Here is a 72,089-nt window from a genome sequence, read left to right on the forward strand (position 1 = left end):
CTACTTCGGGGTTCATTTTTACGATGACGATCCCATAGATGATCAATCAATGCATCTTGAAGTTCAAAATGAGCCTTCTTGTCTTTGATTGCCTATTTCGAGCATGAAACTGATTAAATCACGCATATTCATCAACTACTATCTCAACAGTAGGGGCAGGCGCATGATTAAATTCTCTAATCGAATTTGTCAAATGACGGCTAGCCTCGATGATCATATTGTGCATAATGATACATGTATTCATTATATCATGTAAAACACGTTTATCCCAAAAAACATGCTGCTCCCTTAAAAATTGCCTAACGTGATTGACGGATTCCAAAAGCACGTTCAAAGTCTTTCATACATGATTCTTGCGTTGTGGCAAAAATTGTTTTTTTTTTTGTCCTTGAGGATCATAAATAGTTTGAACAAGTATAGACCACTTGAGATATATGCCATCAACTAAGTAATAGCAGACATCATATGTCTAACTTATCCTTAATATAATAATGACATGGAGGTTATTTACTTCCAACAAGCTCCACAAATAAGTAGGATGCTTTCAAAACTTTGGTTTCATTGTTGGAGCTTGGTAAACCAAAATATGCATGTCATATCCAAAGATCATAATCAGCAACTGATTCTAGAATAATTGTTGGCAATCCACTACGCCTTACATAAGCACATGCCTAAGCTATTGGACAATTTTTCCACCTCCATTGCATGCAGTATAAGCTTTCTAATATTCTTGGAAACCTACATTCTTCACCAATATGAAGAAATGTTGCAACATCAATGACTGTTGGTTTTCTAAGATATTGTTATCCAAATATCTCTAAAATAGCCCGATAAATTTTTTTCATATATCTAATTGTTGTGGACTCACCAATTTCTAATTATTCATCAAGGGAATCGATCAGTTGGTACACCATATGCAAACGTTAGAAAAACAGCAGTAATTTTTACAAGGGATGACAACCTAAGCCTACCAATTCCATCGGTAATGTGATGGAAGTTATCATGATTTTTGACCACGTCGGTAATGTGATGAAATAATCTTTTACTCATTCGAAAACATCTGCCATATTTTAGCTCATCAAATTGAGGGACCTCCGCAAAATAATATGTAAACAAATTATGTGCAGTAGCTTCTATCACGATAAACACCTATATGACCAGAAAATGCACTTCTCCGGCATGATTGAGCATCCTCTTCATCGTCGAGATATTCTGCTAAGAAGAGATTGTTGTTAGCACATATACGAAGTAACAAATATTGCTTCCGATCAAATATAGCCAAGACAGAATTACAATACTCAGTAGTTCCATTTGAAGATAGAGAAGATGATGATATTTGGGATGAATCCATCATAGTGAACTAATTTGTGAGAGAGATTGAAGAGAGTTGAGTGAAAAATGTGGTGATGGAAACAATAATAATATCCAAGTTTTTATAGGAATTTTTTTGCATCAAATAGAGCCTTTTATAGCCGTTATTTACAGCTATCATTATATCATTGATTGGAAATAGCTTTTCTTTGTCATTTTAACAAATTATATATAACCGTTGGATATGATGATGTTTGATTTTTGGCTTATAGAAATTGGCCTACTGTGATAGCTCTGTTTTTTGTTGATAGGCCAAATAGACATATTAGAGAAAATACGCTATTTTTGGTAGGCCAAAAGTACCATGGGAGATACTCTTAGTGAAGAAATCAACAAATTGCAAAATATCTCCTCCTTAAAGTTGGAGATTCCAACTAGATCCAGCAACATAAGAAATAAAGGAAAAGGAAAATGTCAATCGCTCGCAGAGACTTCAAAGACTCTAGTGATAGAGATCCTTAATGAAACAAATCTGAAATGGACTCCAATCAACCGACCTCCTTTTCAGATTCAGAAAATTATGCGGGATATTGTTATCAGACCTAGGTATTCAAGGTAAAAAAGGATAAATTCAATATTGAAGATGTTTACATGTTCAATGGTGAAGATGTTTACATGTTCAATGGTGATGCTAAAGTTGCTGTGAGTTTATCAAATGAAAACCTCAATCAATCATTGCATATAGTTGGACAAGTTTTCTTCCAGGACAAGGATGCGACAACATTTTTGGAGTTAGATACTTTTTATAAGACTAGCATTCTCTGCACGACTCTCAAGGACTTTAAGAATTTATACTTCCAGCCTCTCTTGTATTCAGAAAAGTGAGAGGACATATTTTCTTCTCTACGTCTTACTAGCGGCTGACCATATCAAGAATAATCAAGGCCAAAAGTGTGTTACCAAGAGAGCGTTAAATCAAAATTATAGTCTTTTAGGAGCAGTTTCAAAGGCAAAGAGATTTGAGGGATTTTTGGACAATACCAAATATGACGATACTTTTCATAGTCTAATTGGCATTGCAAAAGTGTTTTCCCATCACTTTGAGTCATGCTTTGGCTAAAATATTGGCATGGGAAAAATATATATATGCCTTTATCAAGTATTTCCCGACATGCATGTGAAAGTCTTTGACATGCTCATAGAAGTATCTTTTGATTTTTTCCATTCTGTGATGACAGTAAAAAAACTTTAATTGTTCGATAATTATGGATGTTGAAGTTAGAAAATGTGACTGAGCCGCTGAGGAGAGAAAATGATTTCATAATAGGTAGAGTGAAAAATGATAGTCATATTTACTTTCAACTGAAATCATTTTCTCACTCTTGTTACATGAATCCAATTTTCATTTCATCCGGGAAAAGCCATATTTTTCTCAACAATGTCTTTGTCACTTGATCTAATAGCGTTTCGTTAGATAAGAACAGTTTTGATAGATACTGATAACTCTCGGATGAAGTATTAGAATGGAAAAATCCATTAGATAATGAATTGTTGGTTCTTATGCTTATTTGATATTCATTTTGCTATTGTTGCAAAAAATTAAAAAGATTAAAAAATAAAAGAAAGAAACGCAAATATTAATAAAGATTCTTTTTACGGTGACCGAAGGCTAAATGTAGCTGTTTACCCTTTTATGTTCTCATATTCAAAGTTATTGTGAGTTTATCAAGCGAAAACCTCAATCAATTATTGCTTACAGTTGTGCAAGTTTCCTTTAGGGACAAGGATGTGACAACATTTTTGGAGCTAGATACTTTTTATAAGGCTAGCATTCTTTGCACGACTCTCAAGAACTTTAAGAATTTATACTTCCAGCCTCTCTTGTATTCAGAAAGTGAGAGGGCATATTTTCTTCTCGACATCTTACTAGCTGCTGACCATATCAAGAATACTCAAGGCCGAAAGTGTGTTACCAAGAGAGCGCTAAATCAAAATTATAGTCTTTTAGGAGCAGTTTCAAAGGTAAACATATTTTGAGGAATTTTTGGACAATACCACATATGATGATACTTTTCATAGTCTAATTGGCATTGCAAAAGTGTTTTTCCATCACTTTGAGTCATGCTTGGGCCAAAATCGAGGCATGGAAGAAATATATAAATGTCTCTATCAAGTATCTCCCGACATGGAAAGTATGACAAATATAAATTTGAGTTTCAAAGTACTGTACGTCAATGATATGATCCTACTATGACACTAATACACGTGTTTTCATGCCTATTGAAATATTGTCATATGTGAAAGTGTTCGATACGCTCTTAGAAGCATATTTTGATTTTTTTTTACATTCTGTGATGATAGAAAAAAATTTTAATTGCACGATAATCTTAGATGTTAAAGCTAAAAGATGTGACTGAGCCGCTGAGGAGAGAAAATAATTTCATAATTGGTAGAGTGAAAAATGATAATCATTCTTTAGTAGCATACTATTAATCTGCTTTCAATTGAAATCATTTTCTCTATTGTTACATGAATCCAATTTTCATTTCATCCGGGAAAAGCCATCTTTTTCTCAACAATGTCTTTATCATTTGATCCAATAGCATTTCGTTAGATAGGAACAGCTTTCATAAATACTGATAACTCTCAGATGAAGTATTATAGCGGAAAAATCCATTATATAATGAATTGTTTGTTCTTATACTCATTTGATATTCGTTTTGCTTTTGTTGCAAAAAAGAAAAAAAAAAAAAACACAAATATTAATAAAGATTCTTTTTAAATGTAGCTGCTTGCCGTTTTATGTTCTCATATTCATATGCAATCTTCTCTAGATTCTCTTAACTTTGACACCAAATAAAACAAAATCCATGAAGGACAAAGATAGATATTTCTCTAAACAACATTTACCATAACAAGATATTGCTTAACATTCAATATTTTATATGATTTAACTAATATCTTATATTTCTATATATATAAATAACAGCCTATAGGGTGTAAGAATTAGTTTTGACTATTTTTTAAACTAATAATATACAGTAAACAAAAAAAACCATGCTCTCTCTTTCTCTTGAGAGAAAAACCCTAAGACCGCAACATGCCTTACTGGACGGCGGCGGCTCTGCAAATGTCTTGACTCTCGAAAGAGAGGTTGTCCGGCCAAGTGGTGGCTCGGTAATTTGGAGTTGGAAGGGTGGCGGCGCTCGTCTTTCTTCTCCCCGATTTGGCAGCGTCGGTGATTGGCTTCGACGATGTCCCATGATGGCGGTCAGTTTGGCTGCAAAAACTCGAGATTTCATTTCGCCGACGTTAAGCGGTGCTGGGCCTTTCGCTCCGGGCGAGGTCGGAAGGGGTTTCGTTGATGGCTAGGGTCAAAGATATCTGGTTTCATATCCAAGAGGGGTTCTCCGGAAGTGATGGATTGCTGGGATCGAGCAGTCTCTGAAGGGTTGTGCTTTATCCCGGAGGCTGTGCTAGATCGAGATCGGGTTCGGGCCGAGGAATTACTGTGGATACGGTTGTGGTCGGTAGTCTTTGTGGGGAGGATGAAGATGTTGGAGCGGCGGCTCTGACGGTGAATGTCAGTGGTAGTGCGGCTGATGGAGTTAGGCTGAAAAGACACATGTGGGCTCAATGGGTTACGGATTTGGTTTACCCTACTCATTGGGCGTGCATCTGGAGTGGAGGGGCTTATTGGGCCTTGATCTGGTCGGTGGTCTTCAGCTTTGGGCTCCCCGGTCTAGTGTTTCAAGTGGGATGGCTTATCTTTTTGCCATGGGGCTGGATTGTTTCGGTCTCGCTGGCATATAGTACTCTTTAAATTTTGTTTGGGTCGCAAAAACCAGTGCCTTAGTTGTTACTATTTATGTCTAGCGGATGGTTGTTATCCGCTGCTTTAAGGTGTCTGGTTTTTGTTAGAATAATGGTGTGTGGACTTATTAAAAGGTGGGTGTATTCGGGATTTTTTGGGATTTTATTCTTCTAGAATAGGGTATCATGAGGTTCTAAGGAACGATTGCTTTCTGTCGACCCCATTGGGGTGTTTCGTTTTTGTACTGCTCGCTGAATCTAATGAAAGGGCTGACCTATTTCGTTTCAAAAAAAAAATAGTTTTGACTATTTTTTCATATTTGTATATCTGCATGAGTCCACACCATAGGCCGAGCCTGTTATGGCAAATTCCAGCAATGTCTCTATAACGATGTTGATATGGATTCAAATTTGGCAGAATCCCTTCATCCTAACTGCCCTAGCAGCAGTACTGGTGACGCCATACTGTTTGCATTCAATGGCACCACTGCAGATGTATTCAACAATGTCTACTAAGACGATTTACTGATGCAAAAAGGGCAGAAGGGGATCTTCCATTCAGACAAACACACCAAACAGTGAAAGAGTAGAAGAAATGAAAATTCTTACTGTTTACTTAATCATGGCCAATCTTCTTGTTCTCAACACTGCTTTTTACTCTAGTACGTGCCCCCATGTAATGCGGATCATATATTCTTTTGTTTCTAAAGCCGTGCAAGCAGAGGCAAACATGAGAGCATCTCTGTTGAGATTACATTTTTAGGATTGCTTCATCAATCTAAGTTGTTTAAAATAATAAAACTCTTGATCTTGGAAGTTGCTTGCACGTTATAGCTTGTTTCGGACGCTAGTAAACAGTTAATTTATATACACGGATGTGATGCATTGGTGTTGCTGAATGAGACCGAACAATTTCGATCTGAGAAGAGTGCACTGCCGAATGTAGATTCTCTAAAAGGGTTTAAGGTGATAGATGCCATCAAGTATTACCTGGAGATTCTCTGTCCAGGCGCAGCTGCTATAATATATAAGATATATTATATTTTACACACACACAATTATATATATATATATATATAAAAGATATTGGTTTATGTATATAGTTAAACCAATATCTGATACATGGTATATGAGATGTTGGTTTATATAAGATATTGCTTAACATCCAATATTTTATATGGTTTAACCAATATCTTAAGGTGTAAAAAATTAATTTTGGCCATTTTTTCATATTTGTAGATCTGCAGGAGTCCACACTGATAGGCTATTTCTATACACCTAAATAGATGCACAAAAATTCCTATAACTTAACCCTACAAGAATGTCGAAAATAGTATAGGTAAGTAGGGATCGTTCTCTTGTGGTCTAATCACTAATCTAAAGACTTAAAACAAAATAAACCTAAATTGTCCAGTTATAAAGATCTGACTGGCAGAGGACTCTAAACTATTCTAAATGTCACGAAAATTTACAGACAGACTTTAGACATGATAAAATAACTACTGACAAAGTTTGATAATTTTTGAAGCTGTTTTGGTTGATGAACTAATGAAATAAAAATGAAACACTAAATGACTTCGAAAATAAAAAGACTTGATTCAGAGTTTTGAAAATTAAAGATAAAAAAAGTTAGAGGAATTGCATTCACCACCAATCAATCAAGTAAACTAATCATGTTTAACCTTATTTCATTTATCTATGGATGAAAATGCTCAAGTTAACCCAACATCTGAATTAACCTATTGTTTTTCCTTACTTGTATGCTAGGTGAGAGACGCTCTACACCTAACCTATTTTCTAAAATGCAACCTAGGTTGACGCAACTCTAGATTTAACACAAAGAAATCATTACGCAATAGAAAAACGAGACATCACAAAACATCTTAAGTACGACGCGTCTCAATTAACCTAGGAACCTAATCACTTGCCTTACAGACAATTTACTACTCTAGAACTCTCAACGGAACCCTCGAAGCAAGGCACAGGCAATGATCATTCATAGCAATAGAACCTTAAACATGCAATCTAAGTTGCGCACCAAAGAAAACATACAAAGGAATCATCAATGTGAAGATAGAAATTAGGTTCTCATCCAATAGATTCTTCACACTTTGTCCAATGAGAATTTGTCATGTCATCATCAATATTTCTGCAAATATCTCCATAATTTGCTGCAATACCTCCATGAATTGGGCTCCTCGATCCATCAAGGTCTTCTGCTTGGCCAGGACTTCAAGCTTTTCCTCATTTGCGCATCTTTCCTCAATATTATCTTCTTTTTGTATATTTGCTCCGAAAAACCTAATAAACATAAAAGTAAATAAATAAGGAGAAAATAGAATAAACTAACAAAGATTAATATAGGGATTAACCATTTACACATCGTATAAAATGCTCCTATCACACACCATAGGTTGAGCCTGTTATGGCAAATTCCGGCAGCGCCTCTACATCGACGTTGATATGGATTCAAATTTGGCAGAATCACTTCATCCTAACTACCCCATTAGCAATATGGGTAACGCCATACCGTCTGCACTCAATGCCAACACTCCAGACATATTCGATAATGCCTACAATAATTTACTCATGCAGAAGGGGATCCTCCATTTAGACAAGCACACAAGATAAAAAAAAAACAATTCAAAGAGTAGAAGAAATGAAAATCCTTACTGTTTTCTTAATCATAGCCGATCTTCTTGTTCTCAGTATTGCTTTCTACTCTAGTACATGCCCCCATGCAATGCGGATCATATACTCATTTGTTTCTGAAGCCATGCAAGCGAAGGCACGCATGGGAGCATCTATGTTAAGATTGCATATATTTTCAGGATTGCTTCGTCAATCTAAGTTGTTTAAAACAATTAAGCTTGATCCTGGAAGTTGTTTGCACACTATTCTTGTTTCAAATGCTGGTAATTAATAGTTAATTTATATACAAGGGTGTGATGCATCGATGTTGCTAGCGATTGAGCAGTTTCGGTATGAGAAGAGTGCACCACAAAATGCAGATTCTCTTAAAGGGTTCTAGATGATAAACGCCATCAAATATTGCCTGAAGATTCTAACTAAAATGGTTCCAACTAAGGCTTTGGTTTTTGCGACCCAAACAAAAATTAAACAGTACTATGGGCCATAGAGACCCAATTCATCCAACCCCATAGCAGAAGGTTAATCCAACCCACAGACCAGATCAAGGCCCATACAACCCATCCACTCCAAATGCAGGCCCAAAGAGTAGGGTAAACCAAAGCCCTAACGCAATGAGCCCGCACATATCTTTCCAACCACGATCCATCAGCCACGTCGCCGTTGCCGACACTCGCCGACAGAGCCGCCTCTTCAGCAGCCCCGTCCTCAAAATCTACCGAACACAATTGTGTCCACAACAATTCATCAGTTTGAACCTGATCCCTATTTAGCATAGCCCCCGGGATCACTCACCACACCCTCAGAGATTGCTCGATCACAACCATCCATCACTTCCAAAATGTCCCCAATCAGATCTGAACCAAGATTTCCTCGACCCCAGCCATCAACCAGTTCCCATCCGACCTCGCCCAGAATGAAAGGCATAGCGCCGCTTGACACCGACAAGAGAAAATTTCAAGTCTTCGCAGCCAATCGGACCGCCATCATGGGGCACTTACGAAACCATTCGCCGTCGCTGCCAAGTAGAAGAAAAGAAAGAGGCGAGTCGCCACCCTTCCAGCCCCAAGTAACTGAGCCACTGCGTAGCCAGAAAACCTCTCTGCCGAGAGTCAATATATTTGCAGTACCGCCGCCTCCAATCAAGGCAGGTTGCGGCCTTAGGTTTTTTCTCTCTAGAGAAAGAGAGAGCATCGCAGAAAAAAAAAAGGGTCCTTGACCAAAAGCCCCAAAATAATCCAAAGTTATCCCACTTACCCCAGTAACAGATTTTTATTCCCACTAACCCAATTTAAATTGAAATTACTATTCTGCCCGCTTCCTAATTACATAACTACAGCTACTGCCACTCTCTATCTCTCTCCTCCCTGTCTCTCTCTCCTGACTCTCCCCTTCTCTCTCTATGAAACCAAAACGCCTCTCTCTCTCTCTAGACACCGGCCTCGTAGATGATGATCAAGGCCTCTGCTCCTATCGTTTTTGCAGAACCACCAGTCGTCGTTGCTGCTCTGATCGGCCTCGTCGACGATGCAAAACCACCAGCCGCCATCATTTTGTGGAACGCGATCCGGCGAGGATCCGATCCAGCAGAGGACCTCGCTTCGTTTTGCAGAACCACCAGCCGCCATCATTTCAGCCTCGAGCTCCGGCGACAGCAAATTTGCTTCAGTGACCGGCCGGAGTCGAATCCAAGGATGGTCATAGCTTCCCAGGTAGAAGTTCTTTCTTAATCATCTGATGTTCGACCTAATTGCTTTACTTTCGAGAAAGATCAAACTGCTTTCTACTAGCAGTTGTGGTGATATCAGTTAATAATATGGGTTTTCATCACTCGACTTTGATTCTCAAAAGCAATTATTCGTCTCTGCAGGGAAGAAGGCCAGAATCGTCCTTGGCTAAAACAAACAACCCAATAGTCCAGAGAAACCTAGGGGGTACTAACCCACCACTTTCACATTACCGTTCTGCCTAGTACCGTTGACCATTTTTTATTGTCTAGTAGTATGTTTTCTCTCCTTTATGATTAGACTGCTATAATTCATGGCATGTTTGTTTTACTAGGATTTTTCTTTCCAGTATTGCAATATAAATCTAACTGCAACAATTCAAATTTGTAGGGGCCAAGACATAATGTCAGAACTTCTACAACATTCTCTTCTCCAAGACCTGAAAAGCCCAAGGAAAAATGTATCATTATGTGAATTCAGGCAGCAAACCATTTTAAGGCTGTATTTGTAATGGGGTAGAAGGCCCAGAAAGAACAAAAGAAAATTTTTATTAGGGCAATAGACGTGTATTGGGGGGCAATAGACGTTTTGAATCTATGTAATTTTCTCATTTTTTTTCTTTAATTGAAGTTTTATTTGTCTAAATTTAGGGAGATTAGTTGCTATTTCGGCTACTAAAAGTTCTATTGGAGGGCAATAGACGTCTATTGGGGGGCAATAGACGTCTATTGGGGGGCAATAGACGTTTTGAATTGACATAATCTCCTCGTTTTTTTCTTTAATCAAAGTTTTATTTGTCTAAATTGAGGGAGATTAGTTCTTATTCTGGTAATTGAAAGTCTTATTGAGGGGCAATAGACGGCTATTGGGGGGCAATACAAGGCTGATAGACATCTATTGGGGGGCAGTAGACGTCTATTGGGGGGCAATAGACTATTGGAGGCAATAGACATCTATTGGGGGCCAATATACATCTATTGCCCCTCCATTGGGGAGCAATAGACGTTTATTGGGGTAATAAACATGTCCGGCAACCTATGACCGGAATTTGGCGGCCGGTGATCGAAATCCGGCTGCCGGTGACGGGCTCCGGCGAAGTCTCCTATGGTTTCTCTCTCTCTCTAAGTAACAAAAGGGTGAGGGGTAAAATGGTATTAAAAAAAATTTAAAACAAAAAAAAAAAATCTTAATGAGGTATTAGGGAAGACTCCCTTAGAGTGTATTGGGTAAGAGAGAATTAAAAAAACTTAATGGGGTAAGTGAGAAAAAAATTCCTAGAAATGGGGTAAATGGACAAAACCCAAAAAAAAAAACAATAAAAAGAAAAGAGAAGTTTTAAATACACACCCCTAATTACTTAATACACACTCCTTACTCAATACACCAACCATTTAATTACTAAATACACAACCCAAATTATCTAAAATATCCTTAACCTCAAAAACCATGAAATACACTATTATTTAACTACATTAAGGATACTATTTAATTTGATTAGTATATATTAACATATTAGTATTTTATAATTGACCATATTAATTACTTGTGTTAGTTATTGAGAATCCATAAGAAATTATTATTGTTCCCTTCAAATAGATACTTAGAAATAGGTTTTGTATTATTTAAGTTCTCATCCACCAAACACCATATTGATAAAGTATAAAATTTTGAGTCGAACATTCAACCAAGACTGTATCAGTAGTTTCTCCACAATGGCGGAACTACGAAATTGTCATTGGATAGTCAAACAAATTAATAATTACAAAATTTTATATCTGTGATTTTTTTATTTTAGATAATAAATTGACTAATCATAACTTTTAGAAAAGAAAAAAAAAACTAAAAGTGGGAGTAAAGAAATTTGTTTTAAAAACATTTAATGCCATTGATTTTGTAAATGATATGGTTTCTCACCCCATTTAATTACAATTTATTTAAGAAAAATTTAAATTAGATAGTTTCTAACTTTATTCTTGTTTATAATTATAGAATCATATAAGGAAGATATGATTATTATTATTATTTTTCTTCTAATATATAGATGTCTATTTTGATCATTTAATCTACTTATAAAATCTGATTTGAAATATAAAATAATAGGAATGTGTATTAAGTAGTTTGGGGTATGTATTTAAAATTTCTCAAAAGAAAAATAAGTATGTAGGTGGATATTGATCCACGTTCTTTGTGGTTGTCCGTTGACCATGGAATTTGGTCAGTATCGTGCATCGTATCTGATCCAATCACCTGCAAAGTCCAACTGAGACGCACCAACGAACCCAAATCTGAGATCCAGCCACACAAGCTTGCTTTCATCTGGGTGGTTCTAATTCACCTTTGCCTACCGGTAAATTTCGTCTTTCTTGTTTCTTTTCAAGATTGCCCACCTTACTTGTGTGTGCAACATCCACTGCTTCTAGTATTTTGTGTTCTTGATTGATTGATTGATTACCAGACTTTCTCTTCCAATTTAAGTTCAGTTTCAGTTCCTAGGGATGTGTATAGAAGTCAAATTTGCTTCCTTTGCTTACGAGGTTGTGGTAAATTAATCATCTTTGATGCTAATGGATATAGGGGGAATTCTAAACCCAGTTCCCTATTCAAACAGTATGTGAAGTAGTTCTGTTTTGTCATGTTCTGCATAATACACGACTTGTCTGAGCAGCATGTGCTTTATTTGTCTGCCTGCATTTGCCTTTAAGAATGACCTCATTGTTTTTCATCCGATGAACTTGTTAATTTCACAAGCAGATTGTCTGCTAATGGCGAAGAAAAGGCAAAGACAGCTGGTGGAAAATCCCCCGCACAAGAAAAGTACTCCGAGTGGTGGTCTTGTTGACGCTTCAAACTCAGACAACGATCTGGATCTGCAGGATAGTTGGGTGATTGTCAAAAGGCAGAGAGTCAACATTTTAGTACCTGGACTTCCTGTTGCTAATAAATCACCACTCCCAAGCCCAGAACCAAGTCAGCTGCAACAACTCGTGGCTAGAGAAACAGTAGAAAGTGGACCACAGCTTCCTGCCGATACACATCCCAAAACGACTTTAGTTCATGAGAAAAAGAAGATTAAACCTGTTGCCCCTAAAAGGGCTGTGCAACTTGCTAAGAAAGCTTCTCCTGCTGCTGAATACGTTCCAACCGTTTCCCAGTCAATGAGGCGAGAATTAAGCACAAAATCACGGACCCCAGATCAGATGGCTACTTCACAGTATCAGAGAGCACTAGGAGTAACTATGACCTCGAAAGCCATCATGCAGCAAAGAAGATTACAACATGTTTTCCTGGATCAGGGAATGTTGCTGAATGAAAGGCTGAGAGCTCGGAATATTGAGAGGAAGATTCAGAATGCTGGTGGGTTAAGCAGGTGGTTAGCATCATTGGGACTGGGGCAGTTTGTTAGAATTTTTCAGAGGAAAGGTTTCAGTAAATTTCAGTTGGTGAATTTGAACATGAAAAAGCTCAAAGATATGGGTGCAAATGCAGTCGGGCCAAGAAGGAAATTGATGCATGCTATAGACTGCTTTTGCCAACCATCCTATTATTAAGCATTCAAAATTCATTTACCTGAATGTACAAGCTGATCAGACAAGCACAGGAGAAAAATCCCCTTCAAGCTGTTGGTCCAAGTTGTGTACAGTTTTTGGATTTGTGTATTTTTATCAAAAGAAAATGTCAACAATGTGCACCGGCCAGCAGTTTCTACTTTGTAAAATTTCTTGGATCAAACGGTTGAATATCAAAGGTACAGGCCTCTACAGAGCAGAATGGCAAAAGAGGTTCAGGTACATGATTACTACTTTTATGGATAAACCTCTATCCACAATAATCGGGTATTGAGAATGCTACATGAAGTGGGGTTTATGAAAACTTGTGTATTGCCAAATAGATCATACAATTCAGTACATTCAGTAAATTAGAACTAGAAGAAATGTGTTCGAAGTGTCAGCTTAAGTGAAGTAATTTCGTTTTCTCGTACCTTCATTCTTTTCCAATCTTCCTGTTAACATCTGTTATAATAATACAGAATATCAACGGTATATATTCTTTTCCGATAGCAGTAAATAAACCTTTATACTCTCCTGCGTAAGAATGAAACTTGTTTTTAGATGCAGTAAGCTCAATTAAAGTTCTATCCTGATTGTTTAAATTCAGATGTACTTTTTCTTTTCAATACTAGGAATGGTCGTAGTAGAACATCAAGTTTAATCTTCCTTTTGATTATAATTATATGGTGCCTGCCTCTGGACAGTGTGGAGGTATTATATTGTGGAAACTGGCAATGACTATTGTCTCTGTGCATGCTCAATTTGTTCAGTAGTTACTGCTCAAGGTCCAAATAAGGCTCTCTAGCTGGAAAAGAAATACCTTATCTTCAGCCGGTAAGCTAGGTGTAAATTGAAATCTAACTGATCTGTAGAATCATGTAATGTCTTGTTTTTAATGTCTGCGTAAAGTTACCAATACCCTGAAGGCTCTAACTATGAAGAAGTGCCCTCCTATTGGGTAGAAGGATGATTTGTTGAGCTAAATCCATTTGGTTACTTTAATAATGCTGCTCTGGCTAAATTTGGCTGGAAGGATCATTTCTTAACCTGCAAAATTGGTTGTTCAAAACTTTTATTTTGCAGCATTGAAAGCAATAATGGATATGTAGACATAGTTTGACTCGAGGAATCAGATAGATAGTGGGAAATGGTTAGTCAATTAAATTTTGCACCTACAATTGTGTTCTCCCTTAAATCTCACTCTTGTGCCCAGCTTCTCAAGAAGATGTGGAACTTGAAGTTCTCACCTAAAGTTCAGATGTTTACTTGGCTTAGTCCCAGAGGAAGACTCAAAACTAGAGATAGGGTTAAGTGATTTTGTCCTGTTGATCCTTCTTGCCCTTTTGATCAAGATGAAGTAGAGGCTTTTGACCATCTAAATCAGAGTCACTTGTTTGCTGTTGCTATTTGGAGGTGCGTTTGTCAGTACTTCTCTCCCATTGCATATAATATGGCTGTTGGGTTGGATTGCTTATTAAAGCCGGGCAAGTACTTCTTCAGAACGTGTCTCTTACCCTGGCAAGGTGATTCTTTTATGCTGGCAAATTTGAAACGTGAACTACTTTGATCTGAGATCCATCAAGTCCCACCCCAGAAGCCACAAGCTTTTATCTGGGTTCTAATTGGCACCAACCCATCCTGCTTCAGCTTAGTCTACTAGTAATTTTTCGTCATTCTTGTTTCTTTTCAAGATTGTCCACTTTTCTTGTTGTTATGCTCTTTGTGTGTGCAAGATTCATTGATTCAGTCACTTTGGGATTTTTAGGTTGAGCCAGACTTGATTATCCTTATTCAAGTATTCTGTTTTCTTCGATTAATAAGACACTCTTCAATTTAAGCTTTCCTTCTATCCGAACGTGAGATCATTAAGTTTTTCCCGAATATCAACATATTAAGAGATTAGTTTCGGGTCATATCAGACTTCAGTCTTCCATCCTGTGCTGTTATGCTAGTGGAACAAGAGAATGTTCAGTTAATATTAACACTTCTCCCAACTATTATGCTAGCTGTATTTAATTTTCCTATTTTTTGAGATGTTTATCCATCTCCAAACTATTAGCAATGAGTTTCAGTTCTTCACTACTAGCTCTAGAATCATATTAAAGAAGCTAATATGTACTCATTTCTTCATATTCTGTAGGACCGTGCATAGACATCAAATTTACTTACTTCCATACTTTTTTCGTGGTAAATTAATCGTACTGCAGCTGAATTTTGAATACTAAAGATATGGAGGGAATTATAAACCCTATTCTCAATTCCAATTGTATGTGAAGTACTTTGATTTGTTATGTTCTGCATAAACAATACTTATTTGGTTAAGCATGTGCCTATTTGTCTGCTTGCATTTGCCTTTAGGAATGACCTCATTGTTTCTGATCTAATGAACATGTTAATTTCACAAGCAGATTGTCTGCTGATGGTGAAGAAAAGGCAAAGACATCTGGTGGCAAATCCCCTGCACAGGAAAAATACCCTGAGTGGTCTTATTGACACTACAAACTCGACAACGAACTGGATCTGCAAGATTGTTGGGTGATAGTCAAAAAGCAGAGAGTCAACAGTTTGGTGCGTCTACTGCCTATTGCTAATACATCACCACTCCCAAGCCCAGAACCAAGTCAGCTGCAACTCGTGGCCAGAGAAACAATAAAAAGTGGATCACAACTTCCTACCAACACACATCCCAAAATGGCTTCAGTTCATGAAAAAAGGAAGATTAAACCTGTTGCCCCTAAAGTTGTCGGACTTGCTTGAATTAGAAGAGCTTCTCCTGCTGCTGAATATATTCCGACTTTTTCCCAGTCAATGAGCTGCAACTTGAGAACTAAATCACTAAACCCACATCAGATGGCTACTTCACGTACTCATGTTCTCATGAGGACTGTCTATAACCTCAAAAGCCATCATGCAGCAAACAGGATTACAACATGATTTCCTTGATCAGTGAAAAATGCTGAATTAAAGTCTGAGAGCTCGGAATCTTGAGAGGATGCTTCAGAAATCTGGTCGATTAAGCAGGTGGTTGGCATCTCTGGGACTGGAACATACAGCTTGTCAGGGTTTTTCAGAGGAAAGCTTGCAGTGAGTTTCAGACGTGAAAAAGCTCAAGGATATGGGTGCAAATGCATTTGGGCCAAGAAGGAAATTGATTCATGCAATATAGTTCTTTTGCCAGCTATTCTATTATTAAGGCATTCCAAATTCATAAACCCAAATATAGATGCTGATCAGAGACAAACGCAAGGAAAAAAAAAAAAAAAAATCCCATTCTGCTATTGGTCCAAGTTCGATGTGTACAGTTTGTGGATTGGTGCATTTTAGGATGGAAAATGTTAACCATGTGGCATTGTCTAGCAGTTTCTACTTTGTGAAGTTCTTGGATCAAATGGTAGAATATGAATGGTGCAGACCTCTACATAGAAGAATGTCAAAAGTGGTTCAGGTACTTGATTTTTATTTTTATGGATAAGCCTCTATCTACAATGAACAAGTATTGAGAATGCTACCTGAATTGGGGTATGAAAACTTGGGTAGTGCCATTTAAGTCATAAAATTTTATAAATTTAAAATAGAAGCGTTGTGTGCAAAGAGTAGCTTAAGTGAAGTAATTTCTTTTCTTGTACCTTCATTTTTCTAAATTTACTGTTACCATCTGTTTAAAAAAAAAAATTAATAATTTATTTCAAACTAATTTTTTATTGTTTAGTGGATCTCAACACTAATTTTTTAATTTCAAACTCAAGCTCTTATTTGTTTGAAAGGAGATAAAATTGTTCAATTTATTCTTGACCAAGGGTTTTGGCAAACTGAATAAAGGACATTAGCCATACTTCTCTGAGTAATACTGTAATAATAAAGAGATGCAATCTAGCACCCTGTTCAATCTCACTTCCATTGCTCATGCAATCTAACACCTTGATTAAGTAAATCCCTTGTAGCACATACGCTTCTCCATGATTAGGATGGTGTAGAGTGATCTCTAGGTCGAAAACGATCAATCCTCCAAGCTTGTTTCCCTTGCATGGCCATGTTGAAAGGTTCCGAAACCCTAAGCCTCCCTCCTCCCTTGGATAATACAAGTCATCTCATGCTTTCCAGTGAATTCTTCTTTTGTTTTCTAAAATACCTCACCAGAAACGAACACTTTCTCTGCAAATTATCACAACTGCTTAGCAGAAAACAAGTCATTTCATAGGTGGGAAGTGCTCGATCCTTCATCGGTCATCGATTTGGTATAATTCAATACATTAGCTATTGAGGTCAAATCACTTAAAAAGAAGTTAAACCTCACTTCTGCACATTCCAAACAGAAATTTATTTTGCTCATCTAAATGAAAAGTTTGTTCAACTAAGTCTCTTTTTTCCGTTAGATATTTTCCTACCGAAACTAGAAGGAAACTTTGTTTTCAAGTATAATTAGAGAGCGTGAGGACAGGCTGTTAAGCCTAATAGTCTGGTCGTGGTTGTTCAGCCTACGCCGGAGTTAAAACAGAGTATCCAGAGTAGCCGTGGCCCGTGGCTCATGTGGTACTCAAACTTGGTACTTGCCTACTGCTACTGCTTACCCTACCAACCCCTGTTTCTGTTTGTTGCCTATTCACTATTCAGACAATGCCCCCATGCCTATGTTTCTCTCCATAATCAATGATCATGACTTGCTTGAGATTTTATTCCCAAATAACAGAGCAAAAAAGAAGTAATCCAACTAGAAAATATACACCATTATCATTTTCATCTGGATTTGAGATTTTCTTCCCAAATAAGAGAGAGAAGAAGTAATCTTACAGGAAAATCTACACCATTATTATTTTCATCTGGATAAGTGGCACCTAACTTAAGAATATTAAGCCATTCTCTGACGCAAGCCACAAGCTTATGAGATTCCTTCTTAGTCTGGTCGATCCCGATTCACATATACTATAATTCCTATAGAAGCATATCAGCTCCTCCCTTTATAATTCTGGGTCTCACTCATTCCCAATATGAAGGATTACTGAAATCAATGGTGGGCGGAAAACAAAGCTCGGCGGGGGTTCCTCTGCTAGAAAAGTCTCTGGGGGTTTCCAGGGCTAGGACGCTCGGAAACATAATTGTCTCAGTTGTTGGGACCGGCATATTTGGCCTTCCATATGCTTTCCGAATTGCTGGTTGGCTCACCGACTCGCTTGGCGTCATTGTCACTGGTCTTACAACATACTACTGCATGCTCCTCTTTGTAAGTTCATTTCAGTTGCTTCTCTATTTTATTCAACTTTTCACTAGAAATTGTGATTTCTCAGTTATGGTGATGGTGCTAGATTATCTGATACGTTGTGTAGCTATAACATGTTATTTCATGTCGTTGAACTATATAAGATGTTAGACTATTGACCAGCAGACTGATCAGTCGTGCCAATTGCAATATAACATGCTTTGCCATTAGATCAGTGTTCTTGTAGAACATAGTATACTACCTTTTTTTTTAGGTGAAACAGAATCATGTCTTGTTTGCTTCATTATGAAAATGTTTTAGTATGTGCCAGAGTTTGATTATTATGCTGTAATGTGGTGAAATGAATAGGTGCATTCCTGCATTTTAGGGAGAAATTGGAATCGGAAGAAGATTCAATGGTTACAAAATCTTATGGTGATTTGGGCATGAGTGCTTGGGGAGGAAAGGTCGTTATCTGACTGAATGCTTGATATTGATTGCTCAATGCGGGGGATCTGCGGTGTATCTTGTGTTTATCGGACAAAATGTTTTGTCGATGTTCAATGGCCATGGACTCTCTGTTGCTTCCTGCATATTTTTGTTAGTGCCAGTGGAAATTGGGTCATGTTGGATAGGTAGTGTGTCTGCTCTCACATCCTTGGCTTCCATCTGCAATTTATTGTCTATTATGGTGAATGAACACATACAGCAAGCAGCAGAGGGTGAGTTTTCTTTTAGGGATAGGACGGCGATCACATCAAATATAGGAGGGGTTGCCATTTGCAGGAGGCATGGCAGTGTTTTGTTTTGGGGGTTGGGGATGACATTGGCTTTGGAAGCCTCTATGGAAGATAGAACCCAGTTCCCAAGTTTTCTTGCTCAGGCTTTCACAGGAATAGGCATCATGTACGCTTCGCTTGGATTCTTTGGATACATGGCTTACGGTGATCAAACGAGAGACATTATCACTCTCAATCTCCCTCAAACTTGGTCATCCAAAGGCCTTCAGGTAATGTACTCTAACCCTCAGCCTTCTATTTTCCAATGCTGATTTATATTCTAACTCTGTACTTGTACTTTTACTTGCTTACGCTCTTTCAGTGGTAAGGGAATGTTGTTGATATTTTCCAATAAAACATTAGGGAGGAGATTGAATTAGGACCTCTTTTTCGTTTGAATGAACAATTGAACTATGCCAGAGTTTTCTTTGCTCATGGCCACCATAGGTAGTCAAATATGGTTATGAATTTGTTGATGTGTAATATCAGTTTGTATCAAATTTATCTAGGTATAATCTTTTAAGTGGTAATCTTCATATCTTACCAAACTGTTAGTACAGCTATCCATTTCCATTTAATTTTGTTACGGCCATATGTTGCTTCTCAATTATACTTTAAAAAACTGTAGTATGATTGATAATAGGGGGTGAAAGATTTACAAACCACACCGTCCCTCCATGCACATGTTCATTGGAAAATTACTCATGATGGGGATTGTGGTCTGTAAAAAAAGGGATGCTAATTTCAATCCCCTAGAAAATAGGTCCTAGTTTTGCTGAACTTTTCTTTGCCTGGCAACAGATTGGCTTGTGCACGGGTTTAGTATTTGCATTCCTGATCATGCTCCACCCAATAAACGAGATCATAGAGGGAAACTTAACAAAGATTCATCTACAGGAATGGGAAAATTGCGAGTATACATGAGTCGAGCAATGGTGGTGATGGTATTGGCGGTCTTGGCTTCATGCATGCCGGCGTTTGGAATGTTTACATCACTTGTGGGAAGTACAGTATGCACACTGATATCATTTGTTTTGCCAGCCACATTTCATTTAACATTATTTGGTTCTTCCCTACAGTTCTGGCAGAAGACCTTGGATTTTTCTTTATTTTACTGTGTGGATTACTTTTTGCGGTATATGGTACTTACAATGCCGTAGCTAGTCAGTATTTGAACTGATCACTCAAAATACATAAACTTGGTTGCAGTGATTGATGAATTAGAACTTTACATGCAAGACGCAGATGAATAGAAAGATCGAGTAGAAGGAGACAACCTTCAAAAGATACTGTACTTTGTATCTGGTATCTAAATTAGATGAAGCACAGTTCTAATGTTTTTACCTAATTGATCGTCACAGCAGTACTATAGAAATATGGACTTAAGAGATTTTTCTTAGATGTGAGCAGGTCTTCCCCCCACTTCTCACAACTGCTTAGTGTGACTATATATACCTTTCTTTTATCTTCTATCTCCTTAGTTGTGAGTTGTGTTTGATTGTTTATAAGGACGGGGTGGATCGAGATGGAGAGGAGAGGTGAGTGAGGAACTAGGTTTTATATACAAGAAAAGTATCACAATCTGATTGCTTTAGCCTAGGAGTGATGCTATTCATTCGGCTTAAGAATTAATTTAGCGACTTATACTAGCTGTAAATTATTTTTTTTTACTAGCTGTAATTTGATAAACACAAGAGTAGCATGTTAACCAAAACAAGCTCAATCTAACCTTTCTGGATCAATGGCGAGCGACAATATCACACGATATGTAGCGAAGAGGTTAGGAGCATTTTAGTGAAAAAAGATATTTCATAAATGGCTATAAATATGGTTGACTGCTTTGCTGACGCTAAAACAAGGATGAAAATGACTATTATTTTCACAGGAGGCCTCATATTATGCAAAAATGAACTGACCATTTATCATTTTCAATTTTTTTTTTTTCATATTGTACAGTATCTATATGTGCCTATTAGTAATGTCTAACTTGTTCATTGATTATAATGGCCTAAACTACCTCTGTAAAACAACAATATGGAAGAAAACTAAAGTGGTTGTTTTGATCATAATTATTATGTCGTTAAAGTGCCAGAAGAAGCTATGTGGCAACTACATCAAAATAGTGAATGAGTTTCCTCACCCAACCTATCAAGTAAGACCTTCTTCAGGGTAGCACTCATCACCCTTGGAGTTGGCTTTTCGCAATAGCGGATGATTTCTTTCATGTCAAAGGTACCCACAAAGTCATCCGAACCACCTTCTTCCGCTCGATCCACATGGAGGTAATGACTCAACTCAAGATCACACATTATGTATTAAATCAAGTTTCGTTGATAGATCCACACATTAATGTACCGTATAACTTTCTTAATAGCATAATTAAGCAAGAGATTCCTAGGACGATGAGTTATGTCATGTTAATTATTTGAATTAACCGACAAAGTTGAGATTGTAAGTTCAAATCTCACATGAAATGATGTGGGGTGTTGAAACCACCAAAAAAAAAAAAAAAAAAACATGAGTCTTTGTTTGATTAGACTCTTTAGAGAACGTGAGAAGTGAGAACAAGCAGTCTTACACTCTTACGTCTCTTGCTCATAGTCTGGTCCTACTTGTTTAACGTACGTCGGAGATATTGCCACGCGGAGATGAGTCAAAACATCCATAGTGGGCACTGGGCGGTGGCTCATGGAATTATGTGACCCTCAGACTCGTGCTCGCCTACGTCCCACTTCTACCCCACCGTTTCTGTTTGTGTTTCCAATTCAGACAATGCCTCCATCCATGACCAAGTTCCTCACCATAATCGTGACTTGCGTGACATTTTCTTCCAAACAAGAAGGAATCCAATAAGAAAGTCTACTCCATTATCATTCTAATCTGGACAACGTAAAACGTAATAATAAACGCAAACAACCATTCTCTGACAGCAACCACAAGGTCATCAGATTCCCTCTGATTCTGGTCCACCCCGATTCAAATATACTATCTTTCTCCATATATAATTCAGGGTCTCACTCATTTTCAGTCTCAGTCAATACTGTAATCAATGGCGGGCGGAAAACCAAGCGCTGCGGGGGTTCCTCTGCTCGAAAAGGCTGTGGGGGCTTCCAAGGCTCAGACGCTCGGAAACATAATCGTCTCGGTTGTTGGGACCGGCGTCTTGGGCCTTCCGTATGCTTTGCGAATCGCTGGTTGGCTTGCTGGCTCGCTCGGCGTTATTGTCACCGGTCTTACAACATATTACTGCATGCTCCTCCTTGTAAGTTCGTTTCAGTTGCTTTTCTGGCTCTTTTATTCCATTTTTCATTAGAAATTGTGATTTCCAAGTTACGGTGCTAGTGCTAGATTGAGTGATACGTTGTGTTGCTATAAACATGTTAATTTAACTATATAAGATGTTAAATTATCGACCAGGATACTGATCAATCGTACGAATTGCAATATTTGCCAAGAGATCAATGTTCTTGTAGACCATATATAGTAGACTAGTTTTTTTTTTTTTTTTAGGTGAAACAGGATCATGTCTTGTTTGCTTCATTGTTCATTATGACAATATTTTAGTTTGTGCCAAAGTTTGATATTTTTTATGGTGTGATGTGGTGAAATGAATAGGTGCAATGTAGGGAGAAATTTGCATCGGAAGAAGATTCAATGATTAAAAAGTCTTATGGTGATTTGGGGTATGAATGCATGGGAAGGAAAGGTCGTTATCTGACTGAATCCTTGATTTTGATTGCTCAATGCGGGGGCGCTGTGGCGTATCTTGTGTTTGTAGGACAAAATATTTCATCCATGTTCAATGGCCATGGACTGTCGGTTAATTCCTGTATATTTTTGCTAGTGCCAGTGGAAATTGGGTTATCTTGGATAGGTAGTCTATCTGCTTTAGCACCCTTCAGTATCTTTGCTGCCATCTGCAATTTGTTGGCTATGGCAATTGTGGTGAAGCAAGACATACAGCAAGCAGTAGAGGGTGAGTTTTCTTTTAGGGATAGGACGGCGATCACATCAAATGTAGGAGGGTTGCCATTTGCAGGAGGCGTGGCAGTGTTTTGTTTTGAGGGGTTCGGGATGACATTGGCTTTGGAAGCCTCTATGAAAGATAAAACCCAGTTCCCAAGGTTGCTTGCTCAGACTTTCACAGGGATAAGCATTGTGTACGCTTTATTTGGATTCTTTGGATACATGGCTTACGGTGATCAAACGAGAGACATTATCACTCTCAATCTCCCCCGAAATTGGTCATCCATAGCCGTTCAGGTAACGTACTCTAACCTTCAGCCTTCTGTTTTCAAACAGTGATTTATATTCTAACTCTGTACTTGTACTTTTACTTGCTTGCGCTTTTTCCATGGTAAGGGTGTCTTGTTGAATTTAGATGTTCCAATAAAGCATTTAGGGAGGAGATTTGAGAACTCAGGACCTCCTTTTCTTTTGAATGAACAATTGAACTATGCCTGAGTTTTCTTTTAGAATTTAGAAATGAATAGGTCCCTTTTAAATATTGCACTTGATACATGGATTTTTTGTATGCAAAGTTTTCTGTTGGCAAAATCTTGGTCGGAGGTGTGCTTATCAACCATACCATGTCCTAGCATGTTCTAAAATTCAGAAATAAGTGCACTTTCTAGTACTTTAGGTGTACTTTAACTTCTCCGACATTGTGTTAATAGTATTCTGATTGCTTACTTTTTGGTAAGCAGATTGTATAGTTTACCAGCATACAATATATATCTGATAAGAAGACATCGCTAAAAAGTTGCAGTACCTATGTGAGTTTCACACTATGTTTGTTACATAATAAGGTTTATAATCTAAGTCTGGGTTTATTGCACTTTTCTCCTCTCTAGTCACTTCCATTTGGTCAATTTACTGTAGAAAGCTCATTCATTTTTCAAATTTTCTGGAGTCTATTTTGAGCATGACCACCATGTGTCTTCTTCAGCACTATGCAGTCAAATATGATTATAAATTTCCTTGATGTGTAATATCAGTTTGTATTGAATTTATTGAGTTATAAGCTTTTTAGTAATCGTAATATCTTACCAAACTGTTAATACAGCAATCAATTTCCATTTAATTTTGTTACAATCACATGTTCCTTTTTATTATACTACTGTAGTTAGATAGATAATAGGTCCTAGTTTTGCTGAACTTTTCTTTGTCTGGCTACAGATTGGCTTGTGCTTGGGTTTAATATTTACATTCCCGATCATGCTCCACCCAATAAATGAGATCATAGAGGGAAACTTAACAAAAGATTCACCTACAAGAATGGGAAAATTGGGAGTATACATGAGTCGAGCAATGGTGGTGATGGTGTTGGCTGTCTTGGCCTCATGTGTGCCAGGATTTGCAGTGTTTGCCTCACTTGTGGGAAGTACAGTATGCGCACTGATATCATTTGTTTTGCCAGCCACATTTCATTTAACGTTATTCGGTTCTTCCCTACAGTTCTGGCAGAAAACCTTGGATTTCTTCATTTTACTGTGTGGATTACTTTTTGCTGTATATGGTACTTTCAATGCCGTAGACGGTATATAAACTGATCGCTCAAAACACAGAGACTCAGTTGCAGCCATTGATGAATTTGTACTTTACATGCAAGACACAGATGAATAGAAAGTGTAGGAGGAGACAACCTTCAAAAGATACTGTATTTTGTGTCTGGTATCTAAATTAAATGTAGCACAATTCTTCTAATGTTGTATCTAATTGGTTGTCACTGTAGTGCTATACAAATATGGACTTCAATGTTTTTTCTTAGATGTGAACAGGTCTTCCCCCGACTTGTCATGTCTGCTCAGTGTGATTATGCCTTGCTTTTATCTTCTTCATCTTCTCAGTTGTGTTTGATTGTTTGTAAGGGGTGGATAGAGATGGAGAGGTGACTGATGAAGTATCCTTATCACAATCCTTATATGCAAGGAAAGTATCACATTCTGATTGCTCTAGCCGAGGAGTGATGCTATTCACTCCAGGGAACAATGTAGCGACTCATGCTAGCTGTAATTTGATAAACACAAGTGTGTAGCATATTAACCAAAATAAACTCAATGTAGCGTACTCGATAACCTGATGGCGACTCCATTGATTGTTCAGTGTACTCTGCCTCCGAGCACACAGTTCTTAACATCTGAATGTTATCTCACATCCTGCATCGTTCTCTTAATTTACTCCAATTTCAATTGCTTGTGCTTACATTCTCATAATTTCCAGTATGAACTTATTCAAGACAAAACTTGTTTCCAGATGGCAATTATTGCTTTGCTTGTTCAGTTGTTCTGATATTTTGTCTACTCTCCGTAACTATCTCGAGAAAAAGATAAAACGGTTCGTCACCGCTTGGAAGTGGAACATTATCTTTTTCTCGAGATAGTGTTCCAAAATCCTACTGTCCATGGTTGCAGGCGTAGACAAAATATCAGAACAAGAAAAGCAGTAATTGCCATCTCTTTCTTTTTCAATAAAGAAATTCTGTTTCGATTACAACTGAAAAGAAGATTGTAAATGAAGAACAAGTTCAAGTTCTTTGATAAAGTGTTCCTGCTTAGCTAATGCATCTAGCCATCTAGGGGCCATATATTTATATAAACCGATTGTGTCTTCTCAATCGCATGATAAACCTGTTTATATTGAATTAGGTGAGGTGAGCCTTCGGCGGGGAAGCTGACTCATCATGGCCTTATGTGATATGGAATCACCTCAAGGAAAAAGAGGAGTTTAGGGAATTAAAAGCCAAAAAGCTAGAAAATAGAAGGGGAAATGATCATTTATCTAATTTTGGGGTTAATTAACCCCACTTACCCAAACATTCTAAGAGATTGTCCACTTACACAATATTTTATATATATTTTGCCTTAATACCCAATTAAGTATTTTTTTATTACTTTTTATTTATTTTTAGGACAGTTTTACCCTCTCATTCTTTATCACTTAGAGAGAGAAGTCATCGGAGACCTTGCCGGACTCCGGTGACCGGCGGTCGGCAGCTGACTCTAGTGGCGGAATCCAGCAACTGGTGACTAGAATCCAGCCAGTGGACTGGTGGCCGGATTCCAGCTTCCAATTTTATTGCCCCCCAATAAACATATTATTGTCTCCCAATAATCAAATTATTGCCTTCCAATAATTATATTATTTCTTCCTAATAATTATTGCCCCCAATAATCATATTTTGCCCTCCAATAATTATATTATTGTCTTCCAGTGAATTACATAAACTCTCAAAACCAAAATGAATACACTACAGACATAATTGATCAATTTATATGTTTAATTCTACATGTTCACTTTTTTTTTTCCCTTCCCCATTCTCAGAGCTCACAGTATACCAAAAAAAAAAAATGGCCACCCAGAAGTTGCTCTGGGCACCAGATCGGAGCAAACTTCAGCCTTCCACCCCCCCCCCCCCCCCCGCGCGGGACTTCCTCTCTACCAATCCTTCACTCAGTATCGGCCTTGGACATGAGAGTTGGCTCTGCCGTGGATGGAACCCGGCTCTTCGCCTCTGTTGGTGCGTAGAAGGATGAATCAGAGCCATCAAGGCTCTCTTTACCCACTCGTCCTCGACTCTAGGACTTGCAGAGGCTGCAATTTCAATGATCCTCTTCTTCTTGTGTCTTCTTCTCGTGGCGGTGGTGGTCAGGATCGAAGAGAGAGAGGAAACCAATCGGCCCCGATCTGGTCGGTGTAGAGTCAAATAGTGCGCCACCACTCAGAGATGGAGGACGACGGCATGGCACGGAGAAGTCTCGCTCATCGCCAACGTTGCTAGAGTCAGTGGAGACTCGAAGCAGTTAGGAATTCGGGTCAGACAGTATGACTCCTCCGGGAGGAGAGACCGGAGAAGGGAGGGGGGAGAGAGAGAGAGAGAGAGAGAGAGAGAGAGAGAGAGAGAGAGAGAGAGAGAGAGAGAGAGAGAGAGAGAGAGAGAGAGAGAGAGAGAGGAGTAGTTGTTAATTAAAATTAAGGCAATACTGTCAATAGATGTTAGATTGGGTAAATGAGAGTAAAAAACTTTTAGTGGAGTAAGTGGGCAATTTTTAGGCTCAAATTGGGTAAGTGGTCACGGCCCCTCAAAATAGAAAGGGAAGTTATTAAGGCTGCCATTTGGTTTGGTTATTATCGAACCGACCGAATACGAACCGATATTTTAGACTTGGTAAACCGAATTTTTGGTAATTGAAACTGATAAAACCGAAATCGAATATTATCGAAAAAGTTGGTTTGGTTTGGATAAATACCAAATCTACCGATTATTTAAATATTAACTTATATTTTTTGAAATAATGGTAATTCCATTGATAATAGTGCATGCCAAGAAGGCCATTATATACCCACCCGCTGACACATAACAATGGCCAGAACAAGGATTTGTGGAGGAGCCACAGTGGTACATAGGACAGACTTACTATATTTGAATTTATCGCTCACTTAAAAGCAAGCCTATAAACTATGAAAACATAGCGAATAGACAAGCCAAACTACACTCAATAGGTTCCTAATACAAGGAAATTTATTATAATTAGAGAAAAAGCTAAAAACATAGTGTTGGACCAAGGGCCAAAGCCCTAGTCCAAGTTAAAGGCCCAGCAGCTCAAAAAGAGAAGCCCAAAACTCTAGGCCCAGCAGGATAGCTAGCCAAGCCCACACTCCAACCCATCGTACATGATCCGTGTAGCACCCTCCTCCACCACAGCCAGCCGCGCCACCTTTCCCATCTATCTACTCCCCAAGCCTCGCCGATCAGATCCAGCAGACACCACTACCGTGCAAACACTCCCACCAACATGCCGCTGCCAGATCCCATAGACTTCACTATCACATAGCTCCTCAGAACCATACCCGCTCACAGGGGCGGATCCAGAAATTTTTTTCAGGTAAGGCAAGTCAATGGCAGGAGGGGAAGGGAGGAAAATTAGAGAGAAGCTGCAGGATTTGGAGGCAATTGTGAAGATTTTGCCTTGTTTTTGCCTAATTTCTGCCATTTTCTTCCCTAATTCACCTTGTTTTGCCCTATTTTTACCATTTTCACATCTCTTGCCTATACCAAATCAATGTAAAATAAAAAATCCAGTCTAGGCAAGTGCCCAAGCTGGGCTCTATGTGGATCCGCCCCTGCCTGCTCGGACCATTAGACGATCATCGCCGCTGATCAGCAGAGTCCATGCCGACACCAGTCATCCCTGTATGACATACACCACTACGCATAGGCCGTCGTACGAAGCTTAGAACCCAGCCATTCGACCACACCTTGAGCGAAGGATCGCTTTCTAGTACTACCCGAGCAACATAGCATTCAAACCCGTCCGGCAGCGAACCAGAGCGGCAAGGCGAACCCAGACCGATCATCGAGCCGCCACCGGATGAGCAAAAGTTTGCCAAACCCTAGACCAAGAGGTTCTGGGTTTTATGGAGCTCCACAGCGGGTTTTTGTTTCAACATGGGTGTCAACAAGACTTACCTTATTAATATTAACTATATATACTGTAGTTTCATAATAGAAAATATAATTATTTTCATAATAGTATTAACATTATTACTAATACTAGATTAGTAGTACATATATTTTAAGTAACTTAGTAAAAAATCCTTAAATATTTTTTTTTTTGAATAAAGGGGAAATAGTATATTTATTACAAGCCAGAATATGCCGTTACATACCCTTTCGCTGTCGTTTAAATAGACAAACAAGAAGATAGTGGTAGTACCCACAAGTGGTACATAGAAATAGACTTACTCATTATACATTCAAATACATAGAGGTAGCGGTGAGTCGGTGACCCTCCTTCAGTACTACTCTAGAGGCGCTAGAGAGACATAGAGTGCACATGGGTGCTTAGTTTTCTAAAAACAAGGAATTTATTGTTAAAGACAAAGCTAAAAACATAGTAAAGAACTAGGGCAACAACCCTAGCCCAAAATAGTGAGCCCAACAGCGTCCAAGAGTAGTCCAACTCCAGAGCCCATAAAGGGGGCTTGGTCCCGGCCCATCATCTTCTAACGCCATGTTGTACGCCATAAGCCCAGCACCTTCTCCCGATCCCCTCTACCACAACCCATGACGCCAAGATCTACGCGGCTGTGCAGTGTGGACCAAAACAGCCACGCCGCCATAGCTCCAGTAGTGCGGATCCGATCCTGAATCATGCCGGTGCAGCGCCTCACCATCTACCCTATCGTCGTTAATTGAGAACCCATGTCGCCGGTCTTGATCAGCATGACTACGCCGCCGATTAGAGATGCAGCCAGAAAACACAAGCCAAACGCCATCAGGAACGATCTTAAGCACAACCACCCATGGAGCACCCTTGAAACTGATCGGATCAAAGACCCGTCCGATAGCATACCCAAGATGTCGGCGAGGCCAGAGGCCAGCACCGGTCGCGGTGCCGCCGGACGAGCTTGATTGCGCAATTGTTGAAGAAATCGGTTTTGGGGTTCTAGGGTTTCTTGAGGAAGAGAGAAACCTTTGAAAATAATGATTAGAAGAACATGACTAAAATTTGATGTGATATGTACATAAAAGAGCTATAATCCGATAAGGGAGATGAATACAAAGTTTTGACAATATATCAAATTAAAAAATATACTATTGTTCATTTTAATTTATATTACAAAAAATATTTGTTATAAAGTTGGTAATATTGAAAACCGAAATACTGAATTTGGTAGTTTTGACTAAATACTGAAAATTTTAGTTTGATAATTGGTAGGTCCATTAATTTGAAACTGAAAGCTTTGGTTTTGAAGTTGATAAGGCCTATAATTGATTCGAACCGACTGAGTGAAAACCCTAGTAGTTATAGTTAGACATTCAAATTTGATATTTTTAGACCACTCTTAGAGCATTTCCAACGGTGGTGTCAAAATCCACTGTGGAGCTTCAGCGGATACAAAAGGCAGATCTCTTCCTCTTCAACCCATCCTTCAAATCCACCGTGGATGACAATTCTTGGTTTCATCTGTCAAATTTGACAGACTCAGGTCATCTGTCATTTTATTTTTTATTGTTTCTCCCTTTTGTAAATACGGAAATCTGAAAACAACAAGATGCAGACACGTGTACAAAAATAATAATTTTATTAACTTAGTGAACTATGTTCCAATAATGTTGCTGAGTACCAAGCACTAATTATGGGACTACAAACTGCAGTTGAAATGAAAATCTCAAATCTAGAGGTGTATGGAGACTTGAAGTTAGTAGTTGATCAATTACTAACTATCTATGAAGTGAAGAAAGAGGATTTAGTTCCTTATTTTCAATCAAACAGCAGACGCTTTGGCCAACTTAGCAGCAACTTTGGTATTATCAGAGGATGAAATCATACACCTTCCAATCTGCCAACGGTGGGTCGTACCTACAATCTCTGAGCTTTGGCATGAAGACTCCAATGTTGTCTCTATTTACGTGATTGATGTTGATGACTGGAGGTACCTGTTGATTGATTACCTCAAGCGAAATAAGCTTTCTGATGACCCAAAGCAATGCTCAGACATAAGACGAAGAGTACCACTCTTCTTCTACTACAAGGAAATTCTTTATTGACGATCATTCGATGGATTGCTCCTTAGATGTCTGGGGAAAGAGGAAGCGGCCAAGGCTATGGAGGAAGCTCATTCAGGAATATGCGGAGCTCACTAGTCAGGTCCTAAGCTCCATTTTCAAGTGAAGAGGATGGGTTACTATTGGCCCACCATGGTTAAAGATTGCATGGAGTATGCACAAAGGTGTCAAGCTTGCCAGTTTCATGCAAACTTCATTCATCAACCACCAGAGCCATAACATCCAACGATTACTTCCTACCCCTTCAATGTGTGGGGACTTGATGTTGTAGGGCCCATAACTCCAAAATCCTCTGCCAGTCACGCATACATTCTAGCGGTTACGGATTCCTTTTCAAAGTGGGCAGAGGCGGTACCGCTTAAGGAAATAAAGAAAGAAAACGTTATAGACTTCATCAAAGGGAATATCATTCAACGATATGGTGTTCCACGCTGCATCATCACAGACAATGCTAAGTACTTTTCCAATAGTGCCATGGAGAAACTCTGTGAGAAATATCACTTCAAGCTACACTTTTCTTCTATGTACAATGCCCCGACTAATGGTTTGGCTGAAGCATTCAACAAGACATTATGTAACATTTTGAAAAAAAGTTTTCAGCAAAACAAAAAGGGATTGGCATGAAAGAATGGGCGAGGTGCTCTGGGCCTATAGAACGACATATCAAACTCCCACGAAAGCTACACCTTACTCCCTTGTATATGGTGTTGAAGCTGTCTTACCTTGGAGAAACAAATTCCATCTCTGAGGATTGCTTTGCAAGAAGGACTGACTGATGAAGAGAACGTCAAGTTACACCTTCAGGAGTTGGAAGCCTTAGATGAAAAGAGACTTGACGTGCAACAGCACTTGGAATGCTATCAAGCTCGAATGTCACGAGCTTTCAACAAAGGGGTTCGACCCAGATCCTTTCAAGTTGGTGATCTAGTGCTTGTCGTGCGCAGACCTATCATCATGACACACAAGACTGGTCCTAATTTCAAGTCAAAGTGGGATGGACCTTATGTAGTCCGTGAAGTCTACACCAATGGAGCCTACAAAATTGTGGCTGAAGATGGCCTGAGGATTGGCCCCATAAATGGAAAGTTCCTGAAGAGGTACTACGCTTGAAGAAAGTAAGAAGACTCTCCTAGCTAGCACGAGCCTAAACTGCACATGGCACACAAAAACAAAAAAAAAAAAAAAAAAAAAAAAAAAAAGTCCGTTGAGTTGAAAACCTGAAAGGGTGGCTCAAGCCAAAAAAAAAAAGGACCAAAAAATTCACTTCATCCATAAACCCTTGAACTACGTGATGACTTGATTCCTTCATTGGAAGGATACGTAGGCAACTTAGGAATAATAATCCCAAGTTCAGTCAAATCAAATAAAAAATAAAGGGTTTGTTTACTATTCATGAAGTAAATAAGTAGAAAAGTACTTATTTTTATAATAAGTTATGACTGTCAAAGTTTGACCTATTACAAGTGATAAAGGAAAATGAACAAAAAAATCATCATAAGTTACGAATGGAGAACAGCCCTTCACACCCAAGTCAAACCCTTGAAGCTATTGCGGTGGTTCTCAAAAGTATCTCGCAATGATTTTGTCGTCTCAAGCTCTGCAGTGGTCACCTCGGGGGTCTCTTGGATTTCAGTCTTCTCTTTTTCTAGGTCGACAAGCTTCTTCTCCTGTAGTAGAAGTCTCTCGTCTAGTAAAGTCACTGTTTGCTCCAATTTTCGCTGCTCCTCTTTTAATTTCTCCAAAGACTTGAGTGCAGATTGGCGATGATCAGAGTCAGCTTGATGAATTGAAATGACCTTTGCAATTTCTGATTCTGTGTCAGCCAGACCTTGATTGCGTGTGCCTGGAGTAGCCTTGCGTGAACAAGCAAGCCGTGCTAAGTTGTATTGGTCAGCACTAGTTAACAATCCTTCGACTTTGTCCCTTAACGATGAAGGATCAATCCCATAAAGGCTAAGCTCAACTATCAGCTTGTCAAGTTCCCCCTTGCTGGAAAGAATGGTCTTTGAGGAGTGCTTCATTATCATATCTTCAATTTGTTCACAAACTGCAGTAGCAGCTTGTTGACGAATATCACGAAGTCTTTGGCTGGCATCTATAATAGCAGCTCCACCAAGAGAGGCCTCAGAAAAGGCTATGGTGTTCAGAGAATTAGGAAGATGCACCTTGGTAAGTGGACCTGTACACGTATCATTAGCTAAAAAAATGGGGCTTAAAGTGCAACAAAAATACACAAGAGTTAAGAATTGTACCTGAAGGATCAATTTGCTGTGAGTCATTATTTGCATTGGATGTTCCTTTCGTGGGTAAAGAGTAAGCCTCAAGCTCCGCTGCAGAAGGAACTCGCATAGGGTCTGAAGAGGCGTCATCATTTCCCCAAAGTGGTGACCATCAATCTCTGCACCCTAAAAACATAGGAAAAGAACAATTCAAGTTCCAAAAAAAAAAAACTGACGCAAATCCAAAAGAGGGTTACCTCATTATGTTGCAGCATCGGTTGTGAAGAAGTTGGAACGTCACCAAGAAAGTCGGTATTCAGAGTATATTCAGCATTGAGATCGCAATAAGTAGGGTCAAGGCTGATATCGGTCTTCTTACGCTTAAAGTGTACCTCGCTATTATTGCTACTACTGCTCCCAATATGCCTTCTTTCTTGGATTGCGGGTCTTTTCAGCTTAGGTGGACGGACCAAAGCGATGTGAGAATCTAAAGAGTCTCCATCATCCTCTATAATGTCGACCGGATGAGCCTGATAGTCGCTATCTGGGAGCAAAGCCCTATCAGGAGGCGCAGCGACGTTGGTGCTACATTCGACTTCACAAGCAATCACATTTTAGCAACGGGGCGGCGCCGTGCAGTTGACGTTCTTGTCTTATTTTGCTTTCAGAGTCTTGTGCAGTGGTCTACTAGTAGGTGCTTCTTTCGTTGCCTTCACTGGTGTAGACTTTAGACCACCAATCGACATAGTCTCGGGTAACCATGTACTCCGTGATAACACTCTGGATCGGCAACGTTACCACGCACTTGGTGTTCATTCTGGTGCAAGAATCCCAATACTTATACATCAAAGCCAATACGCTGGTGCGAATGTCATTCTTAAGGCTGCCAGGAATGTCTTGGACATAACCAAACTGTCGACTGAACTGATGTGGACTATATGGCTGAATGACTCGTCGGTTATCCTGTTTGAGAGAAAGATACCCGGATCGAAAGTTGATGAGATATATGAAGTCTAAATGGGAGATGTTATCACGGTTGATAATCACCCTGCTCTCTGAAAACACCCTGGCAAATGCATCCATCTCACATTATCACATGCATTGAAAATAGAAAGCGCATGTGAGTCCCTACAATGTTTAGCTGAAAATTCTCCTGAGAAGCGAACCATACGAGGCCTTAGGTCATTAGGAAGTGGAGACTAAAAGTAGGTGCCAAAGTACTTTGCTAGCCATGCATAAATATAATGAAAAGAAAGAGCAGCCGAGCAGTTATCTGGATCGCTGGAAACAGAAATCTCGCCTAAACCCTGATAGATGCTGGCTAACACTAGTACCGCTAGGCAAAACTGTACACCCTGTGACATTTTGCTGGCAACTTTGAATACTCCCGGACGAATCAAACTAGTGTCGTCTCTGGGTAAAACAAATAGGCACAACCAACAAGCAAGAAAGGCAGCCAAATAGGTGGGCTCTATATCTTCACCCTCCATGCCTAAGTCATCAAATACGGCGAGGTCCGCAGAAGTACGTTGTCCGATCTAATGGATCCTGCCAGATGGATTAAACACATTCGGGGGCGGATCTCTTTTGTTCCTGGTGCTTTTGTTTGGAGGCCTCTTAAGCGCAAAGCTCCTCTATACCAATATCGTATCCATGAGGTTATCTTTACTTTCTGCCCTTGCCCTTCCTTGCAAAGCTTATGGTAGGCGAGAAACAAATAGCGGCAGCTCTGTTGACTCCTTTTGCTTGTTGCAGTAAGCTCTTCAACAGCTGGAACCACCTCATCATAAAACCATCTAGCAATGGGCAAACCTCCGAGTTGGTCCAAATCCTAGAGAGCGATGGACATTTCTCTGCTAGATGTGTGGAGGGTATTCGTCGCGGGGCACCAGTAAGAGCAGAAAGCCCGTATGACAGGTGCAACACGGTCATAGCTGAATAGTGAGGCGAATATCGCTCGATAGAGACTAGCCTCCTGAGTAAGCTTGCCATTCCTGCTTAAGATATCTTCTACCCATTCCCAGTAGAACTTTGTGTAAGAAAAGCCCCCGTTTGCTAGAAATGCACTGCTCCACTGCACTAAACCGTTGCATATACGATCGCTGAGAAGTGTGAATGAGGTCTGAGGAGTGTTCTGATCATGATGCGAAGACTTCAGCAACAGTACATGCGAGTTTTGTTGGTCTCTACCAGATCTCGGTTGTCGAAACATAGCTAGCTGGCGAGGTACCACATGAGTCCACTGGAGGATGTGAGCTAAAGGGCATAAGGAGGGACATCGATTGCTTGAGGCCCAGTCAACAATGGATACACCTGCAGAGTAGTGCCATCACTTTAAGTGTCCTTCGGATCCTTGAGGATGGTGACTGTCAATTTCTTGAACCACTTAAAGAAAGCCATGGCCACAAAAGGACGGGAAGCGCGATCGCGAGTGCCTGACAATGTATGCGAAGCCTAACCGCTTTCAGTGGACCCTACCATACACAAAAGTGGAGGAATCCAAGCGCTTAGGACGTCCGTGTTCTTACAAGAGCTCGGTTGGTATCGGTTGGTTGGTCCTCCAACCGAGTTTCTAACAAGAGTGAAGAGTTGAAGAATCACCGAGCTTGAAGAATCACTGAATCCAAAACCCAGAAATCGAGCTTGAAGAATCACCGAATCCAAAACCCAGAAATTTGACTTACCACTTTTGCTACTGAACCCAGAAACCCAGAGTCATGGGAGAGCCAGAGAGCTGGAAGAGTGGAAGTCCAATTTAACCAGAGCTACTGAAATCCCATCATGGCCGGAGAGAGGCTGAGAATCGAGGGCTCGTGCCAGAGAGAGAGAGAGAGAGAGAGAGAGAGAGAGAGAGCGTTTCTTTGAAGAGTTTGAGAGGCTCAGAGAAGATAGAGTCCAGAAAAAAGAAAAAAGAAAGAAGAACGAGAAAGAGAGAAGAAGAAGAAAGAGAAGAGAAAAAAATAAAAAATTAGAAGAAAGAAGAAAGGGAAGAGAGAAGAATAAGAGAGGGTCCAGTAAGAAGAAGAGAGAAGAATAAAAAACTAGAAGAAAGAAGAAAGAGGAGAGAGAAGAAGAAGTGACCGTCTAGGAAGAAGGAGAGAAAGAATAAAAAACTAGAAGAAAGGAGAAAGAGAAGAGAAAAGAAGAAGTGAGAAGAATAAAAAATTTTAAAAATATGAGTAATTAATTAATTGTATATGAGTTCGGTTGGTACGGTATACCATGTATATACAAAAATTGAAACCATTACCGTACCGTGTATGTGGAGTCGGTACGGTTGTACCGTACCAAGAGTTCGGTTTTCGGTTACCGACAGTGTCGGTTACCAACTTTTTTGGTTCGGCTCGGATTCAGTTGGTTGGTTTGTCTCGGTTGAAAATGCCAGCCCTACTTGGACGTCATCAGAAGAAGAGGTGGGTGAGGGGTTCATGCAACAAGAATGATTAAAAAATGGAGGAATCATGCTTTTGATTGTTATCCCAAAAAAAAAAAAATTCTATGGGCTGCACGTGCATAATCATAATCATAGATTCACATATGTCTCTACCATTGTCAGAAGATGGAATCATGGGTAATTCATGAATCATGATAGCGTAAAGGCATGGCATGTATATAAAAAAACAATGATAATAGTGGAGGGATGGCTAAGCAATAGAGGAAGGCAATGAATTAATACCACAAATTTGCCTCTGCCACTACCAACGACTCATCTCAATTCAAGATCCCAGCAGAAGCAGCAAGCTACGTGCAGTAAGCCCTGTCAGTAAACAAAAAAAAAAACAGTAAGCAAAGTCAGCGCAGTGCCACAGCCATCTCAATTAATAATGAAAAAACGTGTAGAGAAAATAACCTTTGCTTGATGATCTTCTGCAACTTCAAGGACAAAAGTCAACCAAGCAGGGAAATTGAGAGCCACAGCCGAGTTTAGAGTTACTGTTATTGAAGAAGAAGACAGGTTGGACAAGCAAGTGTGAGGAGGCCTTTATTTATATTGAAAGGTCAACAGATCATTTCATTAATTTCCTAGTTGAGACTAGGAAAATATGGCAAAAATCCTAAATTTTCTGCTATATATTGCACCAATATATTGATTGCTGAAATTTTATGAATAAATATTTTTTTCGGAAAAAAATCAAGGATTTATTCCATAAATATTTAACAAAAAAAAATACTCCTATATTATGGGCTTTGTCACCTGCCCATTTGGAGTCATTGTCATATTTGCAAAATTAAATCTTGATTGCAAGAGAATCCCTAAATTAAATCAAGATTTCGGGAAACTCTCTACAATTTTAAATCAAGATTCTAAAGGAATCTCTACAACTTTGGAGTTCTAGAAGTTGGCTACAAGTGAAGCAAAGTGCCGCGTCAAGTCATGAAAAAAAAAGATTCAAATTCAAACTTCAAGTCACACCTCCAACACGTGACAACATGTTTACGACGCACCTTGAAGTGAGAGTATTTGTAGACACCAAAAATTTAATGAAAATAAAATTCATTAAATAATTCGGTCAACACTTGAAATTATGACCGAACAAATTTAGTAGGCATGTGGGTCCCACAAAATGAGCACGAGGCTTATGAGTAAGCAGAACCAGGCGGACTCAGGGAATGACATGTGGCGGCATACAAAAAAGCCCAACGGCAATAAATAAATTTGTTCCGACTTCATCAGCTGATATTAAGGCGGATCAATTAAATTAAATCAATTGATTCCGAGTCAAATCAAGTATTAAATTTCGTCTGCTGATTAGATGTCAATTTATTTAAATTGATAATCAAGATGAAAATCAGCCATCAAATTAATTGGCTAATTCCTTAATAGTCGTGATTAAATCAGTTAATTAAAGCTGATTGATTTGATTATGCTATTAATGAAATACAATTAAAATCAGTCATCAAATTAATTGGATAATTCCTTAATGGTCGTGATTAAATCAGTTAATTAAGGTTGATTGATTTGATTATGTTATTAAGAAAAATGCAATTAATTACGTGTCATCAAGGCATTCCAAATGAAGAGAGACGCCGACACTATAAATACCCCTTCTCAAATCAAGAGAAGGACTTCGGCCAAAAAAAGAGAAGGAAATACTCTCAAAATTTCTAAAGCCTCCCAAGCACGTGTGAAGAACCCTCAAGCTGCCAAATATCCAGTTCCTCACCAACCTCAAGTCAAAACATTCGTCACGTGTCGACACTCGTGACCATCGAACAACTCAAGATCAAGCGTCAAGCCCTTGAGTAAAATTCATCATCGGAGATAGAATCAGAGGATTACCAAAGATTGTAACGGCATAAGGCAATATCTGCCTTTGCGGAGAAATGAAGACCACACCATCTCCTGCCCTATCTGCTCATGAAGACCCATTGAAGAACATTTGCCAAACAGGGAGGACCTCTGTATTAAAGACTTTTTCATCTGGCAAGTCATCTGAAATTTCCCAATCCACAGGGATAGGATGGTCCGCTAGGAAATCAGCCAATGCTTGTCCTTTAACCGCTTTGGCCGGTATGTAGATTATTTCATACTGATTAAGGAGTAGCGCCCATTTTGCCATTCGCCATGTTAAGACTGGTTGTGACATCACAAACTTGACTAGGTCAGCTCGCTCTACTAGATGCACAGTGTAAGCTTGCATGTAATGTCTTAACTTTTGGATGGCGAAAACGAGTGCGAGACAGATTTTCTCTATCGGTGGATAATTCAATTCCGGTCCTGTGAGAGTTCGACTCAAGTAATACAATGCCTTCTCCTTCTTTTCTTCATTTTCTTAGGCTAGGAGTGCTCCGAGTGATCGCTCTTGAGCAGCAATGTAGAGGATAAGCGGCTTCCGAAGGATGGGTGCACCTAACACTGGAGGGTTTGCCAAGTACTTCTTTATGCTTTCAAAGGCGTTATGGCAAGCTTCATCCCATACGAAAGGCACATCCTTCTTCAGAAGTCTACTAAACGGCTGACAATGGCCTGCGAGGTTTGATATAAACCGTTTAATAAAGGCAAGTCGTCCTTGGAGACTTTTTAACTCGCGTAGATTTCTTGGCTTAGGCATGTCTTGAATGGCCTTAATCTTTGACTGGTCCACTTCAATGCCACGATGTTTCACAATGAATCCAAGAAACTTGCCTGAACTAACTCCAAAAGCACATTTGAGGGGGTTCATCTTGAGCTGGTACTTGCATAGTCTATCAAACACCCTTCTTAGGTCTTGGAAGTGATCCGTCCTCCTTTTTTACTTGACCACTAAATCGTCGACATAACATTCCACGTACTTGTGAAGCATGTCTCTGAAGATTTTCTGCATAGCACGTTGATATGTTGCACAGCATTTTTCAACCCGAATGGCATGACTTTGTAGAAATAAATGCCTTTGGGAGTACAAAACGCAGTAAGCTCTTCATCTTCTAAGGCCATCCTAATTTGATTATACCCAGATGACCCATCCATGAAGGAAAAAGCTTCATGCCCTGTTGTTGCATCCACCATGAGTTCAATGATGGGCCAAGGGAAGTCATCTTTCGGACACGTGTCATTTAAGTCGCGGAAGTCCACACATACAAGGAGTTGTCCATTCTTCTTCTTGACAGGAACAATGTTTGCAATCCACTTAGGATATTGAACCTCTCTAATGAAACCCGCAGCAATCAACTTATCAACTTCGGCTTCAATTTGAGGAAGGAGTTCTGTCCGAAAGCATCGTTGTGTTTGCTTGATCGGTCTAGCCTCAGGTTTAACTGCGAGACGATGAACCGCTACCTTTGGGTCAAGACCAGACATTTCTTTGTACGTCTATGCAAAGACGTCTTTATATTCAAGCAGCAGATCATAGTATTTCTTTTCTTCTTCAGGACTCAGCCAAGCGCTCACGAAGATAGGTCTTGGATCTTCCTCAGTTCCCAAATTGAGCTCTTTAAGCTTGTCAACAGTAGCTTGCCCCCCGTCTTCAAGTTCTGAAGGAGCTTCATCTACTTCATCCTCGGAATGATCATGGTCATCTTCTTCGAAAGCCTCTGCTTCTGCTACCGTGATATGATAGGCAGACTGTACAATCTCATCTTCGCCATTGCCATCAACATTACTAGTTCCGACTTGGCCAGTGAGTACGATGGTGTGCTCTTTCATTTTGAGTTATTCGCTTGAGCTTACCTCTAACATAGAGCGTTGCTTCATGCGTGATGGAATGAGACTTCAGATCTCTTTGTCATTTCCTTGGTCCTCAATCCCCTTTCTCTTTCGCCTGTGTAGCTCTTTGGGTGCTTGTATCCTCTCAAATGCTGAATTTCGAGGGGCTGACTCAGATTTCTTATTCCTTCATCAGAAGATGACAACCTATTGAACACAGAAGCTCGAGTGGTCATTTGGGTGATGCGATTGAAAACTGAGACTCGGCTTGTTGAAGTATCGACACGATCAAATACAGAGACTCAACGTGCCAGCTCATCAACTTGTTCAGGCATTGCAGCTTGAGAATTAGGACGAATGCGATCAAGTGCAGAAACGTAAGAGGTAGATTCAGATCCCTGAGTCTCTTCTTCTATTACTTCAACACTAATGTGTTGTGTGTTTGCCTTCACAACTTTTCTTCTTCCTAAAATTTTGATTGGTTTGCCTGGTACAAAACCAAGACTTGCTTTAAGAGGGTCAGCTGTGCATCCTTGCTCTCTCAACCTCCTTTGAGATTCATTAAGCTCATGCACCTTTTTACCAGAGATGACTTGGCCACCTTCCTTGCTTGACGAACCAAAGTCATATCCAGCCTTTGCTAGCAGCTTGTAAGCGTTAGGGTCGAATCCTTCCTTTGTCCTTTTGTTAGGAAGTGTCCCGTGCTCTGTCTTGCCTTGAATCGGTTTAACAAACCCCTTTAGTGGCTTCTTGGTGGGAGTTGCGTTGCTCAACTTCGTCAACGGTATCGTTGATGTTTCTTTTAGTAATTCTACGTCCTTCTCGTTTAACTTTCATGGATGTTCTTGCTCATTTGCCTCCACAAAAGGAGACTCCCCTTCTTTTCGCCTAGACCTTGGCACATAACGAAGGATTGGAGTAGAGGAGTTTATTTTGTTCTTTGAAGCTGTCACTTTAGTTTCCGACGAAACTTTATATGGTTCCTCAGTGGAATTTCTTGCCATGCTGGGTTCAACTTCCTTATGACACACTTCTGCAGTCTTCCCTGTAGAGGGTACTCCAACTGGGAGAACTTCTCTTACCGTTTCATCATCCATGTAAAACTTGGAATCCGCAAAGTGAGATTCAGCTTCAGTGAATGGTTTAGTATCACCTGCTACTGTTTTTACTCCGCCATCGTAAACTTGATGAATTGATGAGGAGTGGAGGGGACGACACCATTTTCGTGAACCCACAGTCGTCCTAACAATAAATTGTAGGAGGTCTTCACATCAATCACGTGGAACAGAGTATTCGACTTCATTTCTCCAATCATCATATGTACTTTGATCATCCCTATGGCTCTTTGCCCCCCTTGGTTGAAGCCTTGAATCATGAGACGGCTTCGGGACAACTCCTCCACGTTGATGCCAAGCTGCTTCATAGTCGATCTAGGCATGATGTTTACAGCGGACCCTCCGTCTACAAGCATGCGGTTTATCTTTTGATCTCGCACATACCCTGACACAAAGAGAGGTCTATTATGCAGCTTAGAGCCTAACTGAAGGTCTTCATCTGTAAAGTGGATGGCATCACAATCTGCAACACACGTGACGCATTCCTTCGGTTTCACCTTGTTAATGCCTGTGGAGTTCTTGCCTATGTCGATCAACACCTGTACCAAAGCACATCTTGTCGATTTTGGCAATTGTAGTAGATCAGAGATGCTAAAGTGCAATGGTAGGTCTTCTAGCTGCTTCAACACCTCGTTCTCCTTTGACGTTTGGTTCGTATTGACCGTGCTTGACTTAGCCTTGGCAGAATCCTTCGAATCAAATTCGTAGCTTGTTGTCATGTGGGCAGCTCTCACCTTTTCTTGTTTGTTTCCTTTCTTGGGAAAGGCTTTTGTTGATGAAGCCACACTATAGGGTCTTCGAACAAAAGGATTGCCCCTTTCTTTGACAAATCTTGTCTTATCTTTCTCGAAACACTGATGATTTTCTTGTGACTGCTTGTATTTTGCTTGAGTGATAGGTACACATGGCGATGGGCTCTTGCATGCCTTCTTTTGAGTGACAAGTATCCATCCCTCGTCATCAACAACTGAGTCAACTTTAGGAGTAGCAACAGACGCGAGGCTCGCTTGCTGGATTGGCTTGACTTTCTCTAACTTTGACTTTTTGCATGGCTTTCTGGAAAGATGATATGGTGCTTTCATTGGAAGAGAAGGCAACGGGGCAGGCTCAAATGACCCAAACATTTTGGTAGTGTAGTTTACCTCAGCAACATCGTCGACATCCAGCTCAATCCTTCCTTGCTTGACGAGATTCATTATTAAATCTTTTAGAACGAAGCATTTCTCCACTGGGTGACTGACGATCCGGTGGTACTTGCAGTATTTTGGGTCCTTGACACGATGCATTTCCTCGGGCCGCTTGCATTCTAGGAGCTCTATCACCTTCTTCTCAAGTAGATCTTCTAACATGCTTGCCACGTCGGAATCTGGGAAGGGATATCTCTTTTGTTGCCATTCCTTCAACGAACGCTTTGTTCTGTTGTAGGTGCGAATTGGCTCTACTTTCCTAACCTCCTTATCTCGTGTAGAGATTTTGACTGGGGCAATATTGACGACCATCGATTCTTTTGTAGACTTCTTCGGTGCTTTGTCAAACTTGCCTCCGAAGCCCTTGTCTTTCCTTTGGTCAACAATTGACTCCTTCTTCCCTTTGTGGCTAGCTATACTCAACTCCATGTCGTGTGCTCGCGTAGCCAGCTCTTCAAACGTACGGGGCTTGATTCCCTGTAGGATGTTTAACAAATCAAAGTGCATGCCTTGCATGCACATTTCCACTGCAGATACTTCTGACAGTCGATCTTTGCAATCGAGACTCAACGAATGCCACCTATTGATGTAATCAACTGCGCGTTCATCCTTCCATTGCTTGGCGCTGGTAAGTTCCATCATGCTCACTGTACGTCTCATGTTATAGAAACGATTCAGGAACTCACGCTCCATCTGATCCCAACTATCGATCGACTCAGGTTCTAGATCTGTGTACCATTCGAAGGCGTTGCCTTTTAATGAACGTTCAAACTGCTTAACAAGATGATCTCCCTCTGTTCCAGCATTGTTGCAAGTCTCGACAATATGAGCAATATATTGTTTTGGATTGCCCTTTCCTTCTAATTGCTGAAACTTGGGCGGCTGGTACCCATATGGCATCCTCAGGCTATCCACTCTTTTTGTGTATGGCTTGGAGCATGTGAGAGAATCACGAGAGGTACCTCCATAGCTTTAATGGAATTGTTGATCATGTCTTGCAGCTGCCGGACGGACAAATAACCAAGTTGGCCTTCACTGTCCTTGTCATTTGCCTTTGAAGTTTCTTCTTGTTTGTCTTTGTCATCCTTGTACGGAATCCTAGCAGAATCCTCATCATTTTGTTTCTCAAGCCTACTCCAAAGTTGAGCAATCTGCATATCCTTTTCTTTAACAGTATTGGTGAGCTTTTGAACCGCCTCCATCAGATTAGCTACATGCTCTTTGAGCGTGGTTGCCCCAGTCATCATGACTTGCATTGCTGAGAGGTCAGACACACTATCTGACCGCATCTCAGAAGTGTTATTTTCTTCAGGATAAGGACTTCCATGGTATGATCCGGCGCTTGAATTGTCATTAGAGGCAGGTGAGAACGACCGCTCCCTTGATTTTGTATTTGGAGCTTGTCTCTCTTCACTTCTAGGGACATGATTCCCTGCCCCTAAACTTTCCAGGGTGATGATTGGTTGGCGAGGCTTAGAAGGCAAAGCCACAAATGTTGTGGGCTGAACCTTTGCCATGCTTCGAGTAACGTGACCAGATGAGCTGCTACTCGATTTTGAGGTCGTTGTCTTGCACTTGTTCTTCGGGATGACTTGAGTGTTCTTGGAAGCCATTGCTTGAACAGATTTGTTTGGAATCGTCTTACGGAGAAGGAAATGAGAGGCAAAGAAGTCCAACTGGGCGTGCCAATTTGTAAACACGGAAATCTGAAAACAAACAAGATGCAGACACGTGTACAAAAATAATAATTTTATTAATTTAAGTTACAATCTTTGGTAATCCTCTGATTCTATCTCCGACGATGAATTTTACTCAAGGGCTTGACGCTTGATCTTGAGTTGTTCGATGGTCACGAGTGTCGACACGTGATGAATGTTTTGACTTGAGGTTGGTAAGGAACTGGCTATTTGGTAGCTTGAGGGTTCTTCACACGAGCTTGGGAGGCTTCAGGAATTTTGATAGTATTTCCTTCTCTTTTTTTGGCCGAAGTCCTTCTCTTGATTTGAGAAGGGGTATTTATAGTGTCGGCGTCTCTCTTCATTTGGAATGCCTTGATGACATGTAATTAATTGCATTTTCCTTAATAACATAATCAAATCAATCAATCTTAATTAACTGATTTAATCACGACCATTAAGGAATTATCCAATTAATTTGATGGTTGATTTTAATTGTATTTCATTAATAGCATAATCAAATCAATCAGCTTTAATTAACTGATTTAATCAAGACTATTAAGGAATTAGCCAATTAATTTGATGGCTGATTTTCATCTTGATTATCAATTTAAATAAATTGACATCTAATCAGCAGACGAAATTTAATACTTGAATTGACTCGGAATCAATTGATTTAACTTAATTGATCTGCCTTAATATCAGCTGATGAAGTCTGAACAAATTTATTTATTGCCGTCGGGCTATTTTGTATGCCGCCATGTGTCATTCCCTGAGTCCGCCTGGTTCTGCTTACTCATAAGCCCGTGCGCATTTTGTGAGACCCACATGTAGACTAAATTTGTTCGATCATAATTTCAAGTGTTGACCGAATTATTTAATAAATTTTATTTTCATTAAATTTTTTGTGTCTACACCCTTCTCCTCAATTTCATGCTACCCAGATCAAAGTCATTCATTATCTTTCTCATCTTTCTATTTCTTCCTACAATACCCAAACCTTCAAAAATCATTGATATCAAACCAAAAATTAAATTTTCATTCAGATTTGGGGAAAAAGAGAGGAAGAGAGTTAGAGTTTGGAGTTAGAAAGAAAAACTGAAGAATTTGGTTCAAGTAGCTCCGATCACAACTGAGTGTCGCCATGGTCGATCACAGTATTGAGGTCGCGATTGTGTTTGCGATGTTGGAATCTGGGCACTGGGCTACTTGTGGTTGCTTGGATCTGTTCAAATTTGTTAATATGGTGGCTTTTCTAATTGCCCAAAAAAGCTAGAAGAAGGCAAAGAGAAACAGAAGAGAAGAAGATGGAGAGAAAGAAAGCAATAGTGCAATTGTGTTTTAATTAAATACATTATAATAATAATAAAATATTTATTTATTTTAACCTATGGGTTGGAGTGAAAAATTGTCAAAATTGACAATTCTTTGTAGTTGTCAAATTTCAAACTTACTTAAAATTTTTTTACCTCTCCATTGGAGATGGTCTTACTTATTAAACATTCAATTAACTTACAATACCATTAATTAAACATCTAAAGTTTTTGAATAACGCCACCGCATGAGACCCCTGTTCCTCCACCTCACCATCATTTACCAACCTCCCTTACACCTTCCGCACCTCGAATTTTGCCCTGGAGAGTTACTTGGGAACTTAATTTGATTCTCCAATACTAGGTCGATCGACAACTTTTAAAGTTAACAGCACTCCTCACAAGCTGCTAAAAGTACATATACATCGTGGCTGAGCAATGCAATGCAATTGATTTGAGGTGATAAATACCCAGACCCACCGACGATTTGGAATTAGCCATATAACCAACTATTGATTATTCTCCAACTATTGCATGTTCTGTAGTTAGACTTAAAATAGAGATAGAATTACGATAGTCTTCATCAACCAATGTAGTTCTACTTTCCTTCTGAGACTATTGTTCATGCGATATATTTAGCAATGCCCTTTGAATTGTTCAAGTCTTGGCACCTCTCTCATTTTCTTTGATTCAAGGTATACAAGTATCCATTAAGAATGGATTAATTAATATGAAACTTGCATATCATGCTCTATGAACTGATGACCTCTCTTTGTGATTACTATCTAGTCATTGTGGTTTGAGCGAAAATAGCAGTATACAAAATGGTGAAGGCAAAGGGGAACATACAGTACGTCTTTGCAGATTATTTTGGGTACTAGCAATTCAACCGAGTCACCTGCGATGAACGCTGAAGTTTCTCCTTGCTGATTACAGATAATGAGATTATAAAACGAATTTGTTTCCCATGCAGCCCTAAAAATATCTTAGGGGCATCAACGGTATATCCTTTTATCATTATTAGATATATTTCTCCAGAGTTACAATTCCTCTTGAAATATTAATTGATTGTCGAAACTATATCGAAAAAGATTTGCGCATATCTGGGTTTGTGATCTCAAAAGGTGAGCAAACATTTTATGTGCATAACATCTGTACATATCAGATTCTTACTTAACAATTTAGCGTCCAGATTCGAGATCGAATATATAAGCTCAATTGGCTTTATGTAAAGAATCGAGCAATATTAAATGATTGCATTCTTTGTTGGTATGTGCATTTTCAGGTGATAGATTTAGATGCTTCAAAGCCTAGTTTGTGATCTGAATTGGTGAGCAAACTTTTATGCATGTGCCTAACATCTATACGTATCTGATTCTTACTTTACAAATTAGCATCCAAATTCGAGATCGAATATGTAAGCTTAATTGGCTTTATGCAAAGAATCGAGCAATATTAAATGATTGCATTCTTTTTTTTTTTTTTTATGGAAATAAAATACTTAAAGAAAGAAGCCTCTTGGGCAATCAATGTTTACAACATAGAACAATAAGGTTCTAAAAGCCTCCCTAGGAACCCCATCACTCTAGAACATAGGAGACATAGCTTCATGTCCTAAATTTGCAATAGCGTCAGATACAAAATTTACTTCCCTATACATATGCTTAAAGGAAGTTTGAGAAAAGGAAGTTACAATAGTTCTAATGTCTTCAATCAATTTGAGCAGCCTCCAAGGTGGGGGTTACTATTCCATTAACTGCATCAATAATCAGCTTTAAGTCAGCCTCCAAACTTTCTTAGTGAAATCGCAATAACTAAATAAATGGTCAACAATCTCATTATCTCTATTACATAGAGGACAAGAGTTATGATTAATAATTCCAATCCGGGAAAGCCTATATATCCTTGATTTTGAGTCTTCCTCTAAGAAATAGCCAGCCAAAGATTTCAATTTTTGGCTTAACAATGATTGCATTCTTTGTTGGTATGTGCCTTTTCAGGTGATAGAGACATTTAGATGCTTCAAGGCCTAATGCTCTGGCCACTCACCCAACTTTGGCATGATTCATTTGTACTCCACTTAGCTTTTGGTATAGATTACAAAGTGGAAATGAAAATGGGATCGAAAAATATAGACACTAGCTGATTCTCATTCTCTGCATTGTAAAAACCAAGCTGAAAAGCCAAATGATCCAACGTCCGCTGTTTGTCTCATGGCAAAACTCTAAAATGCTACCAATTTCTATCTATTAAAGATTTAAAGATGTGCCACTGGGAAAACAGAGATATTCGTGTGGGGAGGGAGCAATAGACAATATGTAATAGACAAGATTTGGTAAGTGAGTTGCTGATGATGAGAGACTAGTTTGTTTATTTGATGACGATGAGTAGAGAAATAGAGAATGACTCATTCCACCGCCAAACGTGCATGACAAATATAGTGGGTGCTTTTTAGTCTTGTCTTCACTTTAACACCCTATCATTAGAGGGATCATGCATGCAGCCTTGGTGAAAAGGCCTTTTTCTTTTTTCTTTTTCTTTTGATAAAATTGGTATTTGGACTGAGGAGAGGTAACCCATCAATATATTATAAACTACTCATGGTCTGCAGTAACTCAACTAACATAAGAGTTTAGCGCTAGAATTTTAGTACTCAGTAATTTATCAATGAGAGACTTGTGAATGTTGGAGCTCGAACTTGGGTGAGTGATTCTATTCAGACATCCAAATTTGATATTTAAACATCTCCTACTTATTAAACCTCAAATTGTTATAGGAAAATTGAGATTGGGAGAGTTGAGTCATATTTTCATTGATAATAGGGGTCTCTTTATATAGAGGATTACAAGCATAAGAGTTGTACATAGAAACATAATCGTACAATGATTAGATATCTACGAATATCTCTAACAAAAACCCTATTACAACTTGCACAAGTAACCTAGAGTTTGGGCCAGACACATATTCTGGTTTTACTTGAATGCTATCATTTGTGTCGCCCAAACGTGGTGCTTCTCTCATTGTCTCATTAAAAACCTTGCCGAGGAACAAAAACCTTTTGGGACAAAAATAACCTTGATCAAAGGGAAAAAAGAGCACAACACACCCTTCATGCTTGGAGATCATACATGTAGACATCTCTCCCTGATGTCTGCATCTCTCCCTAATGACTACAATCATGGGAGTTCGGATAACTTCCGTAAACGATGCTACCAACATTTTTCTCGAAAGTGGAATTTAGGCAATGACTTAGTGAACAAGTCTGCCATACTGTCCTCAGATCAAACCTGATTCACTTTGATCTTGAGGAGAGTCTGTTGTTGCTGATTATGCTTGGTATCGTCGCTTTTGATGTAGCGTTGCTTCATTTGTTCAATGCAAGCAGCATTATCCTCATAAATGCTCGTAGTCATCTCTGGTAGACTTCAAACCACAATTAGTTCAAACATGCATAATTATGGATCCAATCCATATAAATTCACGAACCGCTTCGTGAAGAGCAATAATCTCTGCATGGTTCGAAGATATAACGACCATGGTCTGTTTTGTAGACATCTAAGATATTGCGGTCTTGCCCATGGTGAACACTTAACCAGTTTGAGAACGACCTTTGTGTGGGTTAGAGAGGTACGCAGCATTAGAAAAACCTTCCAAAACACTAATGTTATTTTAGGATGGGGATAGGTAACGCAGGCCAGTGTTGGCGGGGTTTCTGGTGTGTGATGGGTCCGAATCTATCATCTCTATATAGGGATAAAACAAGCCCATATCAATCATACACCTCAAGTATCGAAAGATATCTTTTACACCAATACAATGGCGTTGTGTTGGTGCAAAACTATATCTACCTAACAAGTTCACTACAAATGAGATGTCTGGTCTTGTGCATTAAGCTAAGTACAATAATGCACCTATTATACTCAAGTAGGGCACTTCTGCCTCTAGCACATCTTCGTCATCATTCTTCGGACAAAGAGGATCCTTCTTAGGATCAAGACTACGGACGATTATGGGGATGCTTGAAGGCTTGACGTTGTTAAAACGCATAAGCATCTATCAACACGATGCTCAAGTTCCAAACCTAGGCATAATCATATTCTCCAAGATCCTTCATCTCAAACTTGGATTTCAAGTGTTCAACGGTTTTCCTTAACTCTTTAAGGGCTTCCAATGAAGATCATGTCACTAACATGAACTGCGATAGAATCCGAAAATTGTTATAGGAACGTGTGGGCATTTACATATCCCTTCCCAATCAAGTAATCTTAGCAAGTGTTTCAACCTCATTGCAGACGCGCTCCGTGGTCTAGAGCCACTTGACTTGGGTAAATGAAGTTCACCATGAACCTTCATGTATAATCTGTATCTAGATCCCTGTAGAGCTACGTAGTGATGACATTCGTAAGCTGCATGTTCAGTTATTCATAAACTACCAAACTGATAGTGTAGTGAAGTGCAATAACATCCATTACGAGAGAATATGCCTCATTGTAGTCGATTCTAGGGCGTTTTGTGAGAAGCCTTGAGCCATAAGACGAGATTCCCATCTCTTTTTCTCATCACGCTTTCTAACGAAGACCAATTAGTCAATAGGTTTTATGTAGGAGGTGTTGGCATCAGTGGCTCGGATAATCTTTCTCTTTATTAGAGAATCCAACTTAACCTAGATCACATCTTTCCATTTAGGCAAAATCTCTCTACGTTGACATTCATTCATCAACGGAGCGTGGTTCGATATCATCGAACTCAACAAACTCATACGCAATGAAATGTGCGACTACATCATCCATCAAGATAGAGTTTTTATCTCACGTCTCATGTATACTAGTGTAATTTTCATAAAGCTTTATATTATCAGGAATAGGCTCTAACGTTGAGGCGTCCCCTAACGATAATCATAATCCGGAAGATTCTCATGAGACGGATTTTGAGTGTCGATGATCCAAGGATTGGGTTGTGCCAAAGTATCATTCGAACTCATGGGCCTCCCACGCATCCTAGCTGGGACCATGGCCTGTAACGCCAGAGTGCCACTCTCTATGGTATTGGCGTCATGCCTACCTCCGTATAGGGTGGCGCTACGTCCTCTTGTAGGGACGTCCATCCTTGCAGGCATGTTTGCAGCAGATATGTGTGATCTCGTCACTTTAGCGGGGATCAAGATGAGACATAGTGGGGATAGACCACGACAATTCCTGTCATTCTTGTTGAACATCCGTGTTCTTATCTCCCCCTAACGACGGGACACTGTCTCATCAAAGTGACAATCAGCAAATCTAGCGATAATGAGATCGCCTAGCAAGAGCATTAAGTGGTGGACGATTGTTGGAGTCTCAAATCCAACTTAGTTGCTCATTTGTCTGTAAGGACCCATCATAGTCTGCTGTGGCAGCGCAATTGGCACATAAATGGCACACTCAAATATGTGTAAGTATGAGATACTAGTACCCAGTCACTAGCTGTAACGCAAAGGTAGATTGAGTGGCGGTGGGTCGTAGACGAATTTGTAATTTAGCATAGCTGCATGTGATATTGCATCACCCCAAGCGGATATAAAGAGATTGGTGCGCATTACCAATTTCTGCAACACCATTTGGGTGTGTTCATGGGAATATGATGTCCAACATCAGTCCCAATGCAATAATCATCGAAAGTTTTCAATGTAAACTCTCGAGCATTATCAAATTCAATTGACTAAATAGGATGATCCAGGGAGTGAGCCCGTTGTCATATGATATGTGCTAGGAATGTATCATAAGCAACATTACAAGTGGATAATGGCACAACACTTGACCAGCATGTTTGTGTGTCAACCAACATCATGAGATATTTAAATGTCTGCAAGTTAGTTGAACCAGTCCACAGAATCCCCACGGACTCTATGTAAGAACATAATGAGTATTTTTGTATCATTTGTATAGGACGGTCTCGGTCCTAATTTCCATAAGGAACAGTCTTTGTAGAATGAGCGAGGGGCCTTAGAAGTAACCAATGAGGATTTTGGTTAGGCCTGAGCGTTTAAAAGGCTATTTGAAGTATAGTTGGTGATTGCAGCATCACCCGAGGCGCCATCACCATGATGGATGTCATCCATGACATCATGGATATGGACTATGCCGGCCCTAGGCTAGTGTTGGATGGTGGCGGCGGCGCTAGAGGCAGCGACGGCGGTCACACTTAGTCCAGGAATCAACTTTTGATTCTTGCTTCATTTCGCTCGAAAGAATAGATATTTGTGTGAAGTCTTTAGTAGATGGATCATCATATCATGACTAGGATGACCTATCCTGTCGTGACAAAGCCGATATGTGTCTAAATCCAAGAGATCTTCTCTCATAACTTTATTGGATTTAATAGCTCGAATAGTGACATAAAGTCCATTAGAGAGATACATAAACTTCTCTAGGATGCGCCTTTGTTCGCAATCATTAGAGGTATTGCAAAAGAACTCATTTTCGTTCTCTACATGCATTCTTGCATAGAATCCGTTAGCTCAAATGGCTCAATAAGGTTTGATTCGCCCTAAGAGCGTAGAGAGTTTCTGTGACAATAATCAAGGTGCCATTTGGCAAATGGAATTTGGGGTATTCCGTGTCCTTGAACTAATCCTGATGGTCGAACCATAGTAGTCATAAAGGAATATGCTCAGAATTAAAATGGAGTTATAATGAAAAGAAATCGAAATTTTATTCATAAGCCAACGGTGTGCAAAGGTAGTCGTTTGACTTCTTTCGGTAACTCCAAAATAAATATGACCAGGTAAGTAGAGAGATGTCGATAGAGAAAAACTCGCTTAAGTATCACTTATCTCAAAACCTTCCTAGACATCATACTCATTTTGGATGAGCCTATGTGAAGAAAAACTAAACCAGTGACATTTACTACAAAATATATGGCAATTGCCTATTACATCTCTTGGAAAAATAAAGACTTAAACAGAATTGGCGATCTATTGATCCCAGCCAGATTTCAAGTCTTCAACCCTTCACTCTAGATCATCTTCTTGATCTTCTTGTTCCATATAGTGAGCTTCTCTTGCTTCACAATATACTTTGTAGGCAGTGACAATTTCTTCACGAGCTCTACAAATGTGTGCCCAATAACCGGATACTCCACATCGGGAACATTCATCTCTGTGCTCAGACTCCATTGATTGAGGTGTTTTGAAAGGGTCATTTGGATGGTTCTTAGTGTTGGTGGGGCCACTAACATGGCCAGGGCTGTTGCATCCCTCTCTCTTTCCACATTGACCTCTTTGGTTCTGTGTTCGCATATTTTGGTGGTTACCTTCCTCATTAGAGCGAGAATATGAATCAGAACGTCCAGAATTATCCCTAGATTTAGGGTTTCGCTCATGGTGCCCTCCCTTAAGGGCGCGACTATAATTGGACTCCGGAATATGCTCTGTTCCCATGAGTCTCGAATTATAGTTCTTCACAAGGATATTGTCATGCTTTTCAGCAACATTCATAGCTCCAATGAGCTCATGAAACCTTGTGATCCGTCCTACAGTAACATCGATTCGATAATTCTTAGCAGCCATCAATGTAGAGATCGATGAGAAAGGTAGAGAGAGTCCTTTCAATTAACATCGCATATGTGATATCTTTTCCACAGAATTCCATTAAGGATTCAATGTAAAGTGCTTCCGCTTGAAATCACAGAAGCAAAGGTTATGTCATCTCACTTCTAGTTTAGGAAGCAGGAAGTCACAAACGGTGCCAAATCTTTCTTCGAGTGAGACCCACAGTCTGTTGGGGTCTTCTTCATTCATACACTCGTATTGGAGCGAATCATCCATATGATGAGTCATTAGGATGATGGCTTTCGCCTTATTTGCCTCTAAGGCTGCTCTATTTGCTTCCAAAGCTCTTACTCAACAGTTAGCACATCCAGGCTAGACTAGAGAATCGTATCCAGGATTCCATCGGCCTTGAGATGCTGGTGGATATCATGAACCCACTTTTGATATCCAGAGCTAGTTGTTCACAATGGAGCGAAGTCCAGTTTGTTCAGGTTATTGATCCTTAAAGAGAACAAGAAAAAAAGGTTAGTTTCAGAGCGGAAAAGCTACCACGAAAACGAAAGAAATTTCTGAGCGCAGTCGCTTCTAAGAAATTAGGGATTTCTGAGCATGGTCGCTTCTAAGAAATCCGATTCCAAGAGGTATTGGATTAGATCGAAATAATGATGTGTTTGTGGTCGATCATAACTTCTCAACGAACTCTAAGTTTGGAAGACTCTACAAGCTCCAAGCTTGAAGTGAGCACGAACCCCCACAATTCGGCTTTTGGTCTCCCCTATGAAGAAGAAAGGAGGTAGAAGAAGGGAGGTTGCAAGTCCCCGAGAAAAAGAAGAGAAAAACAAATAAAAACTCAAAAACGGGAACTTATAGAACCTTTAAAACATACCTCTAATTAGGGTTTCTGGTGTGGCAAGATGTTCTAGGGTTTAGGATTTTTGGTTTTTGGAATTTCAGGGTTAGGGTTTCGTGCTGATAATGTGTTATAGGAAAACTGAAATTAGGAGAGAATTGAGTCATGCTTTCATTGATAATATGGGGCTCTTTATATAAAGGATTACAAGCTTAGAATCAGAGTTGTACATGGAAACATAATCGTACAATGATTGGATATCTACGAATATCTCCGAGAATATCTCTAACATAAATCCTATTACAACTTGTACAAGTAACGTAGAGTTTGGGCCAGACACATACTCTGGTTTTACGTGAACACAAATTTACTTTTTTGAATGCTTAAAAAGATAAGTTCACCTCTTTAATTTTACCAAAACATCCTTGGAACAATTAAATCTGTATTTTCAATAATTTTTTTTTTTTGAATCTCTATCAACTCAACAGACGTACTTTAGAGACAAAGAAGGATTCTCGCTAACATTTAATGTTAATTCAACCTCTACAGAAATGTAGCTAAGGTTCCTCCTACCATGAAAGGTACCAGAGACAAAGACTCATTATTCAATTCTGAACAGTTGACTACATCCATCTTATCGTCTATGAGTTGTTCTTCATCTGTTAGTGGCTTGTGAGTGGTCAGATTAATCCCTTGCTTCATTAGCTTCTTCTTCAAACATGAATTCCATATATGACAATTGTCTCTACTTTCGGGTAATTGTGTTGCAATTTGAGCTCACTTGGTGATGAAATTCACAACCAAAACACACAATTAATGACTCTTCTCTCATTTCTATTATGCATATCCGAATTTATAGCTTTTAATTACTTACTTGTTGTCAAGGAGCTGTCAAGACATTTCTCTCCTTAAATCAGGCCCCAAGTGGTTTATCCATCGATCTCAACTTCCAACTCTTACAACGCCATTGCAACCCTGTTTGAAATTTCAAAAGAACATCAAGCATTTGTTTGAACCTAAAGTTAGCAATCTTTAGAGAGTGCCACATTAGACTACAAGGTCGGTCATGGCCAAAATAAAACCACGACGGAAGTAAAGTTATTTCTGACAACGAGATATTTGGTTATTCGGCTGAGAATAAAGAAAATCAGTTATTTGGTCTAGAATGAACTTGGTTATATGATTGAGAACAAAGTGTGCGGTCATTCGGCTGAGAATGAAGGCACTAGATCATTTAGTCAGAAATGAGGATAATTGGTCAATCAGCCAAGATGAGGAAATTGGCCAAAAAAACATTGGGTCGTATGACCAAAATGAAGGTGTCGTTTGGTAACTCGATTGAGAATACAGAGTTTGAGTCGTACGATTGAAATGATGGTGTCACTCGGTCATATGACCAAAATTAAAGATGTTGGGTCTTACGACTGGAAAGATGAGGAAAAATGAGTCACATAGCTACATGATTGAGAAATCCAAGTTCAAATTGATGATTACACAAATGGGCTAGAAATGAGATTAGAAGAGTTTGGCCACCACTAAGTAACAGTGTCGGTCGAAGAGTTTGTTCAAGGAAGGAATACTAACAAGGAAAGAGTTTGAGCTAATTAAGGATTTTAATTGCAAAGATTCAAAATATTGACCGAATCAGAACATAGACATATCTATGCGAAAATGAAGATTAATCCTAGTTAGATTCCACGTCTTGGAGAACAAGTTAGTTTAGGTTTTGATTTGTATATATAGTGCTTTCTATCTCATTGTAAAAGGTCTTGCACCAAACACACAAATCAATATACAAACTTTTACTCAATTTTATCTTTGATAGTTAACAATCATAGATAATTGTTCATTCAATCTGGGTATGCTTCTGTTTCATTCAATTGGATTCATGATTTTTTTTATTTGCCTATAGAAATCATACTAAATCCATCAATAATATATATTTTTATCAAACAGATGAATATAATAGATAGTTCCATTAGGAGATGGAATGATTGGTTGTGGTTGTTATGATGAATAGATGAATGCAGGTAGAGGATGAGATGCGGCCAGAGAAAAAATATTAGAAAAAATAGCAAACATATAAGAGAAATTTTGAAAATTGACATTTTTTTTGAAGAATATCATGTTGATATATTAATAAAACTCAGGCCAGAAAAGACCATTACATATCCTCCCTCTACCATCACTGGGTAGATAAAGAGTTTGTGGTGAAAAACCACAGTGATACATAGATTAGGTCCAATCATTTGACGGTACCCATGCTCACTTATTCAAAGAAAGCCTATAAACTATGTTACCAATAACAAGTAAATAGGCATAGTTCAAAAGAAAATAAAAAAATAAATTTTCTCCTTGCCCTTAACACTAGGGCTAGGAGGTTTTCCAGGGCAAAGCATGCTAAGCACCTCTTCAGCTGCAATCTTCTTATTCTTTGAAAAATTCTTGTTTTTCGACCCCAGAGACCGGCCTTTTTTCTTCTTCTGTTCCGCTTTGACCAACTACATAGATTCCTTGGGGAATGACCCTTCCTTAGGAATTAAGACACCTCCTGGAGCTTCAATGAGGCCCAGGGATTTAGCAGAGAATTTGGTGTGGAATTCTGGAACTTTTAGTTTCTTGGGCATGATAAATGAGCTAGCAGCAGTCTAACCATCATTACACAGAAATTTCAACTTCTTTGGGGATGTATACGGCCATGTAGGCCTACCTCTTTTTGCAGTTGATGACTCCACTTCCACAGGAACTAAGGCTAGGGCATTTGTTTCTTCAACATGCCTGAGGTCTTCACTACGCACCACAATAGGCTTGCGGTGCTTGTGCACAGCAGTAGTGCCAAACAAGTTGTGCGCAACTGGTGGCAGTATAGGTGTTTTCAGTCCTTGAAACTGGAACACTCCATGCTAGAAACGAAGATTGGAAAAACCTGGAAAGTGGGATGTCAAATACTTTCCCGATGTCTCAGGTCTTGCAGCGGTTTCATGCACAGTCTGTGCATCAACAGTAGGGCAAACTCCCTTTTCATGAAACAGAAGATGGCACTCCTTGCATTTTCCATGTAAATTCTCAAAGCAAAAGGTAATTTCTTTCACCACTCCAGGAATGATTTTACGAGTCCGTTTTAGGAAGAAAGGATGGGACATAGCATGAGCTACATGAACCCTAATCTGACCCTTATGGTCAAACAGTCTTTGATCAAAGTCCAGAACCTTACCCGCAACAGAAGACACATTCATGATTATTTTTTTATCTTCTAGGGCTGGCGGAATACCTGTGATTTTGACCCAAAAAAAGAGCAGATTCATGGGGATGATGAGTGGATCATCCAGACCATCATATTGTTGTAGCAGAATCAGGCTTTGTTAAAATACCACGGCCCTCCCTTTAAAACCTTATTCCGATCCCGTTTCAGATCAAAGGAGAAGACAAAGTGACCTTGGGTACTGTCTTGGACTTTAAAGGCCGCATCGATAACCCAGATGCGTTGGAAATGGCATTGCAAATCTTGAGTGCCAAACTGTTTTTTTGTCATCGGTTTGGCCAGGAGAAAAGCCTAAGAGTTGGATTGCCTCTTTGAGCCGTTCAAGTTCGAGATGTCAACGACATCAGAGCCCGCTACGTCAAGAGATGCAGCAAAGCTCGTTGTAACATCATCAATGGACGTTATTTTGCAGGAAGGAGGGGTCGGAAAGTGTGCCGCCGTGAGGAAGACGAAATAGGGTTTAGGAGCGGCTTCAGAGTCACATTAGGGTTTTTTTACGACCAGAGAGTTTGAAGGAGTACAAACAGAATTTTGAAAACTGACCTTCTTTGAATATTGAAATTGATTTATAACATTTTTTTTCTAAAAGGTTAAAAAATAACCATTTAGAAGGATAAAAATTCGCAATTATCCTTATTAAATTTTGGATTAAATACTGTTTAGTCCTTGAACTTTTGCTCCAAAAACACTTCAGTCCCTGGCCTTCTAATTTCACACGTTTAGTCCTTATATTTCAAAATTTCGGACCAATAGGTCCTTGCCGTTACTCTCCGTCCAAAAACTCCGTTAAATTGCTGACGTGGCAATTCTTTCGCGTCAAAAAGTCTATTATACCCTCACTTCCTTTTTTTATTTTATTCTTTCATCTTTTTTTTTTTAATTTCTTTTTTTTTCTTTTCTTTTCTTTCTTTCTTTTTATCCCTTCTCCTCTCCCTCTCTCTCCCCCCCTCCAGAAACCTCAACTCAACCCCTTCCATCTCCAACCCGAAGGTGCGTCCAAGCTAAAACCTTTCAATATTTTCAGAGAAAGAAAATGTCCGAGACTCCTCACTACCTAGCGACCCAGAGCCACCAAACCAACCCCCCTGACTCACCCGCTGGTGCACTTATCACAACTTCAACCCGTTCACCAATCCCATCGATTCCCGCAGCTCCGACGACGACTTCTTCTCCAACGCTGCCTTCGATTCTGATCGTGACGTCAGCTGCTTCATCACCGATCTCTTCAACAGCCGCTCCTCCTCCGATCATCCCCCCAGCGACTGCGTCCTCGTCTCGGGTTCGGATCCATTTGTGACTGAACTAGAATCGAAGGTGACGACAGCGATGATCTCGGGTCAAATTTCAATTTAGGGCTAGTGTTTGGCGCCGAGTCAAATTCTCAAGGCTTTGGCTCTAAATTCGGTGACTTTCTAGCTCCACAAGGGCTTTGGGTTTTTGGGTTGGAGTTTGATTCAGATTCGGATAACTATGCATCCGAAAGCAATCGGGTCAGCGAGGGTATCCAGTCGATTTGGGACAGTATTTTCATGGAGGAGCAGAGAAATGCGAATGAGAATTGGATTGGATGAATTTGCAGAAGGTTTGATTTAAATGAAGGAAATGAGATTTGAGAGATGGCCATTGGAGAAGTGGAGAATTAAGGTTTTGGGCGGCGAAGTAGTGGCATTGGCGATGGTGGTGGGGATTGGAGCATGGAGCTGTTTGGCCTCGGATTGGGATTTGATGGTACTGGGGTTTTTGAAGAAGGTTTTGAGTAGGTTTGGATGGAGCTCATGGGTTGTTGATGGAATCGTTTTGGTTTTCTTTTCTTTTTGTCTAATCGATCTAGGTTCGGGAGAAGAATTGTTGCAGTTTTTTTTCCTTCTTTATTTGAATTTGGTTCAAGAACATGTAAATTTTTTGGGTTTTGATGATTGGGAGGTGTTGTTCGGAGAGAGAAGAGGTTAGGGGATTAAGAGAGAGGGTAAGCAGAAACTAAAAAATAGAGAAAAATTAAAAATTAAAAAAAAATTAAGGAAAAAAAAAAGTGAAAGTGTGGGTATAATAGACTTTTTTATGCGAAAGAATTGCCACGTCAGCAATTGAACAGCGTTTTTGGACGGAGAGTAACGGAAAGGACCTATTGGTCAGAAATTTTGAAGTACAAAAACTAAACGTGTGAAATTAGAAGGCCAGAGACTGAAGTGTTTTTAGGGCAAAAGTTCAAGGACTAAACAGTATTTATCCTTAAATTTTGCTTAAATTTCCATAGTTTCATATTTTCTCATTCTTTCCATTCACAATAGGCTCCCTCAAAGCTTTTCTCATGCCGTTTGTTCTTCTTATTCTCTTCAACAAATGAAAAGTTTTACTACAATTCCAACGACAAAGACTTCCTCAACACAATTTAAGAATACATTTGAATCATATATTTTTGATTGTGCTAATTATGGTCTAGGGTTTCCTTTTTAATAAAAAAAGAATTATGGTCTAGGATTTATGTTGTTTTTGTGTCAAAGATTTTTTATTTGGGTTGTTTCTACTATAATTTTCTTATTTTATTGAGCAGCAAAGGATTAGTATTGCAGTTCTTTTGCAATGAAAGTTATCGTTCATGTGGTGCATAGCATATGAATAACAATACAACAAATATTGTATATTAGGAAGGGGTTGGATCTGTGTTGGTAATAAAACTCCAAAATATTGTATATTAATTGATTTAAGTAATAGAGAGAAACATAATAGTCTATGGGGAAAAAGAGATTGAAGAGAAGAGAGAGATTAGTCAAAGATTGGTTTTGAACGTGAGGGATATTTAATCAACCATACAAAAAAAGTCCGTATAATAATATTAGAAGTGAGTGAATGTCAGGGTGGAGTGCAGAATTCAACCCCAAAAATAGAAGAAGACGAGGATAATTGCGACTTTTTATCGTTCTAGATGGTTATTTTTCAATTCTTTAGAAAAAAAGAAGTTATAAATCAATTTCAATACTCAATGAAGGTCATTTTTCAAAAGGGTGTTGCTAAATGAACCCAGCATAAATCTAAATACACCCAGTAATTAAAAATTATTTTTTTATTTCCAACTTTGCCCCTTTCTTTGAAAAAAAAAAAAAAAGGTATAAGCGCACCCAGCTTCCTAAACTCCTTTCAAATGGTGCGGCAGAGGAGGTTTTCTTTTTACATTTTGATTTGCTTCCTTATGCTCTGATGATATCCACACACTTTCAGCAGTTCTTCTTTCATCATCCAAAGAAGTTTTTTTTTTTTACTCAATCTTCAGAAAACATGCAATGTTCATTTGCAGATGATATAGAACTTCCATATGGGCGTTGAGGATTTTCATGGTTTGGAATATTGGGGCTTTGGTTTCTCATGCAAGTGGGTTTTACTAAGAAACATGGTTTGTTTGGAGATGGATTCATGATTCAAGTTTAAGAAAGCTGACTTTCGAAGTCTCAATTAGCTAGAGCAATCTTTGGGAATTGGGCAAATAGAGGGAATGTGAAGGAGCCTGGTGGTCATTGGATCGATGGAGAAGATGGTGAAGAACATAAATAATAATAATCAACTACTGCAAACTATGGTTTAGGGACCTCGGCATCCAAGTTTGAGAGGATAGTGTTGTATGCTCTAGACTTTAGGGGGTAAATTTGGTAAACTTTGATAATTTTTTAAGTGCTGGGTACCCTCAGATATTTGGAGGGTGCATCTAGCAAGACCCTTTTCAAAAATGACTCAACATATAAAAATGAAATGCCTCCATCTAGCAAGACCCTTTTCAAAAATGACTCAACATATAAAAATGAAATGAATAGTAACTCCCACTGAAAGAGAGAGAGAGAGAGAGAGAGAGTTCCGAGATTTCACTGTTTGGCCATTGGAACCAGCTCTGTTCCACTTCATTCCGATAACTCCAAGACCACCGAACTTTGTAACCCTCAGACCTCAGCCCATCCTTTCTCTCTACAAGACCACAACTCACATGGGTCAACCTCTCCTCAACCCCATCACCCTCTTCATCTCAAACCCATGCACCTCCTCCCTTTCCATCTTCATCATCTGCATTCTGGGCTTTTATACTCTACATTACCCCCACGCTTCACCTTCCCCCTCAAATTCCCAAACTGCCCTCCGCTTCCGCCGTAGCTTCCTCTCCTCCGCCACCAACGCCACCGTCGCCGCATACCTAAGGGCACTCACCAAACACCCCCACCTCGCCGGCACCAAACCCTCCCTCGACACCATCCACTATGTCCAGTCCCACCTCTCCGGCCTGGGCCTCCAGACCCACACGGCCCACTACAACGCCCTCCTCTCCTACCCCCTCCACTCTTCTCTCTCCGCGCATTTTAGCAACGGCAGCCACGTGGACATCCCGCTGGCCGAGCCGGGTTTGTCCCACGACGGCGGCGGCGTCGTCCAACCGTACCACGCCTACTCGCCTTCCGGTTCGGCGCACGCTAAGGTTGTCTTCGTGAACCACGGTAGCGGCGAGGACTATCGTGCGCTTGAGGCGCTCGGGGTGAACGTTAGCGGGTGCGTGGTGATAGCGAGAAGAGGCGGCGACTTGCCGAGAGGCGAAGCGATCAGAAATGCCGAGAAGAACGGTGCGCTGGCCGTGCTATTGTACACCGAGGGGGACAGTAGGTATAACCAGGGTTTTGAGAGAGGGGTGGTGATGAATGGCGTGGGGGACCCACTGACCCCGGGGTGGGGCGGAGTTGATGGAGCCGAAAGGTTGGATTTGGAGGACCCTGAGGTTCTGAAGAGGTTTCCCAATGTTCCATCCATGCCGTTGTCTGCCGAGGCGGCCGGGAACATTTTGGGAACCCTCGGAGGCGCTCCGGCCCCGCCTGAGTGGCGGGCCGGAGTCGAGCGAGTTGGGCCAGGCCCGACAGTGCTGAACTTCACTTACCAGGTTGGTAGATTTGGCTGTTGTAAGTGCAGGTTTACTTTGTTAGTCATATGTTGTGGTGTGTGTGGTAATTTTCAGTTGTGTGTGCGGTACTGTGTTTTTGGAGCCTTGGATATATAGGATGTTCTTTTGACTTTGGCGTGTTTCTGTTTTCTTGTTCAGAGACTGTAGTTGTGGAAAGTAGTAAGTCAAAATGAGTTGTGGGCAGTTGCAAGGTTTAGTTTCAGATATAAGTCTGAGATTTTTCTAGATAAAGTTGGACCATTTTTGTACAATTATTGACATGATTCCAAATTTAAGTCAATTTGGATATTTGCTTGGTTGGCTTATCTCAATAGGTAAAAGTACAGCTGAGAATTTGGGGCCTTAAAAATCTAGTTGCTAAAACTTGGAGTCATTACTTCAGTTGACCAATTACATTATGGTTGTCGACACAAGGAATTGCTCGACTGGTTCTGGAAATTGGTATGGATATGGTTTTGGCGTGTGTGGACATGCCCTGCCTGTTTTTGTTGTGTAATCCTTCTAGCCTCGTCATGGTGAATTGTTTTTCAGCAATATCACATATGGACAGATATTCTTTGATGCATTCTATAAAGCATCTTGCACATAGAATACTGCGTTACTCAGCCTTCTCAATTCTTAATAACCTCATGCATTTAGTAAATTTTTTTCCTTTTTTTTTTATCTGGCAACAGCATAAGGAGAAGAATGCACAGCAAGAAATGGAAAATAATTTGGTTAAAAAAAAAAAAAAACATTTACATACTTCCTTTGTGCTCACAATTTGATGAGCTTATTTTTGTCTTTATGTTAGAAACCTGTTTTTCCTGTCTCCTGTCACTTTGCTTTACATATCTACCATATCTCTCTGTTAGATACTTGTTTAGAGATAAATGCACGTCTCAATTCTGTTATTTTCTTAATTATACTTTTTTTTGTGTCTGTATTAGAGTATTTAAATCAAAAGTTCCGGAAATAGTTTAAGCCTATTCCTTGATAATTCCTTCCCCACTACGTCTTTATCATCATATGTTCTCTTTTATCTTAATACTTTTTGTGTCTTGATTCTAGGGGGAGAAAAAGATGGTGACCATTCAGAATGTTTTTGCTGTCATAAAGGGGTTGGAAGAGCCTGACCGCTATGTGCTTCTTGGCAACCATAGAGATGCATGGACATATGGGGCTGTTGACCCCAACAGTGGAACTGCCGCGTTACTTGACATTGCTCGTCGATATGCTCTTCTTATTCATTCAGGTTGGAATCCTAGGAGGACAATTATCCTTTGTAGTTGGGATGCAGAAGAGTTTGGAATGGTAAGTGATACTCCATCTTAGTTAGTAGACGTGTTTACCTATATTTTTGTGTATTTGTGTTTGAGAGGAGGATTATTGGATCTGGGCATCAATCTCCTTTCTTTTATTGGTGTATCCTCAAAATGTGCATTATTTATGAGGAAGGCCATTCCATCAGATACTAATGCTTGTACACATAATGTGTTGCTAAGAGGTGGTGAAGCTTACAAAGTTGAGTCCTATTAGCAATATCACGAGTAAGTAAAGAGGCATCTAAACTCATGTAGGACTTTGCTGCATTGTCTTCTTGTTGAGTTGTTTTCACGTTAGTAATCAGTGGCCATGTTGTATGGAAGAGTTTTATTAGGGTCCATCAATTCAGTGAGAGGAGATGCGGATTCTGCTCTCCTCCTAAATTTGAATGACACATGGATTGGTGACTGGACTGCAATACCATCATTTTAGAGGATCCAATATGGATGGATAGGAGTAATGCCCTTGCTTTGTTCATATAAGCATGTATATATTACTGTCTTTCTAAACTACTTTTTAAAGGTTATACATGTTTTTTGTTTGTTTGTTTTTATTTTTATTTTCTATAATTCATAGGAATACTTGAGTGCATTAATATGAAGTATAAATTCATTATCCCTGGTGTTTCCAGATAGGATCTACCGAGTGGGTTGAACAAAACCTTGTTAATCTTGGCTCCAAAGCTGTTGCCTACCTTAATGTAGATTGTGCAGCCCAAGGGCCAGGATTCTTTGTTGGGGCGACTCCTCAGCTGGACAATCTCATTCTTGAGGTGACAAAGAAGGTAAACAAAATTATAATTTTAAGCAGTTGAATTAGTTCTAAAAAAAAAATCTGGTCAATCTCCTTGGATGTGAATCAGTTCAGACACCTAGAATTTGAGTATCATGTTCTTACTTGCTATTCAAACTGACTTCAGGTCAAAGATCCTGACTTGGAGGGTTCCACTGTATATGAGAACTGGCTAACCAAAAATGGTATCATTGATGTAAGTGAATGTCCGCAGTTCGCTTTCTTGCTCTATACTTAATTATGTTATCTGCTATGGATGTCGTGGTGAGCATGTTATCTCATGGATTACAGATTCAAAGACTTAGTGGAGTTGATTCTGATTTTGCATCATTTGTGCAACATGCCGGGGTTCCTTCCATTGACATTTACTATGGGAGAGGTACACCACCACTTTTTGTTCACTTCTGGATTGCAAAAAACTTTAGGTTAAACTTTGGAAGGCCTATCAAATTATGTAAATATGTAGTTTTCTAGTAATTCAATTACAAAAACAGAGTTTTCATGATAACATTGGTATAATGATAAATATTGATTGTCGGTTCAGATTTTCCTGTTTATCACACTGCTTTTGACTCCTATGACTGGATGAGAGAGTTTGGAGATCCTTTATTTCATCGTCATGTGGCTGGTCAGCTCTTTCTGTTCCTTTATACTTTTACGTGTCAAATTTGTCCATAAAAGTTCAATGAAAAGTTCATAAACGGTCGAATCTTCTATCTCTTGGTTTTCTCAGTTGCTGGAATATGGGGGCTAATAGCGCTCCACCTGGCTGATGATTCAATTCTCCCTTTCAATTACTTTTCATATGTGGATCAGTTAAAGGTATTAATCTTCCCCGAGTTATATTTGAATTCTTTTTCTTTATGTGCAACAGTTATAGTACCATTTTTCTTTGTAGCTTTTGTTTAATGGAACTGATAATTGCAAAACCAATATAACTGAAGTTATGCCACAAAAGCTTCTTTCAAATGATGTGCTTTCATTGAAAGTTATTTACTGAATGTCAGACAAGTGACAGCTGATGAAGAATTCCTTCTTCTTTTTCTTCTTTTTGAGAGAGTGATTCCTTTTCTCAAAATTCCAAGTTATATGAAAGTGAATGGCAGAAATTTGGGAAGTTGCAAATACTTTTTTCTAGTTGATGGAATAAATTGATGTATGAGAAAATAGCGTAAAAGACATCAATGTCCATTAGACTTTGGGGCTCTCTGTTGTACTGTGGTTGAAGGATAAGTAGCCTTTATGCCGGTTGCAGCTAGATTCTAAACCTGCATCTTTTCAAATCTTTGGCAGCATTACAAAGATTTTTTGAGCCACTTGTTGGATGGGAGTATATCGCTAGATCCTCTCACAACAGCAATTGAGGAATTTGCCTATGCAGCCAAAGAAGCTGAAGATGAAGCACAGGTCAAATCTCTATTCAAATTCAGGACTAAATTTTTAAGTTTATTGTTTATCTAATCAAAAGCATTTCTTTTATGAAAAAGAAAAAAAAAAGAGATATATATATATATATATATATATATATATATATATTATAAAGACACTTATGGATCCATCTCTGATTGCCTTTTTGTTTTGAAGTGGAAAGGTAAACCTTAAAACATGCCAGTGAAATTTACCCTCATTATTTTGATGTATAGAAGCTGAGAGAGGAAGAAAGTACAAGTGAGTTTGTAATGCTGAAGAAGCGGGCTTTGAATGATCGGCTGATGCTTGCTGAAAGAGGCTTCCTGGATTCTGACGGACTTGAAGGAAGACAGTGGTTCAAGCATCTTGTGAGCATATTTTCCCTTTCCTTGGTTTATTAAAGCTGATCGGAATATTTTATTGTGGATACTAGTATTGCTGGGTATGCTTCAGTAAACACACTTTCAAGAAAGGCTGAAGTTTTAAAGAAACAGTGAAGGGGCATTACATATTTACATGCAACATATTGCATGACCGTCTTACCTCTTCATCTTTGTAGGTTTATGGTCCTCCTTCTGATCACGGAAGCAAACTCTTTTTCTTTCCTGGAGTAGCAGATGCTATGAATCAAGCAAAGAGCACAAAAACAGGACAAGGGCAGGCAAAACTTCAACATGAGATTTGGAGAGTAGCCAGAGCCATTCAGAGGGCTGCCAGATCCTTGAGAGGAGAAATTTACTGATAACACTGCTGATCCAAAGCATATCTATCCCTAGACAACTATTACTGAACATACAGTTTTTGTAAATATACTGTAATTAGATTCCCTGTATGTATAGTTATTTTTCCTTCATTAAGCTTGGAAGTCGCTTTTCCTTATATATTTTTTTTTTTTGGCAAGAATTTTCCTTCCTCGGTTGAAGTTGAGAGGGTGACACTCAGCTGAAAATGCTTCTAAGCAATAGATCGGCCAAATACCAGCAAGTGACAACAAAATGGAAATCTAAACAAATGAGTGAAATAATCGAATGTACTTGAGCAGATGACATTTAATTCTCAAATGGGAAACCCTAGTTAATCCATGCAGAGTTCGCTTTGCTAGGGTTTCTTATTAGCTCTCTGTCCCTAGAACATTTGTTGGATCCTCAATCACATTCCATGTCTTTGCTTATCTACTCTTATGTGGTGGCTCGTCTTGATTCTTGAATCTCTGCATCTCTGTTCTACACATTGTTTTTTAATTTTTTCTTATCAGCAATGTGGGCCCCTATAATTTTACCTGAATCTTCTTGGTCGGCGTTAAAAATTCTTGTTCTGAGTCGTGCTAGCTAACCTCTTGGTTCGTGTTTTTCACCGTGCCTGGACGAGTCCACGCGCGGCGGCTTCAAAGTCATTCCTTGGTGGGTGTTTTTGTGGTGGTATATGTGCTCATGTGTGTTTGATCTTGGGCACAGTTTTCTCTTCAACAGCGTGCAAAGTTTGCTCCCAGGTAGCCTTGGTTTGTTTGGTGTTATTTTTTGTTGGATCCTTTTAGATCATGGTATTACACGAATTCCTAGTTGAAGAAGGGTGGTGCTACGCTCGTCCAAGTTGGGCTCTAGTTTTCTTCCGGGTTAGGTTTGGTTTTGCCATTCGGGTCAGCTCTTGCTCATAGTTTTTTTGTGTTCATGATTTTTCATACCTAAAGATCGCTTGCAACCAATTTTTGACCTTTTTTTAGTTGTCTTTATAAAAAACAAATTTCTCACATTGAAGCATCCAATTCTTTGGGTTTGGTGGAGTGACACCGAAGCATTTTTTTTAAAGGGAAACGTCAATCATTTTAGTGAATTGAAAAATCTTTATGTGCGGGGGGTTTCATTACAATTAGGATTGTTAATGGGTCGTGTCGTGTCGTGTTGCATTTGTGTCGGGTTAAAGTGTTTGTAGTGTCACAAAATGTTAATGGGTTGTGACCAAATTACCCCTCAATTACTCTAGCCACCCACCTCTATCTCTTTTACTCTGCATTTGTGTCGGGTTAAAGTATTTCTATCTCTCTTTCTCTTTTACTCTAGCCACCCACCTCTATCTCTTTTACTCTGGGCACCAACATCTCTCACCCCCCCCCCCCTTCACGCGGTGCAGCATCACCACCCTTTCATCATCAAATTTCTCCACAGCATTTAATCCCGCTGTTCATCAAATTCCTCCGACATTTCATTGCATTAAACCAAAGCCACCAAAAGTCCCAAATCTTTCAAAACCCAGATGCTCTTGAGAGCTTTCTTGAGAGCTCCAAGGCAATGATCAAAAACCCCAAAACAGCTTTACAAGATCTTCTTCTCTATTCCATAGCTCAAACTAGAGATGGCAAACGGGCCGGCCCGACCCGGCTCATTTTAAGCGGGCCTATTCGTACTTCGTGCCGTGTTTGGGCCGGCCCATTTATTATCGTGCTAGCCCATTTACTTAAACATTAAGCCCGGTCCGGCCCATGGCCCGAGCCTATATCGTGTTGGGCCATGCTCGTGTCGGGTCAATAAAAGGGCCGTGCTTGTGCCTACCGACTATAAAGCACGATTTTAAAATCTTAATTTGAACAAATAAAAATTAATTTTATTTAACTATTTAAAAATTAAAGGGTTAAATACTGTTTACTCTCTGAACTTTTACTCAAAAAACACCTCAGTCCCTGTCCTTCTAATTTCACACGTTTACTCCTTGTACTCTCAATTTTGGACCAATATATAGGTCCATTCTGTTACTCTATGTCCAAAAATTTCATTAAATCACTGACATGGCAATCCCTTTCCCGCTAAAATGTCTATTATACCAAATAATCTTTTTTTCTCTTTTTCTTAATTAATTAATTAATTATTATTATTATTATTTTTTTCTGTTTATCTCTTCTTCTTCCAGCTCTCTCTCTCTCTCTTCTTCAACTTCGCCATACTATTGTCCTCCTTTCAATTTTTGTTTCCAACAAATTGAAACTCCAGACATAGTAAAAAAGAAACTAAAACTCAAAATTGCCAAAACTAACAAGCAAATGGTCACCAAACTTCAAACCTGGCCTTCCTCCGCAACAACAGAAACTAGATACAGAGCAATTGCAAGAGGCTACCATTAAATTACAAACTAAAATGCCTAATTCAATCACAAATTTGAACAACAATACCATTTACCATCATAAAACCCAGATCTGGCAAGCACGGTCGAGAATCCATTAGAAGCCGGATTCCGGCAACCACTAAAACAGTGGGTTCGACAAGACATTGGGCATGTTCGATGAACTTAGAATGATTGGATTACCATTCCTTCTTGTTCGATTCAATGAATTAGAAATTGATTCAATTTTCAAAATTAAAGAATGGAGAAGACGAAGAACTATGGCAGTATCATAGTCCCAACCTGTGACAACCCCCAGTCGACAGTCGTCGTCTCCTCCCCAAATCGGATCCTCTTCTCTCTCAACCTCGATTTTGGGTTTGAATCGAAGCTCCAAGCAACTGCTTCACCTTCCGGTTCGCGAAGAAGCCACAAAGGATGACCGCCTGACCCGAACCTAGCCCATGCAGGTCACTTTCGGCGACGACAACTCTTAGGTTTCGACGGCGATCGTGTTTTGTTCCTCACAAACATCGGACTCGAACATAAGCAACTTCGAGTTAGGATTTTGAGGGCGGAGATCTAGGTGATGGCGGTTCTTGCTATGGCGGTGGAGAACTCCGACAGGTTGGGTTTTCCGGTGTGGGAATGATTACGGGTTTTGGGGTTTTGCATTTTTTTAGGTTTTGATTTTGGGGGCTTGGTGGTGGCGGAAGAGAAGGTTTGGAGAAGATGGTTGAGGTCTGAGAGAAGCAATTTGAGGGAGGTGAGATGAGAATCCAATAGATAGAGAGACAAACATAAAAAAAAATAATAATAAAAACAAAACAAAACAAAACAAAAAAGAGAAAAAAAAAACTTTTAAAAATAAATAAATTAAAAAAAGTGAGGGTAGAATGGGCATTTTACCACAAAAAGTCTGCCACATTAGTGAGTTAACGGAATTTTTGGATGGAGAGTAACGGAATGGACTTATTGGTCCAAAATTGAGAGTACAAGGAGTAAACGTGTGAAATTAGAATGACAAGGATTGAAGTGTTTTTTGGGTAAAAGTTCATGGAGTAAACAATATTTAACCCAAAATTAAAATAAATTAAGCTCCAAAACGTTTTTCTTAATCTTAGCTTTTTAAGATTAGTTTTCTAATAATTTTTTATATTCCACTATAAGAAATAAAGGAAGAAAAAAATAACTCAAAATATATTGTTTTTAGTATAGTATTGTGAGATTAATCTTTATTAATATAATGAAAATTTAGTATCATATCATTCTATTGTTGTATTATTATGTGATTAGTTTTTACTAATAAACATATATTTAATATTTAGAAAAAATACTTATGTCAAAACAAGGATATAATGTTTTATTTCAATATTTTGACAACATAAAAGAAATAGCATTGGTAGAATTGTCATGAGATTTTAATTAAAGAGATCTAATATTCAAATCTCATCATTGTAGTTTTTTAATATTTTTAAAAACAAAATGAAATTGTGATTGTAACGGGCCAGCCCATAATATGTCGTGCTCGGGCCATGCCGGGCCAGGCCAATGGGCCAATATTCCTAGGCCCAACTCAACCCGTTATTTTAACGTGCTCGGATTGTGCCGGGCCACTTTTAAGTGTGCCGGGCCCATGCCGTGCTCGTGCTTAACGGCCCGTTTGCCACCTCTAGCTCAAACTCACCTCACTATAGAGGAATTACACCCATATGAGAATGAAGCAGGAACACTACTAGTCTACTGCTATCTAGCCTCACGGTAATAGTGACCTCGCTCTCGTCCCTCTCCTCAATTCTGAACCAACCTTGCCTCACCATACAACCCGACCCAGCCTTGGAAGCCGGAGTGGAATAAGTTTCCGGTGACGGAGAAGGCAAGGTTGAAGGCGAGGCAAGGAGTGAGGACGATTGGGCTGACAGAGGTAGATCTGGTGGATTCGGATTCGGATTTGAGCATGAAGCAAAACAAGTCAGATATTGAAGAAATCGTTATACAAGGCGGGTCTGTCATGTAAGGGCTGGGTCGGGTGGTTTTACACCAGCGATGTCAGGGTTATGCACCTGGACGGGTATTTGGAGATGGGCGTAGGGATTGTGGTGGTGATCCGTGGTGGAGATGGGGCTGGGATTAGAATTAGAATTAGGGTTTGGTGGTATTAGAAGTTGGTTGAGTTTGGTAGGTTTGGATTTGGAAGGTGGAGGAGGTGCGGTGGTCATGGGGGTCGAGCTTTCTGGGTTTGGGTATGTAGAGAGAGAGAGAGAGAGATCCGTTTTTCTTTTTTTTTTACCAAAAAAATTAACTAGAGTGGGAGAGTACTATATTACCCTTTGACAAATGAATAATGACATAAGAGTTAACGGCGTCATTGACGTTATGTCTATATAGTGGGTTGGGATTCGGATTTCGTGTACCAAAGTTTATAATTTGTAAGTTCATGTACACAAATGCATAGTGGGCCGTAGTTGGTAGATTGTTCCTAAAATTTTCCCTTTAATAAATAAGTCGTGTCGTGTTGGACAAATGGCCCATTTTAAGCATTAACATTGTGACCCATTTGACTAAAAAAAATGTATGAATTGATTAAATTCACTAGAAACTCCACAATACGAAGAATATAAATAATTATATATAGTTGGTAAATAATTAAATCCAATAATGATGAAGAAAAGTTATTCAAATTGTCCAATTCTAGGATCAAATACTCCCAACTTCCAAATCAAGAAGAAATATAGCATAATCGGATTATACGGGTTTACTTCGTGTTGACATGTTGACCCGTGGTGGGATCGTTTATTAAATGGGTCATAGCGAGTTGACCCTTGGCTAACCTGCTTTTTAATCGTGCAGGTTCAACTGTTTTTGTTTCGTGCGGGCTTCGATATAAACCATGTCTAATTAGGAAGTTTAACCAAGTCCAACTAGGACTTACCTTTCCTAATTAAATTCTCGTCACATCCTAACAATCTCCACCTTGATGAGAATGTCATTCAAATTACCTTACACCACCTTTAACCATTGACATTAGCCTTTCTTGTACCAGCAACACATACCTTGAATCAATTGTGGTCCTCTCCGATTCGTAACAGCCAATCCTATATGTAACTGTGAGTTAACAGTCATCAGCTGATTCCAAAGAGAGACCTTGAAATGACCCTTTCCCTAACAAATTTTCCTTCTCACCATCGTCTGAACTCGGAAACTTGTTAATGACATCTCTGCTATACCCGCAAATGAGACTCGCCTTTGCGCGCTTCTATTTCCCACTACTCGCAAACGAGACTTGCCTTTGCGCGCTCCTGTTTCTCACTATCCATCGAGGTCTGATATACCAGACAATACCTACCACATTGTTCTTCCTGTATGAGGACCATACCACCATGTGTGATTCTACTAGCTCCACTTGCTATAAAACACCTATAGACCTTGGAATCCAACTGGCTCATCGATATCAAATTCTCCTTTTACTTTGGAACATATGTCACACCATCCAAAGTACGTCAATCCCAAATCTAATATCCAGTCTGAGAACATGTGTCAATTATGGAGATTGTGAGAGCATCTCCATATGAAAATTGTCTTCTGCTACCACTAGGTGTTATCCAAGCCTTCCACTTCATCTGACCCTAGTCACCGCACTTGTAGCATCCCTCTGCCCCTAGATTTAGACATGCTATGATCACTAAATCTCTGACAGCTTTT

The 72,089-nt window shown here is 39.4% G+C and overlaps 3 protein-coding genes and 1 pseudogene across 3 annotated transcripts; all 4 read left to right on the plus strand.

Moving 5' to 3' along the window:
- Window positions 1-11,676: 11,676 nt before the first annotated feature.
- Window positions 11,677-13,577, plus strand: LOC112192121. The gene is made up of 2 exons (XM_040517189.1): window positions 11,677-11,847; window positions 12,252-13,577. Exon 2 carries the CDS (start codon window positions 12,263-12,265, stop codon window positions 13,046-13,048), a length of 786 nt encoding a protein of 261 aa, XP_040373123.1. The 5' UTR covers window positions 11,677-11,847; window positions 12,252-12,262; the 3' UTR covers window positions 13,049-13,577.
- On the plus strand, window positions 13,147-20,369 carry LOC112192122 (annotated as a pseudogene).
- A 1,405-nt stretch (window positions 20,370-21,774) lies between these two features.
- LOC112193264 (amino acid transporter ANT1) lies at window positions 21,775-24,861 on the plus strand. The gene is made up of 3 exons (XM_024333339.2): window positions 21,775-22,283; window positions 22,637-23,284; window positions 24,200-24,861. Exons 1-3 carry the CDS (start codon window positions 22,071-22,073, stop codon window positions 24,566-24,568), a joined length of 1,230 nt encoding a protein of 409 aa, XP_024189107.1. The 5' UTR covers window positions 21,775-22,070; the 3' UTR covers window positions 24,569-24,861.
- A 35,759-nt stretch (window positions 24,862-60,620) lies between these two features.
- On the plus strand, window positions 60,621-66,193 carry LOC112193091 (probable glutamate carboxypeptidase AMP1). Its single transcript, XM_024333120.2, has 10 exons — window positions 60,621-61,769; window positions 62,841-63,083; window positions 63,727-63,879; window positions 64,015-64,083; window positions 64,179-64,266; window positions 64,432-64,515; window positions 64,621-64,709; window positions 65,181-65,294; window positions 65,531-65,665; window positions 65,857-66,193. Exons 1-10 carry the CDS (start codon window positions 60,834-60,836, stop codon window positions 66,037-66,039), a joined length of 2,094 nt encoding a protein of 697 aa, XP_024188888.1. The 5' UTR covers window positions 60,621-60,833; the 3' UTR covers window positions 66,040-66,193.
- The last annotated feature ends 5,896 nt before the right edge of the window (window positions 66,194-72,089 follow it).

This window comes from Rosa chinensis, chromosome 3 (genome assembly GCF_002994745.2).
Source record: "Rosa chinensis cultivar Old Blush chromosome 3, RchiOBHm-V2, whole genome shotgun sequence".
NCBI lineage: Eukaryota > Viridiplantae > Streptophyta > Magnoliopsida > Rosales > Rosaceae > Rosa > Rosa chinensis.

What these genes read in the sequence shown, in the direction of transcription:
- LOC112192121 (XM_040517189.1), top strand. Translation starts at nt 12,263, where the DNA reads ATGGCGAAGAAAAGGCAAAGACAGCTGGTGGAAAATCCCCCGCACAAG.
- LOC112193264 (XM_024333339.2), top strand. Translation starts at nt 22,071, where the DNA reads ATGGCGGGCGGAAAACCAAGCGCTGCGGGGGTTCCTCTGCTCGAAAAG. An exon ending in ATTACTGCATGCTCCTCCTT is followed by an intron (nt 22,284 to 22,636) that starts GTAAGTTCGTTT and finishes TGAAATGAATAG; the next exon opens with GTGCAATGTAGGGAGAAATT. An exon ending in GGTCATCCATAGCCGTTCAG is followed by an intron (nt 23,285 to 24,199) that starts GTAACGTACTCT and finishes GTCTGGCTACAG; the next exon opens with ATTGGCTTGTGCTTGGGTTT.
- LOC112193091 (XM_024333120.2), top strand. Translation starts at nt 60,834, where the DNA reads ATGGGTCAACCTCTCCTCAACCCCATCACCCTCTTCATCTCAAACCCA. An exon ending in ATGCAGAAGAGTTTGGAATG is followed by an intron (nt 63,084 to 63,726) that starts GTAAGTGATACT and finishes TGGTGTTTCCAG; the next exon opens with ATAGGATCTACCGAGTGGGT. An exon ending in TTCTTGAGGTGACAAAGAAG is followed by an intron (nt 63,880 to 64,014) that starts GTAAACAAAATT and finishes AACTGACTTCAG; the next exon opens with GTCAAAGATCCTGACTTGGA.